At 43.2% G+C, this 72,089-nt stretch overlaps 1 protein-coding gene across 1 annotated transcript; it reads right to left on the minus strand.

Moving 5' to 3' along the window:
- Positions 1-25,421: 25,421 nt before the first annotated feature.
- LOC141116597 (olfactory receptor 6P1-like) lies at positions 25,422-26,342 on the minus strand. The gene has a single exon (XM_073608989.1). It carries the CDS (start codon positions 26,340-26,342, stop codon positions 25,422-25,424), a length of 921 nt encoding a protein of 306 aa, XP_073465090.1.
- Positions 26,343-72,089: the final 45,747 nt, after the last annotated feature.

Consider the following 72,089-nt stretch of genomic DNA (forward strand, 5'->3'; position numbering starts at 1 on the left):
AGCTATAACTTTCACACAAACCAAGCAATATACACTTACTGGGAATTTGTTTTACCAAAGACATGTAGCAGAATACATTTTGTCTTACATTTATGAAGAAAATTGATTTGATTGGATATGTTTTATAACAGAAAGTAGAAAATATTTGCATTATAAAAAAAAAAAATCAGGCTTTTTTCGTTTATATTGCAAAAAAAATAACAATGCAAGAAATACAGTACGCAAATGTAGAACTGCAAGCTCTTGTTTTTGTTTATAGCATGCTGCTTTCATAAAAAAATATATATAAAGGGTGCAAAGGAAACCATACAAAAATCAAATTTCAAATTAATAATATACAATGTGTATCTGATTAAAAGTGCACAATAAAATAAACCATCAAAAATGTCCATAATAATGATATGTGAACAAATCTGCTTGTGTATGCTCCAACACTGTGAAAAAATAAATATACACGTGCTTCAATAAACATGCTGCTTTCATACCTTAGTGAGTTTTTTTATATGTCACAAACTTAAAGTGATTGAAAAGGCTCATTTTGTTTTTTTCTATTAAAGTAACAAACATGTTTGACATGCTGCAGCAATGACTTGTTTGGCTCTCTTGGAAGCTCAGATTTTAGTAATTCCTGAAGGAGGGTCGCTGGCGGACTCTAGTGACCATTACATGTATTGCAGGTTCACTTCTCCCTCTACTTTCACTTGCAAGTGATATACACCTTTCATTATGACTGCCTAGGCTGTAATTCCACTCTGGGAGACAATCAGTTGCTAACTGCAATACAGGGAGAAAAGCACTTTTGTCAGATTGATTGCCTAAAGTATGACATACCCTGTCTTCCCAAGCTACAGGATGATCCTCCTCATTTATCCTAAACGGAGAACATACTTTATTTTAATTTTTATTTTTTTTTCTATTCTTCATGTGTTGCTAGTTTAATCCACACATCTACTCACCCACAGTGGTCCGAAATGAGACGGCCCGAAATAACCTCTGTTGGTTGGAACGCTATTTTTCTCCTGATTCCTAATGGCGGCGGAGTCTCTCGTCACCTTACGTGGACAATCCTCTCCACTAAGGGTCTGCACCCACTGGTTCACGCTCCCTGAACTTGGGGTTTTATTTTTATTTTTTGATGTTAGGGGAACAAGGCATTCCTAGGTTGGGGTGGGGGATGCGGGGTGGGGGGCGGGGTTTAATGCTGGGTTTGTTTTTGTTAACACTATTTTACTGTTTCAGGTGCTTTAGATATGACGCATGTTTGAACAGAACCATTTACACAGTGCTATGTAGAACAATATATGTGTGGCTGGACTGGGATGCTGCCTGTCTGGTATGTTACACAACTGCATTTCCACTATACCTCATACTCCATGGCTGAGATAAAGGTAATTTCATGGAACGTTCGGGGGCTTAATACTGCTGTTAAGCGTTCCCTGGTGTTTCGTTTCCTCCGATCCCACAACCCGCAGATCTGTATTCTCCAGGAGACACATCTGCCGCAAAACAAAACGGTATGCCTTGGGAAAGCCTGGGTGGGCCTTAATTATCATTCCACCTTTTCCACCTATGCCCGAGGGGTCAGCATCCTGGTCCACAAGACACTACCGTTTAGGCTGATTGAGGTTAAAACAGATAAAGAAGGGAGATTTGTTGTTATACATGCTAATATATTTGATAAGAATGTGGTACTAGTTGGGCTTTATGTTCCTCCGCCAGCATCTGGCAGGGTCCTTCACGAGATCATGCAGATAGCGGTGCAATTTGATACCGCATTGGTATACCTCGTGGGGGACTTTAACATGGCTCCACTGGTGGAACTTGATCGGCTGCAATCCTCGGCTCGGGACACCCCGGACCTCAGGCAGTGGGCGGAAACTTTTGCCCTCACTGACGTCTGGAGGCACTTGTACCCGACACTGAGGGTTTTCACTTGCCATTCAGCCTCACACAAAACGCTATCTAGAATTGATCTTGTCTATGCCTCAGGCCCTGCATTACAATATGTACATGACCTGTCTGTGCTTCCCAGGGGAATTTCAGATCACGCACCATTGTGCTTGACACTGACGCTGTCTGTTCCACCAGGGACTCGCCTGTGGCGTTTGTCCAGATTTTGGGCTAATGATGAGAGACTGTTGGAACCCCTAACGGCCTCTATCTGCAACTTCTGGACAGACAATGCTGAATCAGCTGCCCCTCCTGTTGTATGGGACTCATTTAAAGCTTGGATACGAGGGGAGTATGGGCATAGTATCACTCGGCTCAAGCGTGACTCTACTCGCTCCATAGATGAGCTGGAGGCACTGGCAGGCAGGTTGGAGGCTGAATACGTTTCTGCTCCTGGGGAGGGTCGGTATAGGGCGTGGAAAAAGGCCCTGCGTGACCTATCCACCACTAGGATGGCCCAGACCGACAAGGCTTTGTTATACTCCGCTCAACGCGTGTTCGAGCATGGTGGTAAAAATGGGAAGCTTCTTGCGTGGCTGGCTAAGGGAAACATACCTTCAACCCCCATAGGCTCCATTAGAGACAATACTGACCAGATCCTTACTGCCCCTGCTAATATTAATAATCGTTTCCGAGAATACTTTCAGGAGGTTTACTCCTCTAGAGATGTTGCATCGGACTCATCCATGTCCTCTTTTTTTGACTCCCTGTCTATCCCTGTGTTGTCTGAGGAAGCAAGGGAGGGGCTGGAGGCTGACATCACACTTGAGGAGATACAGGTTGCCATGGGACATCTCAAGGGAGGGAAGGCCCCGGGTGCAGATGGGTTACCATCTGAATTTTACTCCAATTTTTCTGAATTACTGGCCCCTAAGTTGACTTCACTGCTTTCTAAATTTGCAAATATGCCAGCCCTACCTGACTCAATGAATGAGGCGGTTATTGTACTGGTTCCTAAACCAGGAAAAGACCCTCTTGATTGTGCATCGTACAGGCCCATCTCATTGCTAAATGTTGATGCCAAGATCTTTGCTAAGGTCTTGGCCACCCGACTATCCCATGTAATAGAAGACCTAGTGGGTATAGACCAGACGGGATTTATGCCAGGCAAGGGCACAGATATCAATATTAGGCGCCTATTCCTTAACTTAGCAACATCGCATGACAACACGGGGTCCAGGGTTATTGCCTCTTTGGATGCCGAGAAGGCTTTCGACTCTGTTGAGTGGAAGTTTTTATGGGAAACCTTGCGTAGATTCGGATTCGGTCCTAAATTTATTCACGGAGTACGATTGCTGTACCGATCCCCCCGGGCACGGGTTCGCACCAACAATTGGGTCTCAGACTCCTTTGATCTGTTTCGTGGTACGAGGCAGGGATGCCCGCTCTCCCCCAGCCTGTTCGCCCTGGCGCTGGAGCCTCTGGCAATTGCCATTAGGTGTGCTCCGGACGTTCTGGGCCTGCGGGTGGGTATGATGGAAGAGCGCCTCTCCCTCTATGCCGACGACGCATTATTGTACCTTAATGATGCTGGACCCTCTCTTCAAGCTGCCCTGCGTATTTTTGACAGTTTTGGTGGTCTCTCGGGAGTTAAGATAAATTGGACCAAATCAGTCCTATTTTTTATAGATGATGAGGTTGACTCTGGACCCCTCTCCTCCCCACTACAAAGGGTTGGGGAATTTAAATACCTTGGAGTTGTGATCACTAGGAATCTCTCTGATTTTATTGTAAAAAACCTGACCCCTGTCCTGAACACCCTACGTTCGAAATGTGCTGCCTGGGAGAGTCTTCCTCTGAATCTTCTGGGTCGCATTAGTCTCCTTAAAATGATGATACTGCCCAAATTTAACTATCTGTTTAGGAACTGCCCGGTCTGGGTCCCCGCCTCGTTTTTTAGGGAGATTGACCGTATAGTGGGTTCCTTTATTTGGTCGGGGAGGAACCCTAGGTTGGCACGTACTACGTTATGTTTACCTGCAGATTTGGGCGGACTTGCCCTCCCAGATTTCCAGTTATATTTTTGGGCAGCCATGTTGGTGACGGTACACTGGTGGTTCCAGGGTTCTAGATCCAATGTGGCAACCTGTCTCGAGGCGAATATTCTGGGTTCCCTGACGGACCTTCGGAATTTTCCCTATAGAGGACCCAAGGCATATTGTGGGATCCCTGGGCCTACTAGAGCAACTTGGAGGGTGTGGGAGGCGGCTAGGCGCAGATACTTGAGACCTGGCCAATTGTCTCCAGCTCATCCCCTGTGGGGGAACCCACGACTTAAACACTTCCGTATGATACCGGACCCACAGGTGTGGGCTAGATATGGTGTAACCTTGTTGGAACACGTAATGTCTGGGGGTCAACTGCTCTCCCTGCATGAGCTTTCGGCTAAATTTGGACTGCCCCGCTGGATGGCGTTCCGGTACCTACAGCTGAGACATGCGGCCAGGGCTCAATTCCCACAGACTCCCCTGTTACAGACGGACCCCATCGAAGATCTCCTATCCCCTGGAGACTTGTCTAAACCCCTATCCTCAATATATAATGCGTTGCTGGGAAGAGATTCCCCTAAGATTAATGATTTATGGGAAAAATGGCGGGCTGATATCCCGTCACTGGATAGGGAGGGATGGGAGGACTGTCTAGAGTATGGCCCGAAATTAGTGATAGCATCCAAGGACAAATTGATTCAAGTTAAATTTATACACAGGGTCTACTATACCCCGCAGAGACTCCATCGCATATTTCCCGAGAGAGACCCCATGTGTCCTAAATGCAAAATCCATATAGGCACATATATACCTATGTTCTGGGAGTGCCCAGTTGTAGCACTATTTTGGACTAAGATTGTAGGTGAAATCAACTCCAGATTGCAGACCTCTATTCCGCTTTTGCCGGCCATGGCGTTGTTGGGGATACATGATGATGAGCAGAGGCCATATCATCTAAAATTACTGATTTCCTTCCTTCTTTTCTATGCCAAAAAAGAAATACTTATGAAATGGATAGATTCTTCCCCTCCATCCTTTTCAGCCTGGGAGGCACAGATTGAGGCAGTAATCCCCATGTATAAAATGACATATATAAACCGTGGCTGTCCGTGGAAATTTGAAAAAGTTTGGGCTCCGTGGATGGCCTCGTAGAGAAACATTCAGTTCACTACGTTTATTTATCACAATAGGGAAGGGTTTTGGAGGGTGGAGGGTGGACGGTACTTGTTGAGAATGGTACTATTAACCTTATGTATTGTTTGTGGGTTTTGCATATTAATTTCCCTATCCTCAAATATGTAATCTACGTATGTAATGTATTCTACTCTGTTGAATGGTATTCTGTAACTCTAATTTATCTTTTACAACAATAAAGCACCACTGTTTTTGTTAAAAAAAAAACAAACATGTTATACATACCTGCTCTGTGCAGTTGGTTTTGCACAGGGCAGCCCGGGTCCTCCTCTTCTCAGAGCCTCTGGCTGGAGCTCCTGGCCCCTCCTTCCTGTTTAGTGCCCCCACAGCATGCAGCTTACTATGGGGGCACCCGGGCCAAGCTGCAGCTTTGTGTATCCATTCAGACACGGAGCCGCAGTTCGACGCCACCTTCTCTCTCGCATGATTGGCTAACTGAGTTTAATTGACAGCAGCAGGAGCCAATGGTGCCCCACTGCTGTGTCCCAGCCAGTCAGGAGGGAGGGTCCTCGTGGACATTGCTGGATAGAGATGGGGCTCTGGTAAGTATTAGGGGGGCTGAGGAGGGGCTGCTGCACAAAGAGGGCTTTTTAACTTAATGCATAGAATGCATTAAGATAAAAAAAAAAAAAAAATTGCCTTTACAATTACAGTCAGCAGGGGTCTGATCATTGGAAGAGAGCAGGCCAAGTTTCCAGCATAGCTAGAGAACTGAGCATAGTGTGTTTTCCTGCTTTTTGTGGTCAGTTTTTATTTTATTTTTGTTTTTTAAGGGATTTCACAGGAGGGAAACAATACAAAGAGAAAAGGATGCTTTTTCATACAAGGTACAACAGCCACATATCAGGAATATGTAATGTTGGTTTCACATATTCTTTAACACATTACTTGATGCAACATGCCTGATTAGGAGCCCATAAAAATCCTTATTTAGAGTTTTAATGCAACCTGCAAGCAAGGAATTTAGCAAATGCATTGAGAGCATTGATGAGCAAACTAAGACAATTTTAATTTACTGAACATTCTCTGAACTCAACAGGAATTCTTAAAACCCCCAAACAGCCCAGGAAACCCAACTGAAGCCTATTAGAGACAAATCTTGTCAATTTTTTCCCCTGGACATTTTCACTAACACCAACAGACTAGTATCAGTACCACCACTGAATGGCAGATCTCAACTGTATTCGTTTTATAAACAAGCTGGTGGGGATGATCTGTCATCTTTGTTGAAGGTAGGAGGCAGTGGCAGCAAGTGAATATTCTCATGTGCAGTGGCCTCAGGTCAACATAATCATACGTTGGATCATTTTGATAAATCTGGCTCTATATTGCTGGTTTTGTATTTACATCATAGGACATTGTTTATTTTTTCCATAATAAAGTTCCCCTTATTTATTCACATAGTAAAGGATATCTACGGTCCTATTTATTCTAGAGGGGTCGTAAAGATTCTGTTAATTCCTCCCCACAGGCTCCCTCATTCCTCTTGGAGAACAGGCTGTGAGGATGGATGTGGTAATTGATGTGGGGATGAAGCCCTTGTCTCCATTAATATTGCTACAAGGTGCCTTGCAAATGGGAGGTTTTAAATGTACCCTCCCAACGTTGATGATATGTGGCTTGGTATGGATCAGGAGAGGGTGCCACAGGCTCACTACCTCTTTCTTTCCTCACTAGCCAGGCTACAATTTGTTTTAGAGTTTTAGAGAGAGCCCACAAGGCCTCATCGCCTTAACTGTAGAGAGAGAGAGAGGACTTGCATAGCATGCTCTCAACATGCTCCAAAAGGTGAAATTAGCATTTAAAATGCAGTACATGGGATGTTTTCGAGCCATTTTAAGTGTACATAGACAATATCCTAAGCCTTATGCCCACCTTGAAGACTGGTGACTTATTGAAGGAACTTGAAGGAAAAGGAAGGGGTTTATCTTAAGGAATTTGAATTATACCATTTACAGACATATAAATCACAAGTTGTAGTTACACTGAACTGATATCAGCATCAGTGGTGGCTCATTGTTTTTGCTTTTTGGGAGGTGACAACAAACCAAACACCCCCCGGCCAGCGGCATGGACTCATCCAACACCCCCCAGCCAGCGGCACGGACTCATCCAACACCCCGCCAGCCAGCAGCATGGACTCATCCAGCACCACACTCCCCCGAGCCAGCAGCATGGACTTTTCCAGCACTCCTTTAGTGGCCAGCGGGGCTTAATGGCACCCCCCCACTCGCTGTCTGCCCGCCACTTACACCATCTTAGTGGTGGGTCAGGCGGCGGGTGAAGGGCAGCAAGCTGTGTCACAGGCAGAGGCTCCTGTTTCCTTTCATAGAGACGCCATGCCTCTCTTCTTTCCTCCTTCCTAGATGTCCAATAGGATTCCCTGTACTTTCAGCCAATCGGGTGACAGCTTTTAGACCCGATTTAGACCCGATTCTTCCTGATTGGCCAGGAGGAGGATCAGTGTTGCAACAGTGAATATTAATTTGCTGTTCCAACACACCTGGGTGGGCTTCGGATGCAATATTCTGCGCCCCGAGCCCACCAAATTTTGAAGCCTATTAGAGCCTTCCCGTCATAGGAGTTCATGCGCCCGGCATCCTCAAAGGGGCCAGGCGCATGGTTAGGAAGGACGGTGGCATGGATGGGTGGGCGCCCATGCGCCCACAATGGACGGGCCGCCCCTGGTCAGCATAACAACGTTAATACAGCGATGCCCAACCACTGATGTGGCTAACGACCTCCTGCTCTGGGATGGCGGATCAGCAAGCTCAGATCATTAGTTCTCAACCCTCCATTTCAGAGCATCAGTGTTGAAAATGGAGCCAGCGGTAAGAGGAAACATGCGGCTGCAATAAAAAGGGTGGATTGGGGGGATGAATGGAGCCAGGATGGGATTGGGGTGGTGGATGGAGCTGGGATGGAATCAGGGTGGTAGATGGAGTCAGGATGGGATCAGTGTGGTGGCTGGAGCCAAGATGGGATCGGGGTGGAGGATGGAGCCGGGATAGGATCAGGGTGGATGATGGAGCCGGGATTGGATTGGGGTAGGTGGATGGAGCCAGAATGGGATCAGGAGGGTGGATGGAGCCGGGATGGGATCTTTGATTTGGGGGGGTTAGAGCATATGTGCTAGGAGGTGCTTTGGGAGGGAAGAGGAATTGTGCTGGGGGGTTAAACTTCAAATCTTCCCCCCTCCGTCTACTTCTAAGTCATTTCTAACCCAAAACAAAGCATCCCCTAGTACATATCCTCAATTCCCCACCTCCCAAAAATTACTCTGTCAATGCCCCCCACCCCCCATCACCATGTCTCCCTCCTCTGGAATCCGCCTAGAGGAAAAGAGATTTCATCTCCAAATACAGAAAGGTTTCTTCAGTGAGAGCTGTGAAAATGTGGAATAGACTCCCTCCAGAGGTGGCTCTGGCCAGCTCAGTAGATTTTTTTCAGAATGGCCTGGATTCTTTCCTAAAGGAGAAAAGAGAAAAATCCCCTTGTGGTGGACTTTTAAGGCATGATATATTAGAAAAGATTTTGATGTTTGTAAAGTTTCAAAAATATTTATTCAGAAAAGTATATAGAAAACATATAAAAACAGGGAATGCTTGGCATGTCTAAAACATTATCACCGTCATTAAATATAAGGTACAATCTATACTTCTTTCACCCAATGCTTTTCAGAGTACAGATTGTCTCCTTCTTCAGGGGTATATATGTTAGCAAGAAGAATTTGTGTTATACAATATGACGGTATAATTAACATTCTAATATATTGCTTTTTTTTCAAAAAACACAGTTTCCTCTAGATTCTCAACCATGAAATCCTTAGTGGCGTATTTGTGAACATGTGTTCATGTCAAACCCAAAGGGGGCATGCGGCATACCATTGGCCCAACCCCCCCAAAACAAAACAACAGAGGGGCAGGAAGAGCCAAAAGACCAACTGGGGCCAGGGAGAAGAAAAGCCCTGTTGATGGTACGTAGTAACACCAAGATATATGTGGAGATGTGTTATGAAGAAATATTGACCACAGCTTAGGTTGATTTCTTTTGTGACCACTCGCCCTGACACCAGCAGACAAATAGGTGGATGATTCTTTCCTAAATGTAAACAATATAACTGGGTACTGACATTTATAGGTAAAGTTGATCCAGGGAAAATCCAATTGCCTCTTGGGGGTCAGAAAGGAATTTTTTCCCCTGCTTTAGCAAATTGGATCATGATTTGCTGAGGTTTTTCGTCTTCCTCTGGGTATAGGATTGGGTATATGGGATTACATAGTTACATAGTAGGTGAGGTTGAAAAAAGACACACGTCCATCAAGTCCAACCTATGTGTGTGATTATGTGTCAGTATTACCTTACATATCCCTGTATGTTACGGTCATTCAGGTAATTATCTAATAGTTTCTTGAAGCTATCAATGCTCCCCGCTGAGACCACTGCCTGTGGAAGGGAATTCCACATCCTTACCGCTCTTACAGTAAAGAACCCTCTACGTAGTTTAAGGTTAAACCTCTTTTCTTCTAATTGTAATGAGTGGCCCCGAGTCTTATTAAACCCTCTTCTGCGAAAAAGTTTTATCCCTATTGTGGGGTCACCAGTACAATATTTGTAAATTGAAATCATATCCCCTCTCAAGCGTCTCTTCTCCAGAGAGAATAAGTTCAACGCTCGCAACCTTTCCTCATAACTAAGATCCTCCAGACCCTTTATTAGCTTTGTTGCCCTTCTTTGTAGTCGCTCCATTTCCAGCACATCCTTCCTGAGGACTGGTGCCCAGAACTGGACAGCATACTCCAGGTGCGGCCGGACCAGAGTCTTGTAGAGCGGGAGAATTATCGTTTTATCTCTGGAGTTGATCCCCCTTTTAATACATGCCAATATTCTGTTTGCCTTATTAGCAGCAGCTTGGCATTGCATGCCATTGCTGAGCCTATCATCTACTAGGACCCCCAGGTCCTTTTCCATCCTAGATTCCCCCAGAGGTTCTCCCCCCCATTGTATAGATTGCATTCATATTTTTGCCACCCAAATGCATTATTTTACATTTTTTCTACATTGAACCTCATTTGCCATGTAGTCGCCCACCCCATTAATTTGTTCAGGTCTTTTTGCAAGGTTTCCACATCCTGCGGAGAAGTTATTGCCCTACTTAGCTTAGTATCGTCTGCAAATACAGAGATTGAACTGTTTATTCCATCCTCCAGATCATTTATAAACAAATTAAATAGGATTGGTCCCAGCACAGAACCCTGGGGAACCCCACTACCCACCCCTGACCATTCTGAGTACTCCCCATTTATCACCACCCTCTGAACACGCCCTTGTAGCCAGTTTTCAATCCAGGTACTCACCCTATGGTCCATGCCAACGGACCCTATTTTGTACAGTAAACGTTTATGGGGAACTGTGTCAAATGCTTTTGCAAAATCCAGATACACCACGTCTACGGGCCTTCCTTTGTCTAGATGGCAACTCACCTCCTCATAGAAGGTTAATAGATTGGTTTGGCAAGAACGATTCTTCATGAATCCATGCTGATTACTGCTAATGATATCGTTCTTATTACTAAAATCTTGTATATAGTCCCTTATCATCCCCTCCAAGATTTTACATACTATTGATGTTAGGCTAACTGGTCTGTAATTCCCAGGGATGTTTTTTGGGCCCTTTTTAAATATTGGTGCTACATTGGCTTTTCTCCAATCAGCTGGTACCATTCCAGTCAATAGACTGTCTGTAAAAATTAGGAACAACGGTCTGGCAATCACCTGACTGAGTTCCCTAAGTACCCTTGGATGCAAGCCTTCTGATCCCGGTGATTTATTAATGTTAAGTTTCTCAAGTCTAATTTTAATTCCGTCCTCTGTTAACCATGGAGGTGCTTCCTGTGTTGTGTCATGAGGATAAACACTGCAGTTTTGGTTACTGAAGCCCCCCGATTCACTCGTGAAGACTGAGGAGAAGAATAAATTCAATACCTTTGCCATCTCCCCATCCTTTGTAACCAGATGTCCTTCCTCGTTCCTTATGGGGCCAATATGGTCTGTCCTCCCTTTTTTACTGTTTACATACTTAAAGAATTTCTTGGGATTTTTTTTGCTCTCCTCCGCTATGTGTCTTTCATGTTCTATCTTAGCCGTCCTAATTGCACCCTTACATTTCTTATTGCATTCTTTATAAAGTCTGAATGCTGAGGATGATCCCTCAACCTTGTATTTTTTGAAGGCCTTCTCCTTTGCTTTTATATGCATTTTTACATTGGAGTTAAGCCATCCAAAATTTTTGTTCGCTCTTTTAAATTTATTACCCAATGGGATACATTGGCTAATGCCCTTATTTAATATGCTCTTAAAGCAAACCCATCTCTCCTCCGTATTCTTTGTTCCTAATATTTTATCCCAATTTATGCCTTTTAGCAAAGTTTGTAGTTTAGGGAAGTTGGCTCTTTTGAAATTCAGTGTCTTTGTATTCCCTTTATGTTTCCTATTTGTGTTATTTACGCTGAAACTAATTGACCTGTGATCGCTGTTACCTAAATTGCCCCGTATTTCCACATCTGTGATCAGGTCTGTATTGTTGGTAATCAGTAGATCCAGTAATGTTTTATTTCTAGTTGGTGCGTCTACCATCTGACCCATAAAATTGTCCTGCAAGACATTAAGGAACTGGCGAGCCTTAAATGAATGCGCGGTTCCCTCCGCCAAGTCTATGTCTGGATAATTAAAATCCCCCATTATGATAACACTTCCCATCCTTGCTGCTAATCCAATTTGTGATAGGAGATCCGTCTCCACTTCCTCCTTCAGGTTAGGGGGCCTATAGCATACTCCCAGTATTATTTTCCCCTTAGCTTCATCCCTTTGGAGCTCTACCCATAAGGATTCCACCTCCTCTCTAGCTCCCTCAGTGATGTCATCTCTCACATTCGCTTGTACATTATTCTTGATATATAGGCATACCCCTCCCCCTTTTTTACCCTCTCTATCCTTGCGGTATAGGGTATACCCTTGAATGTTTGCCAGCCAATCATGAGAGCTGTTGAACCAGGTCTCTGAAATTCCCACAAAATCCAAATCCTCCTTGTACAACAGTATCTCTAGTTCACCCATCTTGTCTGCCATGCTATTGGCATTGGTGAACATGCCACATAGTTTAGACCGGTCGCATATTGTCCTCGTATTGGATGTTTCAAAATTGCAACTAGGACTTGCTACTATACTCACCTTGTGTTTTTGTGCTTTGGTTAACCTACCACTAATGCCCCCAACACTACCCTCTGGAATATCATCCGCGCTGGCTATCACTGTCTCTGGACCCTCCCCCCCATCGCCTAGTTTAAAAACCCCTCTAACTTTTTGGCCATCTTCATTCCCAGCAGATCTGCACCCTCCTCATTTAGGTGCAGTCCGTCCCTTCTATAGTACCGGTTACCGACTGAGAAGTCGGCCCAGTCCTCCAGGAACCCAAACCCCTCCTTACTACACCAGCTCTTCAGCCACTTGTTTACTTCCCTAATCTCCCTCTGCCTTTCTGGTGTGGCTCGATGTACCGGTAGTATTCCTGAGAATACTACCTTGGAGGTCCTTTTCCTCAATTTAGCACCTAAGTCCCTAAAATCGTTCTTTAGGACACTCCATCTGCCTCTGACTTTGTCATTGGTGCCAACGTGCACCATGACAGCCGGGTCTTCCCCAGCCCCTCCCAGTAATCTGTCCACAAGATCCGTGATGTGCCGAACCTGAGCGCCCGGTAGACAACATACTGTTCGGCGCTTCAGGTCTTGGTTACAGATTGTTTGATATTATTTTGTTATTTAGTTATTTATGGTTGAACTAGATGGACTTGTGTCTTTTTTCAACCTGACTAACTATGTAACCGTGTTATTACATACCTCGGCCCCGGGCAGGTGCTGTAGTGCGGTGTCCCTCTTCCTCCTCCTCGGCTCTTCCTCCCGGCCTGTGTACTTGAAACGTCAGAGCCAGTGAGTGCAGCCAGCGGGGAGAGAGATTAGTTGCGGTGTGTGGGACGATCGCACCTCTGCCTCACTCTGCCCGCACATTGCATGCAGCTGAAGAGATATCGGAAGGGAAGTAGGGAGCCACAGCACCACTGCCAGTCGGAGCCCGGTGTCACCCTCTCGCAGGAGTCACCCGGGTGAGTGCCGCACCCCCCTAGCAACGCCACCATTAACAAGCAAGTTTGAGTCTCCATTGCATGCTATGATGTTTTAAAACTTTTGTGTTATTTTTATTTGTTGTTCAGAAACATTTCATGCATGATCCCATATTCCAAATCCATAGCAGACTGCTATCTCTAATATCTGAGTCAAAATTCACAGAAAACACACACTGACACAACTCAGTTGTGGTCCTGTAGATGTTACATTAAACTAAAGGAATTTGTGCAGGAGTTTGTGCACGGTATACCTCATAATCTATAAGAGACTATTATTCTTGAAAAGTGCCTGATATGTATTCTGATGGGTCCATGATGCAAACAATAGAAATAAAATCCCCCCACCCCCACCCCCATATCAATACCAGGTCTTTACCTCCATAACAGACCCTTACCATGGATAAAGAGGATAAACAAGCAAGCACCCCCCCCCCAAAAAAAATGGCATAAGTTCCCTCCATGTTGAGGGCATATGGAGCTTTCTCCCCCCCCCCAGGCTGCATGGTCTGATAAGGGTCAGGTATAGATTTTGGTGGGCCCTCATGCTTTTTTATTTTTGTAGGGTCCCTCTTAAACTCAATAACAGACCCTTTTGGGTTGATTGTCTTAAACTGCAGAGTGCAAAATCTGGTGCAGCTCTGTAAATAAACCAATCAGCTTCCAGGCTTTCTTTTTGTCAAAGTTTAATTGAACGAGCTGAAGTTAGAAGCTGATTGGCTACCATGCACAGCTAAACCAGTTTTTTTCACTCTCCAGTTTTAGTAAAACAACCCCAAAGGGTCTGGTTTAAAATTAGGGGGGTTGCATGCCATTTTTGTTTTCTTTTTTGCGTGGAGTCTGCACTAAAATCCATACCAGACCCAAATGTTTATTCAGTTTTCAATTCACATGCCATTCACTATATGTTGCTTATTTTTTGCTGCTCCCAGCCTGGTTAGACTGCTGTAGCTACTGTATATCTCTCCATATTAGGGACTTTTTCTGATTATCTCTATAGTTCTTTTGGAGCTCATGCTGTTCTGCTGGACAAGATCTTATTTCAAAGCTGCAAGACCTCGCATGATTTCATAGTTAGACATTGCTTTCCTGGCAAAGTATACACTCAGGTGAAAAAATGCAGGATTAATAAGCAATATTAAAATGTATGCATTAAAAAAAATAGAAACACTTTTTTCCATTTATTTTTTTTAATCTAGACCAGCCTTTCTCAAACTTTCAACTCTGGGAAACCCTTGAAATAATTTTCAAGCCTCAAGAAACATCTGGTTTCTAAAAAGATCAATAGTGTCAGTAGTAACTTATTTGAAAAGCAGAAATCGCTCATTGCCAAAGAACCCCTAGCAACCTCTGGCGGTACCCTATGGTTCCATGGTATCCTGGATGAGAAAGGCTATATGAAATATAAAAAAAGGAAATATGTACAAAATACCACACTTTCCTTTAATTTATCTGAATTATACTCTTCTGATGAGTACAAATCCTTCCTGCTTGAAAAGCTATGGGGAAATTGAAAAAATAAACAAGTCCATGTTGCAGAATATTTTGGAGGTGGTTGCAAGCTCATGTCTTAGTAAAGAAATATCTTCTAGAGACAAAGTCATACAGATTTGAGCAAGATTATATACACATACCTGATTAAAAAGATTTGGGGGCACAATTTTTCATTTCATTTGGGTCCACTCTGGTCAGAAGTCATACAGTCTATTTCCAACATTTTTTCTTTGCTGACCATTGGTAATGCAAATGTGAGCAGAATGGACGTGGTTGATAACTTTGTTCAGACAAAATATTTGAGCATTTTTTGCACAATAACTGCTTATTAATTTTTCCACAGTAATCACTATAAAACTGTTTGTGGAAAAGGCATCTTGCTGTTTTTCTTATGCTTGTATGTTCGTGTTCTTTTTTATTTTTTTGACTTTGCAAAAAGTAAAAGAAATAATAAAAAGTACTAATAAAAAAGTACTCTATCTTGAACAGATTAAACAAGTATGCTGAGGAACCTCATGGCTCCTCTTATAAATATACTGTAAATTCACATTAAGTTCAGATTCTTTTTATACATTCAGATCCTGTCCCCCAGTGGAAAATCGTTACCTTAACACTTTATTGTTGTAATATGGGATTTAAAAACAAAATGTATTCAGGTGTAATAAACACTTCTTAAATTTAAAATAGGCACTCAATTACGTTGTATTTTTATAAAACATTTGTAAGTTTAAAAAATGTATCTACTTTTTTATTTTGGATAGTGTATGCATTTTTCTTTTTGGATGCTAATGTAGCAGAGTGCCTATTTATGCACTATGCTCAGATGCAGGTATATTGCCCCTTTAAAGAAGACCTCTAGCATAAATAAGTACATTTACCTATCTCCTTGCTGCCTCTCCTTTTCCATTCTTCATATTTATGGTGCCTGTCTGCTGCCTTGCCCTCACTCTTGCACTGTTATTTTGAAATCCCTTATGGGGTAAGCTAACAATATAAAATCTGTATAAAGTGATCTTGTGCATTTAATAAATATCATTGTAAAAACACTGTGATAAGATAACCCAGCAAATAAACATATAAAAATATCGCTGAAAAAATAAAATAATATCTCCTAGTGGAGTCAAGTATTATAAATAAAAATGTGCAAAAATGCAATGAAGTGTCCAAAATATTCCTGAATCATGTGAGATAAAAAATATATATATATATATTATATCACGAAAACGTGAATATATCACAAAAATGTATATTAAGGCTAAGTGGTCCTCTAAAAATTGTGAATACAGTGTTAAACTTCTGCCGTCGTCACAAACTGATGGATCTGATATATGTGATGTTGGATAGATACACACACATATAAATGTCCATAATTGTTCCCATATATTCCACAAAATTCCTCTTTGTATTAAAGTCTCCCAGAACTCTCACCTTAGTTATAGAAAAAAGTTGCATCCATAACAAATAACGGATCTCCACTATCGTCTATGGGCACTTCTTTCAGATGTACACACTGCAGATAGGCTCATAGAATTCCTCCATTGGGCAAGGTGATACACTCAATTGTCCCAATTTAATCCAGTACACAGTGCCTCAGTATAAGAAAGAGGGAATCAAAACAAAAAAGCCTCCAATAGTGTAGTGTGTTAAGGGACAAACATGATATTTATTAAGTACCCAGGTGGACTCTTACATTAAAAACGTATAAAAACAGACAGGGAACAAAATCGGCGTTCAGCGCCTTCTTACGTCACTTCCAGTGTGCATCTATTCCGGCCAATCCCTGCGTGTTATGTCGCGTCTCGTGACTTCATCTCCCCAGATGAATTCATAAACATGAAGAGATAAACATGCAAAAGGCCCATACATAATAAAAAGTGTCCATATAGCACATTTTCCATGATGCTCATGCACTCTGCAGTGTAGTTTGGCATCATTGGAAATGTAGTTCCAAAACATCTAGGGTGCCAAGGTTCGCCATCACTCATATAGCATATCCAAAAAATATATGCTAACATATGCAAATCAATATGGTAATACAGTCCAACTTGAAGTGATGAAAAAAATTGTGTGAAACAATAGTGAAACAAAATCTCGTTGATCCAACAAAATCCTTCACCAAAGTGATGTGTGCCAATTCCACTCCTTAAGAATAAAGCTCACCAGATGCTGTTGCCATTCACTCTCGTGTCTGGCAAATATTGCCTTATTACAGTAAATGTTATTGAAGAGCCGCTTAAACACACCAATCTCCATCCAGATCAGCAAAGACACTCTCCATATGTGGGGATAGAATTTCAGACAGAGCCTCCAATAGTGTAAAAACACCTTAAGGTAATCAGTTTATTAAAAGTAATGCACTTACATCTTCAAAGATTCAAATTGCCTTGTTAAAATTCCAAACATACCAGGTGACTCAGTGTTGCGATCTCCTCATAGCTTCCTTCACACACTTGGGGGTTTAATTTACTAAAAGCAAATAGACTGTGCACTTTGCAAAATGCAGTTGCACTCTGCAAGAGCAGTTGCTCCAGAGCTTAGTAAATAAACAGAAGCTCTGCTGAGTTCTATCATCCAATCATGTGCAAGCAAAAATACTGTTTTTTTAATTTCACTTGCATGTGATTGGGTTCTCTTTGCAACATGAAGCCTTACCTCATTTACTAAGCTCTGGAGCAACTGCACTTTCAGAGGGCAACTGCACTTTTCAAAGTGCACAGTCTTTTTGCCTTTAGTAAATCAACCCCTTGGAGTAACCGTCTCAGCGTTGCCGTGTAGCCATACACTGACACGTTTCGCCACTTCCGACTTTGTCACAGGGGGTCATCACTTCAAGTTGGACTGTATTACCATATTGATTAACATATGTTAGCATATATTTTTTGGATATGTTATATGGACACTTTTTATTATGTATGGGCCTTTTATGTCGATTTTATCACAATGTTAATATTTAGGTGATTTATAGATTAATTAGTGCACTACTGTGGAATTATTTGTCTCTTTTTCACATTGACAGTTGTTTCCCCTCGTTTGCAATGATATGGCCATATTTGGGCAATGACAGTTGCCGGGTGTTCTCATATGCCAGATTCACCAAGAGGGGCAGATAAGGCCTTTGAAGTCCTGCCATCAAAACCATCTCTTTCCTCTCAGTGAAACAGTGCAAGTGCCCAACCAGACCAAATTACCTTTATGTGGTTCACCTTCTACTAGACAGGCTCCCATGACTTTATAGCAGAAACCTCAGCTTGAGGTGGAGGAGGCTCTTGGGATGGTATGGCCAAATCTGATATCACTGATGTCACCCTGTTCTAATGTATACTTAGAACTGTTCTGGGATACTCATGGCTGATGCATCAAAGTTTGTACCACAGATTTCCTAAAAAGAGGAACTGAAAGAGAAGCCTGTCCAGTTTGCAAGAGAGGTGGAAGTACCTTCTCCACAATCCCCCAAGCTTGTAAGGAAGTCCCCTACCCAAGAAATGCTTAAACATAGACAGTAGAGAGTGAAGGAGCAGATTCATCCTCCCAAGAGACTAATGTGAATCAGAAGTGAACAGCTATGAAGAGGTCAACACCATTGTATGCAGACGTCTGATGCATGAGTTTGCCCATCACCATACCTGTGGATTATACCCCTAGCCCATCTCCTGACACACCATGTTCCTTTGCCCACACCATTTGTTAGTAATTGTTATTTAGTTGTATGTGATTAATGTTAATAAAGTTCAGTTAGGGAAGGGGTTGTGTAGCCCTGGCTGACAGTCATTTTAAGGCAGAGTTGCACTGCCATGCTTTGTTTTGAGGAGGTAAGAAAAAAATTAAACAAAGGTGTGGCTGTGGATATAGTGTATTTGGATTTTGCAAAGTGTTTGACACAGTTGCCCACACACCATCAGTTTGTAAATAGTTAGAAAAGTGGCTAAAACACAGTTTTCAGAGAGTAGTAGTTAATGACTCATACTCTGAATAGTCTAATGTTATTAGTGGTGAACCCAAGGTTCAGTGTTGGGACCCTTACTTTTTACCTCTTCACTAGGGATGGGCTTTATGTTCAGGTCGAACATGAGTTAGACTCGAACATTGGCTGTTCACCCGTTTACGTAAACAGGGTGACCCCGCCCCCCTCTGACAACATGGGGAAAGCCATAGGGAAGTGGCCCCGCCTGCCATTATATAAGAACTGTCACCTCAACAGAAGTGTCACACAGCGGAAGACTCCCACTGAGGCGGATCGTGTGGAAGACGAAGCGGAGAAGAAGCCGGAGAAGAACAGAGGAAGAAGCGGAGGAAAAAGTGGGGGAAGAAAAAGATGGAGGAAGAAGAAGAACACTGAAGGAAGACCAGAAGAAAGAAGATGGAATAAGAATCTGGGAAAGAGAAGAAATCAATAAAGGGATTGTCAAAAACATTTTAACATTTTTGACACTTTTTTTGTGAAATGGTTGGGGTACATTTGTACCCCATTACCAATTCACATGGGGGGGTCGGGATCTGGGGGTCCCCTTGTTAAAGGGGGCTTCCAGATTCCGATAAGCTCCCCGCCTGCAGACCCCCACAACCACCGGGCAAGGGTTGTGGGGATGAGGCCCTTCTCCCCATCAACATGGGGACAAGGTGCTTTGGGGGGGCCCCAAAGCACCCTCCCAATGTTGAGGGCATGTGGCCTGGTACGATTCAGGAGGGGTGGTGCTCTCTCGTCCCCCCTCTTTTCCTGCATCTTACCAGGTTGCGTGCTTGGATAAGGGATAAGGGATCTGGATACTTGGGGGGACCCCACGCCATTTTTTTTAAAATTTTGGCGCGGGATTCCCCTTAAAATCCATACCAGACTGAAGGGTTTGGTATGGACTTTGAGGGGGAACCCCACGCCATTTTTTTTTTAATCTTGGCACGGGGTTCCCCTTAATATCCATACCAGACCTGAAGGGCCTGGTATGGAATTTAGGGGGACCCCCACGTAATTTTTTAAAAAAATTTTGGTTCGGGGTTCCCCTGTGGGGAAATTCCATGCAGTTTTTATCAATTAACTTTTATGTGTATTGCCGGACCAACAATTCATTATAGCCGGCACTAGCGATAGTAGTTTTAAATGTCTTTTTTCCTTTAGAAATGTCATTTTGCACTCAGACTGTTCTAAACACGGGAAACATGTGCCACTTTACAGGCATACTATAGACACCCCCAGGTACAAAATTTAAAGAAATAATACACTTTTATTGTTTCACTTTAAGCATTATATAATAAAAAGTGTCCATATAGCACTATACTACTATACTACTATACTACTATAAAATCACTGCTCTCGAAAAAACTGACGTTTTTAAAACTTTTTTTGCATCGATACATGTCCATTGGGGCAGGACCCGGGTCCCCAAACACTTTTATGACAATACCTTGCATATAAGCCTTTAAAATTAGCACTTTTGATTTTTCATGTTCGTGTCCCATAGACTTTAACGGTGTTCGAACAAAGTTTTTGCCTGTTCGCACTTTCTGGATGCGAACCAAATGGGGGGTGTTCGGTTCATCCCTACTCTTCACACCTAAGGGGAAAACAAATCTAAATACCTGAGCTCAATTTTGCAATTTTGACATGTGTTAGTAAAACCGTACATATCATCACAACTACTTTGTGCATCCAGGTGGATTATACCTTGTTTTTTTTTAGGACAATTTGGGCTTTCATTTGGTAGTAATTAGTTATGGATATCTCCTGATTTTTTTTTCAAGTATCAAAGGAAACCTGACTCAAAATAGTAAAAAAAAAAAAAAAATCATTGTTTTTTAATTAAGCTGTATATTTCTTGTTATTATCATAACCTACCACAAAAGAACAATGCAAAATAAATTCTCCTGATGATCGCAATGATACCACATATGTGTATGTTGTTTGTTGTTTGTACCCGTAGTAAAGCCCAGAAGCAATAGTGATTATTTTGTTTTTTGTTTGTTTTGTCCTACCTAAAACACACCACAACTAACTGACACTGATGCTAATTTAAAGTGCTATTTTTAATTAAAAAAAAAATGAGACTTTACAATCAAACATGTTATACTCTCATGCAGTGAATTTGCACAGAGCAGCCTGGATCCTCCACTTCTTGGGTCCCAGCTTGCTATGGGGGCACCTGAGCCCAGTCACAGCTCCCTGTGTCCATTCAGACACGGAGCTGTGGCCCGGCCCCACCCCCTTTCTATTCTCATTGGCTCACTGCCAATGAGGAGGGGAGTCCCGGATGGCCGAGACATTCCTTCAACATCGCTGGAGCTAGAGGGACCTCAGGTAAGTATGAGGGGGGCTGATTGTGGCTACTGCACACAGAAGGTGTTTTATTTGAATGCATTCAGATATAAAAACCTTCTGCCTCTGCAATCACTTAAAAAAAAAATCCTGTCCAAAATATACTGACCCTGACCTTGACCTTTGACCCTTACTTGACTCAAACACTGACCCTGGCACTGACCAAGATCAAACCTTGATCTAGGTATTTTTCTTTCTTTATTTAATTTTTTATTATGTATTTATTTTACATTTTTTTACAAACACTTTTTTTTTCTTTCTGCAAGGAAGGAGAAAGATACATTGTATCTTTCTTCTTCATTCACAGAAATTAAAAAACACAGGGGTGGGCTTCACAGTGACTGATCACTGTGGTAGCCAATTAGAGGCTACCACAGCAATCAGGTGACCCAGAATTGGGAGATCTGGGTCCTGTTCATTAGTACAGGGCCCGTGGCCAGGTGCGGGTACCATTTTAATAGAAGCATTGTACAGAATATGAAGGAAGGTCAAAAGAAGACAACACTGCATGCACCATCATTAAGAGACTGATTTGAAAGGCTACCTTTTGTAATGAAAAAATAATAATAAATAATTAGCAACAAATTAAAAAAATGCTTTTTTTATTTTGTTGCAAATTAACCTGCAAAGCACTGCAACTATGGTTAGTGAATCGTGAATGCAATGCCAGGCTATTGCAGACTCTTCCTCCATGTCTATGTCTGCATGGAGGTACAGACTTTTAGATAGAGAGCTGGAAGTGTCAATGGACTATGAATGTTACATCCTAAATACAGATGTAACATGTAACATGGTGCAAAAGGTGAATTTAGCATTTAAAGCGGAGTTCCACCCAAAAATGGAACTTCCGCTTTAAGTACTCCTCGCCCCTGACATGCCACAATTGGCATGTCATTTTTTGGTTCCTGGTTTGGAGTGGGACTTCTTGTCCCACTTCCTCCTTCCGGACTTCCAACCACCTAGGCGATTCCTAGGCTGCCCCTCCCAGCAATGTTCTGGGACACGTGACAGGTCCCAGAACATTGCCTGGCCATTGACGGAGCACAGCGTGGCTCACGCATGCTTAGTGCGTGGCTCGGCTGTGAAGCCGCAAACTGTCACAGTCGGGCGCCCACACTCACAATGTCGGTGCTGGCAGAGAGGAGGGGGAGAGAATGGAGACTTCGGGCGGCCACATTGCTGGACCGTGGGACAGGTGAGTGTCTGCTTATTAAAAGTCAGCAGTTATACTTTTTGTAGCTGCTGACTTTTAATAAACTTAAAAAACAGTGGAACTCCATTAGGGAGATTTTCCTTCACTTTTGCTGAAAATGCTTTCATGATACAGAGAGTAAGCTCGTTTTCTAACAGCAACATATACAGTTTTTTGATTTTGTAAAGTAGGGAAAGAATGAACCCCTGGTAACTTTTCAATTGCTGTCTGTGTTCCTATTGCAGATTTCCCCCTCACTTCATGTCTGGCAAAACCATTGTCAGTGGGATAGGGGGGATATTTCTATGTTTCACAGCAAAACACATCAAAAGTTCTAACTCTTCCCCAATTCAAATCTATATAAGAAAAGTTTTGACTGCACATAGACTTTTTTTTTTACTCAAATAACTTTATTGAAATAAAAGAAAAAGGCATTTCATTCACAGATATTCAAGTACACAGTCCATACAAGCAAAAGAAACGATTTGCAAGAAGTAGAAGTGTTCACATCAAAGGCTGCAGAACAATATCAGTGACTTTTCAACAATACCTAATACAAGACATACAAATTATGATATTAGTATATATTAGAATATTAGTGTAGTTTGGCGTTTAGAGGAATATAAACATTGGTTTATGTTTTTTCACATATTTTATTACTTTTATATTGGGGTTGAGAAGTTGAATTGCTAAAAGCAGACAGAATGTTCACTTTGGAAGAAAATTATCTTCAAAGCTTAGTGAAGGAGGTGAAGATCTGCTGACTTCCATCATCTAATCATGTGCAAGCAAAAATGCAGTTTTTTTTATTTTCCTTGCACATGATCGGGTATTATTTGCAAAGTGAAATGTGACCACATTCACTAAACTCTGGGGAAATTCCCCTACAAAGTGTAACTTCACCTTGCAAAGTAAACAATCTTTTTGCCTTTAGTAAATCAACTGGCCCCATGTGACGTCACTGACCCAGCATACACTGATTGGGGTGTGTGTGCTTTTATTTCTTTTTGACACTTTTTTGGTGAATGGGAAGGGGTACTATGTACCTCATTCTCTTTCACAAAGAGGAGGGCCAGGATCTGGGGGCCCCTTGTTAAAGGGCTTTCCAGAATCCGATAAGCTCCCTGCCCACAGACCCCCACAACCACAGCCCAGGGTTGTTGGAAAGAGGCTCTCGTCCCCATCCCAAAACACCCCCCATGTTGAGGGCATGTGGCCTTTTATAGTTCGTGGGGCGCTCACTTATCCCCCTTTCCTGGTCTACCTGGCTGCATGCTCGGATAAAGATCTGGTATAGAATTTTTTGCGGGGGGACCCCATGTCGCTTTTTTTTTTGGCATTAGGTTTCCTTAAAAACCATATTTGGGGGGACCCCCATGCATTTTTTTTACATTTTTTGTATTGCCAGCAATAGCTTGCATCCAGGAAAAATCTATTTAAATGTCATTTTTTTTCTTTATGTATGTCAATTTTGCTGCAGCAGGTTATATACATGATACATATGCACCACTTTACAGTCAGACTAAAAGGACCCCCAGGCACTATATTAATAAATAACAAATTTCTTCATCAGTTTAGGCCAATATGTATTCTTCTACATATTTTTGGTAACAGATATCACAAAAAACGTATATTGATTGGTGTGCGCAAAAATTATAGCGTCTACAAAATAGGGGCAAGATTTATGGCATTTTTTTTATTATATATATATTTTTTTACTAGTAATGGCAGTGATCAGCAATTTTTAGCAGGACTGCAACATTGCGGCGCACAGATCGAACACTTTTGACACTTTTTTGGGACCAGTGACATTATTACAGTGATCAGAGCTAAAAATAGCCACTGATTACTGTATAAATGACACTGGCAGGAAAGGGGTTAACACTAGGGGGCGATCAAGGGGTTAAGTGTTCCTTAGGGAGGTGTTTCTAACTGTGGGGGGAGTGGACTGACAGGGAGTAGAGAGAGATCTCTCCTGATGACTAGGAACAGACAATCTCTCTCTACTCCCCTGGTATAACGGGGATCTGCTTTTTTACACTGGCAGATCCCTGTTCTGCCTCTCTGTGGAGCGAACGCGGGTGGCCAGAGGAGATCGTCTGCTATAGCTATTAAACGAAACGCTGATACCAGTACCGCGATTCACGCAATAGAGCCACCCTGCCACAGCATATCTGCGGTGGCTGGTCGGCAAGTGGTTATAGCAATATTATGCTGCTTTATGTAGAGTAAAAATGAAACACGTTGTTATCCACATTACTGTTATCATTTGTTGAGCAAGATAAAAAAACACAATCATACAAGGGGCTAATACTTTTTGTCAGCCTTTTTCTGAAATTATGTTCTTTACTATTTTATATGATATTGTCATTTTGTATGGAGAGTAGGGATGAGCCGAACAACCCCCCCCCCCCCCCCCCGGTTTGGTTCGCACCAGAACTTGCTTATATGCAAGTTATTGCCATGAAAAGTGTTTGGGGACCCAGCTCCTGCCCCAGGGGACATGAATCAATGCAAAAAAAGTTTTTAAAATGCAAGTTTTTTCAGACTCTATATAGGTGATAAGGATAAGATCACATTGGACTGCAATAACACATCTTCCACCAGAATTTTTAATTGTCTAGGGGAAGGAGGAGGAAGTTAAATCAGAGTAACTTCCCTTCCTTCTCCAACGTTTACCTGACCACTGTTTGTAGATTCGTCCTTTTGACACAGGCCCAGTACAAATTGTTCTCAAAACAAGACATGATGAAGGGGATTTGTAAGCCTCCGAAATGTGCTGTATTTTTGTGCTTACATCAGACTAAATAAGCACCCAGTCTGGAATGGGTAAATTGTTGCGGTGCTCTTATTCTTCCAATATGTTTTCTTAAAAATCCTTATGGGAACCCCTACAAGCCAAGTTCAAAAATCAGACTGTCTTCTGTCCACCAAAGGGGTCCAGCACTCCTACAACACATTTTTTTTTCCTCCATAATAATGGATACAAGTGTTTTATATAGGTTCTGAAGGATATTGTTTTTTACATTTTCATTGTACATGAGTGGGTATTGAAATCAAATACACAAATATATGTAATAGGACTAGAGGTTGTGACTATATTTGTCATTTTGTAAATTTTCTAGAACTTAAAAATGTTTAATTTTTGAAATGCCTCCTTTACATCTTTATTTCTTAAAGTATAAATAAATGGATTTAAAAATGGAGTAACAATTGTGTACATAAGGGCAAGAAACTTGCTATAATGGCTACCCTGTGGCTTTATGTACACTATGATAACTGAAGTATAGAAGAGGCAGACAACAGTGAGATGGGAGGAACAAGTGGAGAATGCTTTGTATTTACCTTCTACGCTCTTAATTTTAGCTATGGTAACAATTATGTGTGTGTAGAAGCCTAAGATAAGAATGAAAGGAGTCAAACTGGCAAAAACAGCAGCAATGCTTGTGGCTAAATTACTAATCAGGGGATCAGAACATGCTAAATTCTGCACTGGAGCCAAATCACATAAAAAATGATCAATTTCGTTGGGTCCACAGTATAACAAGTCAGCTGTGAAAATGGTGGGGAACAAAGCAATGATAAAGCTTACTATGAATGGAAAAATTGCTAAAACAGTGCAGACCATATTATTTATAATTGAGGAATATCTTAAGGGATGGTTAATTGCTAAATCTCTATCAAAGGCCATAACTGCAAGCATGTAGCACTCTGTTATACCAAGTGCACTGAAGATATACAACTGGGCAAAGCAATTAATAAAAGAGATCCTTCTGTCTGCAGCAATCAAATTGGCCATGAGTTTGGGAATTGTAACAGACACAAAGGAGATTTCCAAACCAGCAAAGACACTGATGAAAAAATACATTGGACAATGAAGGGAAGTTCCAGTCTTAACAAGGGTGATAACAGCTGAGTTTCCAGCAATACTTATAATGTACATTTGTAGTATAATAATGAAAAGTAAGATTTGGTACTTTTGGAAATTGGAAAAAGCTAACAGAATAAATTCTTTCACTGTTGTTTTGTTTACTTGTTCCATTGCTCATAATGTTGGTATCTAAGAAAGGTAATGATAAAGCAATTATTTACAAAGAATTACCAGTGCCATAATATACATTCTATGAAAATTTTATATCGTTAGTAAGGTTGAAAAGACACTAGTCTAACTGGATCAACCAATAAAAAGCACATGCCCAAATAGAAAAACCTCCATGTACCAAATCTTATACCCACAGTTCATCCAGAGGAAGTCAGAAAATGGCAATAAAACATGATCCAATTTGTCCCAGTGTGGAAAAAAATTCTTCCTGATCCCACATTTCCTGGATCCACTAGCCCATTGTTCGTATCTCTAAATATTAATACCATTATATTTTGTGCATTTAGGAATGCATTCAGCTCTCTTTTAAAACAATCTACTAAGTTAGCTAGAACTAGTTTTTGTAGGAGTCTAGTCCACATTTTCACAGCTACTATTGCAAAGAACCATTTCCGTTTTTGAAGGTTAAAGCTCTTTTTCTCCAGACTTATAGACCTTATCATCTTGTCCTTTGTAATGACCTTACACCAAGCTGACCATATAGATCACTTATGTATTTATACATGTTGATCATATCCAACTTTAATCTCCTCTTCTCAAGAGAGAATAAATGCAGTTCAACTAATCTTTCCTCATAGCTGAGCTCCCCCATGACCCTTATTTGGTTGCCCTTCTCTGCACTTCTTCCAGTTCTCCTATATCTTTTCTGTGAACCGGTGCCCAAAATTGAACTACATGATCCAGACAAGGTCTTATTAACAATTTGTACAGGGGCAAAATTATCTTTCTCTGTATGCAGTCTATACCGCTTTTGATGCAATAAGTATTTTGCTTGCTTTAGAAAATGGAGCTTGGCATTGAAAACTATTATAAAGTCTGATTTACCAGAACACCCAGATCCTTCTCCAACATTGACTTCCCCTGATTTTCTACTCCTAGAATGTAAGATACATGCATGTTTTTAGCCCCCAAGTGTATAACTTTACATTTCCCAACATTAAATCTCACCTGCCACATAATTTTTTATATCATCAGCATACTCTAGGTCTTCAGGTGGATAATTTAAGTAGTGATTGTATGATTTGTATAGGGATTTTGTGGTCGTGTATGTAAATATAATCTGCAGCTCAGATTTTTATGGCATCTTCAAATAGGATCTGTGTTTAAGTAACGGTTGTAGCTTCAAGTATATACAGTATGTATATTTACCTGTATGTAAATATGAAAATAACAACTGCCCATCGAAAATCTTATCAAAAATGCCTTCCTTTTTTACCCAGAACAGAGAACACAGGACTTGATATTTATATCTTAGGCAAGTCAATTAGGCCTTTCCAATTAGCAACATACTCAGGATGAGGGAACATTAATATTGTGGTGACTGATAACTAGTAATTGTCATGAGGTTTACTATGGGACTTTCCGTTGATAACTAACAGGATCCTTAGAGGTTATTCATTAAACCTGTCTACTGTTTAATGACATAACCATGTAGGGATTTGGAAAAAAATACAATAAATATAAATAAAACATTAAACATGGTGGGAAAAAAGGATAATATTAATATAATCATCAATCAGCGTTTATCAGCCATAATTATCAATCATCATCTCTTAGTTAAAATATTAAACATGGTGGAAAAAAGGCCCAATAATAATAAAATCATCATTATCAATCAGTATTTATTAATAATCATCAACCATAATTTACAATCATTATCTCTTAGTTACTATAGACCAGGGGTCTCAAAGTACCGGCCCGGACCGGTTAAAAATGGCCCGCAGGCAGGGCCGATCCAGGACTAGAGGTCGACCGATATTTAGCCATTAGTCTGATATATAGCGCTGGCCGCCATTCCTCCTCCCTTCTCCACACTCAGCGCTTGATGCTTGTGTGAAACTGACACGTAACAGGAGGAGAGAGACAGAGAGATCTGTCAGATTTGAGGTTGATGTCGGGGGTGGGCGGGACCCGGCCGGGGTGGGAGGGACCCGGCCAATATCAAACACCAGCCAATGGGATCTGGGCGGGCCGCTACGTGTATGTGGCCCGCCCCTTTTCTTAAGCAGCCCAATCATTGGCTGGTGTTTGATAGCTGCTGGTCCTGCCCACCCCGGCCGGGTCCCGCCCACCCCGTCATCAACCTCAATTCTGACAGATCCCTCTGTCTCTCTCCTCTGTGCTACGTGTCAGCTTCACACAAGCATCAAGCGCTGAGTGTGGACATCACCTTGTCAGTTTCACACATGGTTACACTCCACTCAGTGTGAAACCTGCCAGTGCCACCTGCCAGTGCCAATCAGTGCCATCTGTCAGTGCCAGCTGCCAGAGCCACCGCCAACAGTGCCACCTGCCAGTGCCAACCAGCCTGCCAGTGCCATCTGCCACCTCCAACCAGTACCACCTGCCAGTGCCACCTGCCACCGTCAATCAGTGCCACCACCAACCAGTGCCTGCCAGTGCCACTGCCAACCAGTGCCCCTGCCAATCAATGCCACCTGCCAGTGCCAACCAGTGCCACCTTCCGCCACCTGCCAGTGCCACACTAATCAGTGCCACCTGCCAGTGCCAACCAGTGCCTGCCAGTGCCACCTGCCGCCACCTGCCAGTGCCACGCCAATCAGTGCCACCTGCCAGTGCCACACAATCAGTGCCACCTGCCAGTGCCAATAGTGCCACCTGCCAGTTCCAAACCAGTGCCACTTGTCAATGCCTGCCAGTGCCACCTTCCAGTGCCAACCAGTGCCACTGCCAATAAGTGCCACCTGCCAGTGCCATTGCCAATCAGAGGCACCTGCCAGTGTCATCTGTCAGTGCCAATCAGTGCCACCTGCCAGTGCTATCTGCCACTCAGTGCCACGTGCCACCTGCCAGTGACAGACAGTGCCACCTGCCAGTGCCACCTGCCTAAGCCAACCAGTGCCACCTGCCACAGCCAACCAGTGCCATCTGTACTAAGGACATCAAGTGTGTGGTAGAGTGACAGGAGCAAGCAGGGAGGAGTGGGTGAGGTTTTTTTTTCCAATTTCTAAATATTGGTATCGGCATCGGCCAGAGAAAAACCCATATCGGTCGACCTCTATCCAGAACGTCTTTTTGAACTGCACCCAGGCACCGCAGAGGGGGAGACGCCAAAGAGCTTTACCTCTCCATCTCTTCTGTCCTCTCCACTGCACGCTGCTGCAGCCCAGAGAGAGAACAGAGCAGAGGAAGGAGCGGAGGAAGGATCCGCTCATCTATCCACCCACCTAGGCATTGACGATTGACCAGAGCCCCGATCCAGGGTCCTGCTGCCACCTCAGGGCAGGAGATTGTGTTCTCTGGGTCCCCTGTCACTAGGCCTGTATGGAAGGCAGGAGGAGAGGACTCGGGAGGCAGATGATCCTGACTGCCAGGAGAGGTGAGTGAGCCATCACACTGAGGCAAAGTCATTAGTGGGGTGACTGGGGTAGAAATTTGTGCAGTGTGGGGGGTATTTTATGCAGTGTGGAGGGTGATTGTGCAGTGTGGGGGGTAATTGTGTAGTGTGGGGGTAATTATGGAGCGTGTGGGGTATTTTATAGAGTGTGGGGGGTATTTTATGGAGTGTGGGGCTATTTGTGCAGTGTGTGGCTATTTGTGCAGTGTGGGGGGGTAATGCCTGTGGTTAATAATGCGTTTGCTGACACCAATGCTGGGTTAATAATGCGTTTACTGACACTAGTGCTGGGTATAATGTGTTTGCTGACACCAGTGCTGGGGGTTAATAATGTGTTTGCTGACACCAGTGCTGGATATAGTATAATATATTATTGCTGGTATAGTTTATTGCTTTTGAAGTTTTAAAAGTTTGCATGCGGCCCCCATGGGATATGAAAACTTGTCATGTGGCCCTCAGGCAATTTGAGTTTGAGACCCCTGCTATAGACAATATGTTTACTTTTGGTCCCCTTTTTTTAATTAATTATAATGGAGGAAAGTAATGACAGGGATCAGAGACATAGAGAGATAGAGAGATGGTAGGAAAAAGAGAGAAGGGTATGGATAGAGAAATAAAGGTGGAAGGGGAGAGAGTGAAGTCTGTGGGGGAGAGAAAAAGAATGTGTGAGGAGGGTGGTAGGAAAGGAATAGAAGTGAGAAAGAGGGTAAGAAGGGGAAAGGTTGTTCTTCCCTTCTCTGTATATGAGCCTGAGAGCTTCTCAGAATCTGAAAGCAGGCCTAAGGCTCGATTCACACCTATGCATGTTGCTTTTGAGCGTTTTTGGAGGTTTTTTTTTCATGCTTGCCGCGTTTTTGAGCCGCGTTTTTGCCGCGTTTTTGCGGCGTTTTTGCCGCGTTTTTGCCGCGATTTGCGTTTTGCGTTTTTTTTTTTTTTTTTTCATTTTTTTTACAGTCTTAAAAAAAAATTACAAAAAAAAAAAAAAAAACGGCAAAAACGCACCAAAAACGCATCAAAAACGCTGCAAAAACGCTGCAAAAACGGTGCACTTGCGTTTTTGATGCTTGTCCATTGAAAACCATTACATGCAAAACGCTGCTTTTTGCATGAAAAAAAGTCCCCGACCCTTTCCAAAAACGCAGAGATACAAAAAAGCATTGATGTGAACATGTTCCATAGGAACCCATGTTAAAAAATTCCCGTGCATTTCTGCAAAATGCAAAATGCATCAAAAAACGCGCTAGTGTGAATGGGGCCTGAAGCTGGATGTATACTATCGAAATTCGAGTGGCTGAGTAGGGACTGGCCAAATTTTGATCAGTGTGTAGCTGTCCCTGCCCAACATAAATCAATCATTTGATTTTTGTTGAAGGGACATGCTGGAAACCTTTTATCTATCAATGGTTGCAGTATATTCTCACAGCGGTGAGTCCTATTTGTATAGGTAGAAGAATCTTTTTGGGGGGTTTTTTTCAGCCCACTGGCTAACTAAAAAAAAGTAATTGTCTATGGCCAGCTTAGGTATAAGTAAGGTGGAAAGGAAAACACTTTTATAAAGGCTGCCAGTAGAAAGCAGGAAAATGCAATTCCAGAGACCCAGGTCCCTGAATTCTGGAATTGCTTTTTTCTGCTTGTCACACTTGTCAACCTCTGAAAAGTTTCCACCTTTATACCTTATTATATTTAGTCCTGCAATCTGCTGGCACTCTCAGTGCCTACCTTCTATTGTGGTTGTTCTGATGGGTCCTCCTAAGTCTTTGCTGGTGTCCTCCAAGTCTTATGCCCTGTACACACGATCGGACATTGATCGGACATTCCGACAACAAAATCCATGGATTTTTGGCTCAAATTTGTTTTACACACGGTAGCACAAAGTTGACAGAAAATCCGATTGTTCTGAATAAGGGACTATTAACGGGGCAGTATCCAATAACTTTCATCTCTTAATTTATTCTGAGCATGCGTGGCACTTTGTGCGTCGGAATTGTCCACACACGATCGGAATTTACGCAAACGGATTTTGTTGTCGGAAAAATTTGATAGCCTGCTCTCAAACTTTGTATGTCAGAAATGCCTATAGAAAAAGTCAGATGGAGCCCACACACGGTCGGAATTTCCGACAACAAGCTCTGATCGCACATATTCCGTCGGAAAGTCTGACCATGTGTACAGGGCATTATGCAGCTGGGTCAACTCACCAAGCTGTTCATGGTGCCAGCCTCTCTGTCTCTTCACTGGCATCAAGGGGACAGGGGTGGGTTTACAGAGCAGAATCGACTGAGGCAGCTGGACTTGAAGCAGGTGCATCATAGAGTTCCTTGCTGCCTCACGTTGGCCTCGGGAGCTTAAAACAAATGGAAAGATATTGTCTGCACATCTTTTAGTTGTCAAGCTGGTAATTTTATAGATGTTTGCTCCCATTTACAGGTATTCACAGATGGGAGCAAACAGGTTATTGTTAACAAACTGTCCATAAAAAATAAGAATGGTTGGTAGCACTGAATAGGTGTAATGTTGTGAAAATTCAGGAACATAATTGGGAGACAAGGAATAGAGCATTGTCACCCTAACAGGAAGTTCCTGAACAAGTACCTTTCTGACAGTATCACCGAGAAATTTATTTTAGTAAAAGTTGCACATTTAAAAAATAAATACAATTAAAGTGGTTGTAAACCACGGGTATTAAATATGAACAAAGCATATCCTTCTATAGTGTGGCCGTGTCTCAATTAAAAGCACAGAGTGTAATTTCTGTCTGCTTCTTTGTTCCTTTGCTATCTGCATGAATTGCTTCTGACAATTTTTCCTGACACCAAGAGAAAATGATGACAGGGGAGTTGTTAGGTACCTGGTAGTTGAGCCCGACTGGTAGAAGAAGACCTCTCTTACAGCGCTGGTTCAGGAACCACTGGAGTGGAAACAGTGGTCTCTTGAGCACAGTGGGTAGGAGTGCCTGGTGAAGGTTCTTGCAGAGGCCGGCATAGGAGCTGAGAGGAAGTCCTCCTGGAATGGCTGAGCTGCAGATGCTGGCAGGCTGGAGAGGATCAGCAGGCAGGCAGGCAGGTGTAGCAGCAGCAGAACCTAGAGCTGGATGAGCAGACTGGGAAGCAGCGTCACAGGACACAGGCAACAGCAGGCAGATTCAGGAACACAGGTGCAGAGCTGCAGATGAACAGCACCTCATGGGTGCAACTGACATTCTTTTAAAGAGCCCTTGGCGCCAAACAGCGCTAGCGCGCACGGGCGCGCGCACAAGCACAGTGACCTCCAGCAAATTGACAGCCTCAGCTATGTTCCTTTAAACTGTGTGAAGGGGGGTGTGTCTCTTCCCTCCAATTAGCTCTCAGGCCTCTCTTCACTGAGTTCTACAGAGCATAACTCCACCCCCTTTTTCCTGAACTCTCAGACAGGCTTATAAATCTGGTGGCACAGTGGTGTAGTGGGTAGCACTCTTGCCTAGCTGTAAAAAAGGGTCGCTGGTTTGAATCCCAACCATGACACTACCTGCCTGGAGTTTGCATGTTCTCCCTGTGCCTGAGTGGGTTTCCTCAGGGTAATCCGGTTTCCTCCCACACGCCAAAGACATGCTGGTAGGTTAATTGGCTTTTGTCTAAATTGTCCCTAGTATATGAATGTGAGTTAGGGACCTTAGATTGTAAGCTCCTTGAGAGTAGGGACCGATGTGAATGTACAATGTATATGTAAAACTCTGTGTAAATTGACGGCGCTATATAAGTACCTTAAATAAATAAAAAATAAATTCAGCACTTTGAATGTCTGTAGAGAAGAGAAGACTGCAGATAGATAGGTTCAACTAATGTAGGAGGATTTGTTTCATCTTCTGGTATCACCTGAGGCCAGTCACTTCATTGGGTATTTGTAAGGGTTTACAACCACTTTAAAGAGTAAGTCCACCCTAACAATAAAATCCCTGCATCCACAATTTAACACTAACCTATCTATCCATGTAATTAAGAAATCAGTATACATACCTTTTTTCAAGCCAATACGGTCACCAGCGACAGAAGCTCTGCAGAGGACACAACCGACAATGGCTGTGAAATGAATGGGGAGTGACGTCACCCATAGAGATGGGGCTTCTGTTGTTGGATGTGTCCTCTGCATCTTCCTCCACAGCGAACCTGCAGCTGACAGCATGGGATCGGGTCGGATCGGCTTCAAAAAGGTATGTATACTGATTTCCTCTTTACAGGGTTAGTGTTAGATCGTCAATGTCTGTAGATGCAGGGATTTTAGTGTTAGGGTGGACATCTACTTTAATCTAAAAGGTGTGCAAAACCAATATCTCTGTAATGATCCATACATAATTATTTATGTGAAAATTAAAATTAACTCATATTAAACCATATTGAACAATGTGCATCAAATAAATGGTAAAATAGCAGTAGACATGCAATTTGTTTCGGTCCAAATGTAAGTTTGGACAAATGTTTGGTTATTCGTAGATTTTGATGTATTGTATTGTTCATTGGAAATTGTTGAAACTCTTTTTAAAAGGGGGATGTGAGAGCGCCCCCCCCCTCCTGAGCCATACCAGGCTACATGTCCTCAACATAGGGGGGTGTTTTGGAGCAGGGGGGCTCTGCCCCCCATCCCAAAGCACCTTGCCACCATGTTAAAGGGGACAAGGGCTTCTTCCCCACCACCCTGGGCGGTGGTTGTGGGGGTCTGCGGGCGGGGGGCCTTACTGCCTACAGACCCCCAAAACCACCATCCAGGGTTGTGGGAAAGAGACCCTTGTCTTCATCAACATGGGGGGGTGCTTTGGGGCAGAGGGGGCTTTGCCCCCCCACCCCAAGCACCCTGTCCCCATGTTAAGGGCATGTGGCCTGGTATGATTCAAGAAAGGTAGGGCGCTTGCACGTCCCCCCTTTTCCTGGCCTTCCGGGCTGCATGCTCGGATAAGGGTCTGGTATTAATTTTGGGGGGACCCCACACATTTTTTTTATTATTTGGCCTGGGGTTACCCTTTAGAATCCATACCAGACCTGAAGGCCTCAGAGGGGAGCGCGGTGACAGCTGATGAGTCATCGGTTGCTAAGGATGCAGTGGTCGGCTTCCCGGCCTGCTCCTTAACAACCAGATATTCTTCACACAGAATTTGAATCGGTCGATAATTTTTTCGGCCAATCCGAATTTGAATCGTTCTGAAAATTGGGAATTCGTTAGAAATGTCTAAATAGCAGTCCTATAACATATAATTCACTTCTGCAGAACAAAGTAGTAAATATAGAGAAATATATGAAAGTCGAAATGTAAATTCCTGAAAATGAAGAAAGTCCATGTGTGAGAAACCCAAACTACCTCACAGACAAGTGTAAAAGTTTCCCTACCAAATGGTAATTATCTCCCCATGATAAGAGATCAACAGCACTGAAATCATCCAGTTGGGGAGCACCACTCAGGATACCACTGACTCCACAACCTCCACAGTCCATTACTGGTTATCCAAAGGTAGAATCTCAGAGTATGAATGGGTAGGAGAAAAGAACAAAGGACAATAGAGTAGTATGCTCAAACCACATGATTTATTAAAAGCAGATCGAGACAGTAGTCCACCTTAGTAAACTATAGGTTGTTGTTAACATCCCCTGTAGATAAGAATAAACAAAAGTACCCCCCCCCGGTACTAATAGGACTTTAAAGACAACCAATGAAGAAACAGAATTATATAAGACATCAAATTTTATTGATACAAATATGAAAGGTCATCACTAGGGATGAGCCGAACACCCCCCGGTTCGGTTCGCACCAGAACCCGCGAACGGACCGAAAGTTCGCACGAACGTTAGAACCCCATTGACGTCTATGGGACTCGAACGTTCGAAATCAAAAGTGCTCATTTTAAAGGCTAATTTGCATGGTATTGTCCTAAAAAGGGTTTGGGGACCCGGGTCCTACCCCAGGGGACATGTATCAATGCAAAAAAAACTTTTAAAAACGGCCGTTTTTTCGGGAGCAGTGATTTTAATGATGCTTAAAGTAAAAAAAAAAAAGTGAAATATTCCTTTAAATATCGTACCTGGGCGGTGTCTATAGTATGCCTGTAAAGTGACGCGTGTTTCCCATGTTTAGAACAGTCCCTGCACCAAATGTCATTTTTAAAGGAAAAAATCTCATTTAAAACTGCTTGCGGGTTTAATGTCATGTCGGGTCATGGCAATATGGATGAAAATCAGTGAGACAAACGGCATGGGTACCCCCCAGTCCTTTACCAGGCCCTTTGGGTCTTGTATGGATATTAAGGGGAACCCCGCACCCAAATTAAAATAAGGAAAGGTGTGGGGCCACCAGGCCCTATATACTCTGAACAGCAGTATACAGGCGGTGCAAACAAGACAGGGACTGTAGGTTTGTTGTTAAGTAGAATCTGTTTGTAATTTTGAACATTTTTAACGTGTTTAGCTCCAGCCAAAAAATCTTTTCTAAGCTTTTTGGAAAACATAGGGAAGGGTTATCACCCCTGTGACATTTGTTTTGCTGTCTTTCCTCCTCTTCAGAAGATTTCACCTCACTTTTTTGTCCCAATGAAAAATGTTTTTTGAAAATTTGGGTTTTTTTGTGGAACAAGGATTGGAAAGCATCAGTGGAAAGGAGAAATTGTTTTCCCATATTAACTCTTACAGGAGAGAATTTCCCTTCCTAGGGGTAGATTTCATCTCACTTCCTGTTGTCTCCTTCCGTTTGCAAGTAGGAGTCGTTTGTAAGTTAGATGTTTGAAAGTAGGGTCCTGCCCTATATACTCAGCAGAAATTTGAGCCTTAGGTGTTGCTGTGGCCACAACACTGTAAGCCCTCACAGGGCCCTGCTGTGAAATATTAGATCAAGAATTGTAATTACATGCCCCTGTTGAACAGGAGCTGAAAAATTAGGCCTTAGGCACTGGTGCTGGTGCCACAACACTGCAACCCCTCACAGACACTCTAGTTGGAACGCAGGAACGAGCCCTGCTGCAAAGTATTGCTTCAAAAATTGTAATTACACGCCCCTGTTAGACAGGGGCAGAAAAATTGGGCCTTAGGCACTGGTGCTGGTGCCACAACACTGCAACCCCTCACAGACACTCTAGTTGGAACGCAGGAACGAGCCCTGCTGCAAATTATTGCTTCAAAAATTGTAATTACACGCCCCTGTTAGACAGGGGCAGAAAAATTGGGCCTTAGGCACTGGTGCTGGTGCCACAACACTGCAACCCCTCACAGACACTCTAGTTGGAATGCAGGAACGAGCCCTGCTGCAAAGTATTACATCAAAAATTGTAATTACATGCCCCTGTTAAACAGGGGCTGAAAAATTGTGCCTTAGGCACTGGTGGTGGCGCCCAGAACCAAAAATGTTCTTACAAGTTATCAGCGTGATGATTGAGGAGGAAGAGGATAATTACTCAGGGATAGTCACTCAGCATCAGCATAGGCAGTCTTTGAAGGGATCTGAGATTTCAAAAAAAATTATTCGGTTACATCAGCATCAGGTGCTTGGTAGCTGGTGGTGATCCAAGACTCATTCATTTTTATGAAGGTCAGCCGATCGACCGAGTCGGTGGACAGACGCACCCTGTGATCGGTTACCACGCCTCCAGCAGCACTGAATGTGCGTTCCGAAAGAACGCTGGATGCAGGACAGGCCAGTAGCTCAATTGCATACTGTGCAAGCTCTGGCCAGTGATCCATCCTCAAGACCCAGTAACCCAGAGGATTTTCGGTGGGAAAGGTGTCCAAGTCTGATCTTGCCCCTAGGTATTCCTGCACCATGTAAAACAGACGCTGGCGATGGTTGCTGGAAACGATCATACCTTGGGGCTGCGGACCAAAAAATTGTCTGAACGCATCGGTCAGACGGCCACCTTCTCCACCGCTCCTTCTTTGACTGACCGAAGCCTCAGCAACACGTTGTCCAGAAACAGGAGTTTGTAACCTCCCAGTCTCTGGGAACGCGTTGCACAGACCTTTCTGCAAGGCCTCCCGAAGATGTTTCATCCTCTGCTCCCTCTGCGATGGCAAGATAAGGTCCGCAACCTTACCCTTGTAACGTGGATCAAGGAGGGTTGCCAGCCAGTATTGGTCCTTCTCCTTGATACCACGAATACGAGGATCCTTACGCAGGCTTTGCAGGATCAGGGGGGCCATGCAGCGTAGGTTTGCTGAGGCATTCGGTCCGGAGTCCTCTGGGTCACTAAGGACAACAACGTCCGCAGCCACCTCCTCCCAGCCACGTACAAGTCCATGTGTTCCTTGGGACTGATCCCTTAAAGACTGCTGCTGATGCTGAGTGCCAGGCTCCACCTCCATACTGACACAATCTTCCTCCTCCTCCTCCTCCTCCTCGTCCTCTTCCTGTGTGATCGGCGGGCATGCAGGAACACTGTCTGGATAAAGGGGGCCTTGAGAGCTAAGGAAGTCCTCCTCTTCCTGCCTCTGTTCTGCCTCAAGTGCCCTGTCCATTATTCCACGCAGCGTGTGCTCCAACAGGTGGACAAGGGGGACAGTGTCACTGATGCATGCACTGTCACTGCTCACCATCCTCGTGGCCTCCTCGAATGGTGACAGGACAGTGCATGCATCCCTGATCATGGCCCACTGGCGTGGGGAAAAAAAACCAAGCTCCCCTGACCCTGTCCTGGTGCCATAGTCGCACAGGTACTCATTGATGGCCCTCTGCTGCGTGTGCAGCCGCTGCAGCATGGCCAACGTTGAGTTCCACCTGGTGGGCATGTCACAGATTAGGCGGTTCTTGGGCAGGTTAAACTCCTTTTGGAGGTCCGTCAGCCGAGCACTGGCATTATATGACCGGCGGAAATGCACACAGACTTTCCTGGCCTGCCTCAGGACATCCTGTAAGCCCGGGTACCTGCCCAAGAACCGCTGCACCACCAAGTTAAGGACGTGAGCCAAACAGGGCACATGGGTCATTTGTCCCTGTCGGAGGGCAGAGAGGAGGTTGGTGCCATTGTCGCAAACCACCATTCCTGCCTTAAGTTGGCGTGGCGTCAACCACCTCTGAACCTGCCCCTGCAGAGCTGACAGAACCTCTGCCCCAGTGTGGCTCCTGTCCCCCAAGCACACCAGCTCAAGCACCGCATGGCATCTTTTGGCCTGCGTACTTGCGTAGCCCCTTGAACGCCTACGGAGCACCACTGGTTCCGAGGAAGAGGCCATGGAGGAAGAAGAAGAGGAGGGGGTGGAGAAGAGAGGTGTGTCACAATCAGCATTTTGGAGGCGTGGTGGCGGAACAACCTCCAACACTACTGCACCTTGTCCTGCATCCTTCCCAGCTGCCAGCAGAGTCACCCAATGCGCCGCGAAACTTAGGTAACGTCCCTGTCCATGCCTGCTGGACCATGAGTCAGCGGTAATATGCACCTTACCGCTGACCGCCCTGTCCAGCGAGGCATGGACATTGCCTTCCACATGCCGGTAGAGAGCCGGAATCGCCTTCCGTGAGAAAAAGTGGCGTTTGGGTACCTGCCACTGAGGAACCGCACATTCCACAAACTCACGGAAGGGGGCAGAGTCTACCAACTGAAAAGGCAGCAGTTGAAGTGCTAGCAATTTTGCCAAGCTAGCATTCAACCGCTGGGCATGTGGATGGCTGGGAGCAAACTTCTTTCGGCGGTGCAGCAGCTGGGGCAGGGAAATTTGCCTGGTACAATCTGACGTCGGTGTACCAAAAGCAGATTGCCCACAAGTACTTGACTGTGACACACCTAATTCTACACCTTCATTCCTCTCACTGCAGGTCTCAGAGAGGATTGAAGGTCTAGTGGGGTTGGAAATCTCAGCTGATGAGGAGCAAGGAGAGATCCTCTTTGTTCTTTGGTGTGGGTCTTTTAGATACGCTTGCCAACGAACTGCATGGCAGGTCAACATATGTCTGGTCAAGCATGTGGTACCCAAGCGGGAGATGTTTTGGCCACGCGAGATACGCTTGAGACATATGTTGCAAATAGCAGTGGTGCGATCTGATGCACTCGTCTCAAAAAAGGCCCACACCAAAGAACTTTTTGAATAACGCGCAGAGACTGCAGCGCCCTGCACATGTGGAGCTTTGGGGTGTGATGCAGTCAATGTGCTGCCCTTAGGCTGGCCCCTGGAGGGCATCCTGCCTCGTTGGTGATGTGCCGCCGCCTCCTCTTCCTCCTCCTCCTCCTCTCTCCTATCAGGCACCCACGTTGAGTCAGTGACCTCATCATCCCCTCCCTCCTCATCACTGGAGCAAACCTGGCAGTATGCTGCAGCAGGGGGAGCATGACTGCCAGATTGCTGTCCTTCTTGGGCACCCCCTCTGTCCGTGCTCATGTTACTGCCTTCATCGAGCTCAGTATCGTCATCAGAGCCTTCCAAACGCTGGGCATCCTCCTGGAGCATGTACCCAACACTGTGGTCAAACAGTTCGAGGGAATCCTCATGAGGACATGGTGGAGCTAGGGAAGGAGTCACTGATGACATTGAGCTGAGGGAAGAGGCCGCTGCTTTGCCAGACAAAGCACCCTGGGCATGGGTGAGAGAGGATGAGGAGGATGAGGACGGCTTGGTCATCCACTCGACCAAGTCTTCCGCATGTTGCGGCTCAACACGGCCAGCTGCCGAAAAAAAGGCCAAGCGTGTCCCATGGCCACGTGCTGATGAGGATGCACCGTCTCCACGACCAGCACTAGACACAGAGCCTGCTTGCCCTCTCTTATTGGCTTGTGACTGTCTGCCTCTCCTTCTTGGCCTTCCAGACATACTAATGGCCTGTAGCTGCACTAAGCTGGGATAGAACACCTGTAATTTTCTTCAGGTAGCTTTATATACTGTAACCAGACAAGCCTGCCTGTCAGTAGGAAGATAACAGGAACGGATCTAGCTGAACACTGTGAGCAGGACGCACTGTACTAAATGTAAATAGTCTAGCTGCCTGACCGTGGTACTAATAGGATCAAATAGAACACCTGTAATTTTCTTCAGGTAGCTTTATATACTGTAACCAGACAAGCCTGCCTGTCAGTAGGAAGATAACAGGAACGGATCTAGCTGAACACTGTGAGCAGGACGCACTGCACTAAATGTAAATAGTCTAGAAGATAACAGGAACGGATCTAGCTGAACACTGTGAGCAGGACGCACTGCACTAAATGTAAATAGTCTAGAAGATAACAGGAACGGATCTAGCTGAACACTGTGAGCAGGACGCACTGCACTAAATGTAAATAGTCTAGAAGATAACAGGAACGGATCTAGCTGAACACTGTGAGCAGGACGCACTGCACTAAATGTAAATAGTCTAGAAGATAACAGGAACGGATCTAGCTGAACACTGTGAGCAGGACGCACTGCACTAAATGTAAATAGCAGGAACGGATCTAGCTGAACACTGTGAGCAGGACGCACTGCACTAAATGTAAATAGTCTAGAAGATAACAGGAACGGATCTAGCTGAACACTGTGAGCAGGACGCACTGCACTAAATGTAAATAGCAGGAACGGCTCTAGCTGAACACTGTGAGCAGGACGCACTGCACTAAATGTAAATAGCAGGAACGGATCTAGCTGAACACTGTGAGCAGGACGCACTGCACTAAATGTAAATAACAGGAACGGATCTAGCTGAACACTGTGAGCAGGACGCACTGCACTAAATGTAAATAGTCTAGAAGATAACAGGAACGGATCTAGCTGAACACTGTGAGCAGGACGCACTGCACTAAATGTAAATAGCAGGAACGGATTTAGCTGAACACTGTGAGCAGGACGCACTGCACTAAATGTAAATAGCAGGAACGGATCTAGCTGAACACTGTGAGCAGGACGCACTGCACTAAATGTAAATAGCAGGAACGGATCTAGCTGAACACTGTGAGCAGGACGCACTGCACTAAATGTAAATAGCAGGAACGGATCTAGCTGAACACTGTGAGCAGGACGCACTTCACTAAATGTAAATAACAGGAACGGATCTAGCTGAACACTGTGAGCAGGACGCACTGCACTAAATGTAAATAGTCTAGAAGATAACAGGAACGGATCTAGCTGAACACTGTGAGCAGGACGCACTGCACTAAATGTAAATAGCAGGAACGGATCTAGCTGAACACTGTGAGCAGGACGCACTGCACTAAATGTAAATAGCAGGAACGGATCTAGCTGAACACTGTGAGCAGGACGCACTGCACTAAATGTAAATAGTCTAGAAGATAACAGGAACGGATCTAGCTGAACACTGTGAGCAGGACGCACTGCACTAAATGTAAATAGCAGGAACGGCTCTAGCTGAACACTGTGAGCAGGACGCACTGCACTAAATGTAAATAGCAGGAACGGATCTAGCTGAACACTGTGAGCAGGACGCACTGCACTAAATGTAAATAGCAGGAACGGATCTAGCTGAACACTGTGAGCAGGACGCACTGCACTAAATGTAAATAGCAGGAACGGATCTAGCTGAACACTGTGAGCAGGACGCACTGCACTAAATGTAAATAGCAGGAACGGATCTAGCTGAACACTGTGAGCAGGACGCACTGCACTAAATGTAAATAACAGGATTGGATCTAGCTGAACACTGTGAGCAGGACGCACTGCACTAAATGTAAATAGCAGGAACGGATCTAGCTGAACACTGTGAGCAGGACGCACTGCACTAAATGTAAATAGCAGGAACGGATCTAGCTGAACACTGTGAGCAGGACGCACTGCACTAAATGTAAATAGTCTAGAAGATAACAGGAACGGATCTAGCTGAACACTGTGAGCAGGACGCACTGCACTAAATGTAAATAGCAGGAACGGATCTAACTGAACACTGTGAGCAGGACGCACTGCACTAAATGTAAATAGTCTAGATAGAGGATAACAGGAACGGATCTAGCTAAACTGAATACAGTGTATATATATATATGCAACACCTGGGATGCATATATACACACAATACACTGTAAGTGCAGCTAACTGACTGACTGTTCTGCCTAATCTATCTAACTCAAATCAAATGACACTGTCTCTCTCTCACTCTATCTCTCAGCACACCGGAACACACACTACACAGGGCCGCCGTGCAGGCGGCCTTATATAGTGTGGGGTGTGTACTAAATCCCCTGAGCCATAATTGGCCAAAGCCACCCTGGCTTTGGCCAATTACAGCTCTCTCTACTGACGGCGCTGTGATTGGCCAAGCATGCGGGTCATAGTGCATGCTTGGCCAATCATCAGCCAGCAATGCACTGCGATGCCGCAGTGAATTATGGGCCGTGACGCGCCACACGAATTTAGCGCGAACGGCCCATATCGTTCGCAATTCGGCGAACGGGCGAACAGCCGATGTTCGAGTCGAACATGGGTTCGACTCGAACACGAAGCTCATCCCTAGTCATCACCAATAAAAACACATATTGTCAAAAACATGTCACTGTGTTGACTGTTGTTGCATTTGTGGTCTATCTTCCATGTGTCCACAAAAAGCAGATATACTCACAAAAGTTACAGAGTAACACAGGCAACATGTACCACACCAGGGATCAACAGCGGGTGTACAACATCATATGACAAGGGCCAGTGGCATAATAGAGATACACTGAATTTGGTTATAACAGTCTCAGCAGGTATCATCCAGTGCCTATCAACATATTAGGTTAGATTAACAGGAAGAGAACAAAACCAGGTGCATTGAACTTCAACCTACTTTGGGCCAGTCCGTGACTAGGTATTGTCTATAAAAAGCACAGGTGTGCTGTCTGATCTACTGGATTGAGTCATTTTTTATATTTATTTAAAAATTATGTAGATCATCTAGACAGGAACTTACTCAAATTGGACAGTTGTATCAGAAATTACCAGTAGGGATGAGCCCGACGTTCAAGTCGAACATCGGGTGTTCGCCCGTTTGCCGAATACCGAACATTATGGGGTGTTCGTGGGAAATTCGAGTGCCCGCAGAATGCACCATAATTAACTGCAAGACAGTCAATGAACTGCAAGATCACAATGCATTGACGGCTGCTGATTGGCCAAAGCATGCACCTGACCTGCATGCTTTTGCCAATCACAGCACGCTCTGCTGTGAGAGCCATGATTGACCAAAGGCCTTTGCCTTTGGCCAATCATGGCTCAGGGGGCTGATTCCAAGCTCCACACTATGCAAGGCTGCTTCCACGGCAGCCGTACATAGTTTTATGAATGAGAGCAGCAAAATGACATTTGTAAAGGAAAAAATGTAATTTAAAACTGCTCACAGCTGTAATGTATTGCTGGATCCCAGCAATATAGATAAAAATCATTGCGAAAACGGCATGGGTTCCCTCCCCCCAGTCCATTACCAGGCCCTTTGGGTCTGGTGTGGATATTAAGGGGAACCCTACGCCAAAATTTTAGAAAAATGGCATAAGGGTCCCCCCAAAATCCATACCAGACCCTTCAGGTCTAGTATGGATTTTAAGGGGAATCCCAAGCCAAAATTGTAAAAAAATAGTGTAGGTGCCCCCCCAAAATCCATACCAGACTCTTATCCGTGCACTCAACCTGGCAGGCTGCAGAAAAAGGGGGAACCTTACCAGGCCACATGCCCTCAACATGGGGAGGGTGCTTTGGGGTCCCCCCTAATGCACCTTGTCCCCATGTTGATGGGGGCAAGGGCTTCATCCCCACAACCCTTTCCTGGTGGTTGGTCTGTAATGATGAAACTTGATAATAAAGAAATATAATGGAAAATAAAACAGACTACATTCCTATTGGAAAATATAATAATTATCTCCTTATTAAACTAATACATAATTTCCTTATTTCTAAAACCACACATAGGGTCAATCCAAAGCAAGCTCTGAAGTTTTTCTTTCTTTCTCCTTGCATATATCATCTATACAACATAATTAGCATATACACATCTACAAATAATAACTACATATACACAAACATACAAAAACTAACCAACACACACACAAAAAAAAAGGGTAAATATATCAAGCTACTAATCCAATCCTTGGCTAATATACTGAGCTGTATGTCTATATCTATGAGAGAAGTTACCACTGCTGTTAGGTTTTTATCAATACCTTCCTTTCTGCCCACTGATATGGCCCTCCATCCCCATTTTCCTTCTGATACCATACTTATTATCACACGCTACCTTTGACCTCCCTACAAAGGAACAACAAGAGCCAATGAAGATGGGGCCAACCGTGGAGCCGATATCCATGGTTTCCACAGTTTAATTCAATTATTAGGTATGCCCCTATTATAATAAATTTGTTGTTCCTTCAGAAGGTTGTCATTTACTGGGTAGGGTACCTTTTATTCTGTAATAAGCTAACAGTATCCTTAGTTGAGTGTGTTTCCTGCAGGCAATCAGAGGATCATGCTCGAACAATTTATTAAACATAGCACGTTTCTTAATAGGGTTCTTAATCCCTCTAATATTCCATGACCATATTACCACCTCTAGCCATTATTAGCTTTATATATATGGCCAACTTCAAATATTATGCCAATGATCCCCAGAGGGCAGTAGAAAAAGAATATCATCCCATCCCTTACATACCCCAAATCCTTGTACAACCTTAATATTCCTCCACATGGTGAGAAAAGGAACAAGTCCTGACCAACCCACCATTCAGACAGTAACTTAGATATATCATACCGTATCAGAATCAAGTAAAACAGCATCATATAGATTGTCGCCCAAAAATAAATAAATGCATAAATTAAAGGAAAAAAAAGGAAACCCCACACGCATCCTGACTTCTGGATGCAAGACACTTTCCCGCAGGAAGATGTAGAAAAGGGAGAAGAAAAAAATCCATTTAGGCCATTAAATCTTGAAGGATTATTCCTTTTCTTTCTTTCTTTCTTTCTAGACTGTTCCATTTCCTTGCATAGCATTAGTGCTGCTGGTAGACGATGGCAAATGTTGCTCATTATTATCAAGCCAGGATACTGCTGCCTTAGGATTATGGGTGTGCCACATCCCAGTAAGTTATAGAAAAAAAGGGAGAAATACCCCTGAGGTGGGACTCTGAGAGCACTACCACAATAAGAAAAAAGTTTTATAAATATAGAAAATTGTATTCCCTAAGAAAACAAATATCAAAAAGAATTTGTACATAGGATAAATGTACATGAATATGCATATGAATGAATATGGATACAGATAAAAACCGTCAATGAGAAATAAGCAAGTCTCACTGAACCAGACACGTTTTGGAAAATCCTTTCCTTCATCAGGGTTCTTACAGAGAAATTTACATCTGAAGAGTTATAGAATACAAAATGATTAGTAAACAATATCATTACCACCAGATTAAACCATAAACATTTCCACAGATGTAGTTCACTTACATTTACATTTACTCATCATGGAATATAAAAAACTTTCGGGGATTCTGGATGGTGATATAGAAGCTACCTGTGCGCGGTTACAAACCTTTAAAACACATAACATGTTTGTGGACAGAGAGATGAAACTTAAAAAACATCTAGAAGACTTAAATACGAATATTTTGACTAAAAACAATGGCGAATATGATAGGGGCTGATGTGCCTTTGAGGAAAATTGGGCCTACAGATGGAATGGTAGCCAACAACAACAAAAAAAAAAACAATAGATTTAAAAATCGTAAAGATCATTATTCTGTAATTTCCAACTCATCTTCTAGTCTATCATCTGTCTCTTCACAGGTTTCTTCAAAGAATAAAAAGGCACCTCGTCACAATCGAGGCGACAACCATCTACAGGGACAAAAAGTCAATACTGACAACACACCTGGGTGTTCTTCTATGGTACCCCTGGTTACAGGTAAAGTACCTACTGTGATGATGGATTCTACTGTCCCTGATGCCTTACTATCTCAAGGAGGTAGTGGTAACTCACCTTTAGTTAGTAGATCTAAAACCACACAGGGGTCGGAAAGACATGATTCTATCCCTTTAGTGGAAACGAAACCCGAGTACTTCAAAAGGGTCTAGGTTTCTGTCCAAATGAAAACATGGACAAGTTTGAAGTAGTGAAAGATCTAGAACTGTTTGCGTGCAAACTTACTGTATGTTGAAAAACATGTATCAGAAACCACAGGGATCCATTGATTTAACACCCAAGGAAACTCAAGCTATCGATCAGTTGGTGTCGCTCTTGGAAGAGAGCGATACCACTGATCTTATCGATTGTATTGACTTACCTACTGGTAAGAGAACACTGGAGGGTTGGCACAGGATTCCATCAAAGGGTCAAAATTGAAGAAAAAAAATCGATACAATTCCCACTCCCCAACTCCAATCCCAACATCTCTACGTTTTTGAAATTGGTCAACATGGAGAATGAAAAATGTAACATTCAATCCCCTAGGTTGACCAATGTTAATATGTTGGATAAACAGGCTCTTAAAATGTTAAGTGATAATACATCAATCACCATCAAGCCAGCCGACAAGGGGGCAACATTGTCCTTATGGACAACGCCCAATACACCTCTATGTGTTCAAAGATTTTGATGAACAAAAACTGGTATAGGAAGATCACCAGAGACATTGTGGACAGATTCAATCAGGAATACTATTCACTAATTAAATCAGCTTATGCCAAAAGGTCATTAATAAAACCATATGGGAGTATATTAGAACAAATTTCCCGGTGTGCCCACTTTTTATTCCCTACCAAACATCCACAAGGACAGACTAAACCCGACAGGCAGACCCATTATATCAGGGAGAGGATCCATTAGCGAAAATGCGAGCAGATTAATTGATGAATATCTGAAACCCCATGTTATAAGTTTACGGTCTTTTGTAAAAGATACCATCCACTTCCTCAAGATCATTGAAAATCTTGTGGTACCTGATAATGCCTATCTGGTTACCATTGATGTGGAAGCCCTCTATAGCTCCATTCGCCACTCCAAGGGATTGGCAGCTGTTAAACATGCAATTTATCAAAGAGGGGATATGGACTGGGGGTACAATGAATTTATCTTATCACTATTTGAGTACATTTTGTATCATAACATTTTCACCTTTGATGGTTCCCACTTCCTCCAGGTACAGGGAGTAGCGATGGGGACATACTGTGCCCCATCCTATGCTAACCTGTACCTGGGGGAGTGGGAAAATATGTTTCTCCATAATGAGGCCTTATGGATATATACGGACCATCTCCTTGTATGGTTCCGATATATCGATGACATTTTCACCATCTGGGATGACCCTCTAGAACTCTTACATCAATGTCTTCACAGTTTGAACAAAAATCATTTTAATCTCACTTTTACAATGTCCTCTAGTCGTAGTGAGATTTCCTTTCTGGATGTACTGATCTCGAGGAGTGGGGATGGTACCCTATGCAGTGGCCTTTACTATATTACATGCCTCGAGTTTCCATCCACAAAGCTTAATTAGATTGATACCATGCAGCCAGTACCTTAGGGTAAGAAGGAACTGTACTAATGATGTAACCTTTAAAGTAGAGGCAGACAATCTACTTGAGAGACTTCTCCTCAGGGGATATTCACGTACATTATTGAAAAAAGCTTTCAGATGGGCCACATCTCATACTCAACTCAAACTTATCTATTCACAGCGACCTCCTAATCAGGATAATCCTCTTCGTATTATTACAAAGTATTGTAATAAACATGCAGAAGTGAGGAAAATTGTTTTTCAAATTCTGGCATGTCCTAATCATGGACCCCAATTTGGGCAGACTTCTTCCTGAAAGTCCTCTCTTCACATTCAGGAAAGCCACATCTGTGGCGTCTAGAATAGTAAGGAGTGAATTCAAGGGGGACCGTGACATGGAGCATTGCAGATACAAGCGTACCTTCATGTGTGTGTCATGTGGGTACTGCAAATTTATGTATACCAACAGGAATCCCATCCTACCCGATGGCAGTACTTTCAGACCGAAACACTTCGCAAATTGTAAGACCCTGGGTGTGGTATATATGCTCCGATGTGATTGCGGGTGTTTCTATGTTGGAAAGACTAAACTTGAGTACTGACATAGGGCATACCACCACATCCGGAGCATGCAAATATGTGATCCCGACCTGCCTCTAGAAAGATACACAACTTTAGTACATCATGGTATCTTTCCAAAGATCAAATTCTTGATCTTGGATCGGATACATCCTAATCCGAGGAGGGGAGACTGGAACAAGAGTGTCCTCCAGCTTGAATTCCATTGGATTTATAATCCAAGAGCTACCCAGTCCCCCGGGCTCAATGATGCAGTCTATTTCAAACCATTTTTGGAGGGTTTTAACTCAGGGGGCATGGAGAGATAGGGATGTCGATTGATACCTCCATACGAGGTATGGGGACTGACCGGTCCCTCCGCCTCTTGATTTCCGATATCACTACTTCACTGCTAGGCACTCTATCTTTGTTCCTTTTTCTTCCTTTCCTCTTCCTCTCCCCCCTCTTCCTTCCTCCCTTCTTTGTTTTATTTTTATCATCAGTCTTATTCCCCCGTTTGATTTTTCCTATAAGGATAGAGTGTGAGGATTGAAGCCAATTATGCTCTGACGTTGACTTTATATCTGCCTGATTTTGTTTTGTTATTTCTTGTTTTTATATTTCACATCTGCCTGTTGTTGCCATGACTTGTCTTATATCTGTACCCTCGCAGGTGGCTCCTGCACGCACCATCCGTACACTGTGAGACTACTACATTATCTCAATCTCCGCTGCCCATATACTGGGGAGAAGTTGTGTAATACACGTATTTATCCTCAGTGGATTTTGACTATTCATTTTGATTTTGGTTTTGGTAATCTTTTTCACAGTAGGTTTATGCATTTGTTGTTTTTAAATAGGTGTTGATTTATGTGTGTGTGCCCGGCATGGCCAGGATGTCCTCTATGAGGACAGCTAGTGAGGAGCTGTTTTTTCCGTCTCTTTCATCCCTTCCCCTTCAGCTCTGGGTCAGTCGTTTCACTGTCCCCAGGGCATGTTCGCCGTGTCGGTGTGAGTCGACCACAGCGCGTCACTCCGCGGTGAGATTGGATGATGCCCCTCCGCCCATGTGTTCCAGCTAGACATATGCATTAGTTTTAACAAACGATAACGAAAGTGCAGAATATGAAAACCGAAAGATCCGACATAAACAAATGCTTTATTTTCGTTTTCATTGCGACAACAGTTTGATATAGATAGGAGATTCGACATGACGCTGACAATAACAAACTGTGTCTATCGAACCTGTGGTCGAATGTGCCTAACCTTAACTCTATTAGTCCAAGATTATTCTACATAGAGAGAAAAGACTCGACATAGAGAGAAAAGATTCGACATAGAGAGAAAAGATTGCTGCTGGAATTGGGTGGGGGAAGTAAAATAAAAATAATGATTAGGGATGAGCCGAACACCCCCCTGTTCGGTTCGCACTAGAACATGCGAACAGGAAAAAAGTTTGCTCGAACACCGTTAAAGTCTATAGGACACGAACATGAATAATCAAAAGTGCTAATTTTAAAGGCTTATATGCAAGTTATTATAAGAAGAGAAGAAGATGAAGAGAAGAGCGGGAGCCTCCCCCCATGCCATGGGTGCAGAGCGGCCCGAGGAGAAGAAGATAGAAGACGCCGCGGAGGAGATGCTGGACGAGAACGACGGAGGAAGAACCAGAAGAGCCAGAAGAACCAGAAGAAGAAGAAGAAGAAGGAAGATAGAAGAAAGAAGAAGCATTTAAATAAAGGAATTGTCAAAAACTGTCTCTTGTCTTTTTTAACATTTTTGACAGTTTTTTAGTGAAATGGTAGGGGTACATTTGTACCCCCTTACCATTTCACACAGGGGGGGCCGGGATCTGGGGGTCCCCTTGTTAAAGGGGGCTTCCAGATTCCGATAAGCCCCCTGCCCGCAGACCCCCACAACCACCGGCCAGGGTTGTGGGGATGAGGCCCTTGTCCTCATCAACATGGGGACAAGGTGTTTTGGGGGGCACACTCCCAATGTTGAGGGCATGTGGCCTGGTATGGTTCAGGAGGGGGGGCATCTCTCGTCCCCCCTCTCTTTTCCTGCGGCCTGCCAGGTTGCGTGCTCGGATAAGGGTCTGGTATGGATTTTTGGGGGGACCCCACGCCGTTTTTTTTTTTTTGGCGCGGAGTTCTCCTTAATATCCATACCAGACCTGAAGGACCTGGTATGGAATTTAGGGGGACCCCCACGTCATTTTTTTTTAAATTTTGGTTCGGGGTTCCCCTGTGGGGAATTCCCATGCCGTTTTTATCAATGAACTTTTATGTGTATTGTTGGACCGGCAATGCAGTAGCCGCGAGTAGTTTTAAATGGCTTTTTTCCTTTGAAATGTCATTTTGCTGTCAGACTGTTCTAAACACGGGAAACATGCGCCCCTTTACAGGCATACTATAGACACCCCCCAGCTACGAAATTTAAAGGAATATTACACTTTTATTGTTTGACTTTAAGCATTATTAAAATCACTGCTCCTGAAAAAACGGCCGTTTTTAAAACTTTTTTTTGCATTGATCCATGTCCCCTTGGGCAGGACCCAGGTCCCCAAACACTTTTTATGACAATAACTTGCATATAAGCCTTTAAAATTAGCACTTTTGATTTCTCCCATAGACTTTTAAAGGGTGTTCCGCTGCATTTGAATTTGCCGCTAACACCCCAAATTGTTCGCTGTTCGGCAAACTTGCGAACAGCCAATGTTCGAGTCGAACATGAGTTTGACTCGAACTCGAAGCTTATCCCTAATAATGATGATGATGAATGTTATTGGCTGATTGTAACAAAAGAGGAGGGGCAGTAAAATAGCTAGAACTAAGTACACACGTACAGCCAACTTACTTTCACTTACGATTTGCTAGCAGAGAAAGACACACCCACTGAATCATTTCAGAAGACAGTCAATCTTGGCTGGTCCGTTTGTCAGAGAACCTGAATTATTTAGCAACTAAGCATAAGCACAGCAGCAGAACAATAGTGAAGCAAACTACAGTTCAACTTAACTTTTCATAATAATCTACTGCTATTGTGTTAGTGTTGTGAACTTGATAGTGATACTAGTGTTGCTAGTGTTGTGATAGCCTCAGAGGCTGCCCGTGTTGTGGGGGGGGGATTTATTATTATAGATTCTATATTATAATGCCATATCAATATCTGACACAACTTTGGATGCCGCGCCCGCCATTGCACTTGGAGATTGAAAAAGGAATGTGAAAGTTGGCTGACTGTTGGGGTAGAGTAGACCATTCCACATGAACGATGAAGATTCGACAAAGCAACGAAAAACATACAAATGTTGAATCTTTGGCTTATGGTGTCTGTCGAAAGTTCTAAGAAGATTCGAAGGAGCAGCTAAACTGTACGATGCTGCAATCGTACATTTACGGTCAAATGCATCCGCCCATAGGCTATAGAAAAATTCTAATGTTGGTTGACTAATACAATAATTAATAAATATAATTACTACTAGTCATACAACATTAGAATTCTACTACAGCTAGCTTGTAGGCGGAGAATTTGACCGGAAATGTACACGTACAGTTTAGCTGCTCTGTCAAATCTTCTTTGAACATTCGACAGACACCATAACCTTTCAATGACAGATTTTCGGACGAAAACGAAATTCCGAAACAAAATATTTCAGTGTGCATATGTCTAGTTCCAGTGTGGCTGGCGTGCGTGCACGGGGCATCGTCAGTGTCAGCGTGGTGTGGAGGCGGGGCGCAGTGTGAGTACATGGCGAAGGTACATCTGACTCAGCTGATTTCAATTTGAAGTCAGCAAGGGCTGAATTAGCTGGGCTATAAGTAGCCCTGCTCATTCCCCATTAGCCAAGACAGGGATCAGGATGGCTTGGTGAGACAAGTGTTGGGAGGTGCTTTAAAGTAAGTGGGATTCCAATTTTTCAACTCTGCATCCTTTGTTTATATTGATCTTGGATGCTTTGTGTTTTTTTTTTTTCCCTCTTTTTTTCTTTTTTTTATGCACACTCTCCTGTGATCCTCTCATCTGTCCATGTGCACATTGAAGTTGTCCTGGCCTTAAGAGGATTTATCAGTACTCTCTACGCTTTACACACTCACCAGCCTACCTGCCGGTGTATATCTGTATTTCCGTGCCTAGGTAGGTCCCTCTCCATACAGTTTTTTTTACACTTATGGATTTACTATAGCTTTATCAGTCAGCCTATTTATCAATGTGCCTTTGATTCCAGGTTTCTCATGCTCTGGACCCCAGCACACACACAGGCGCTGTGCCTGGGATCAGGACACGGTGTCTTTCGATACCATTTGGGATGCAATTTTCTTTTTGCACTTCCTTAACCATTTTTTGAGACCCAAAGTTGACCATTGAGGGGATGCGTGTTGGAAGCCAGGCGTGAGGTTACTTAATCCCCTTTTTAACCTTATACCTAGACATGTGCACAGCCAAAAAAATTTGTTCATTTTTGTTTTCGTTTTATTAGTTTATTATTTTTTTCGTTTTTCGGGTCATTCGTTATGATCGCGATTCGTAAATGCGTTCATTTGTAAATTCGTAAATGCGTTCATTCGTACGTTCATACATTCGTACATTCGTAAATTTGAACATTCGTTCATTCATATATTTGTTCATTCGTACATTCGTACATTTTACATTTGTACATTCGTAAATTCGTAAATTCATAAAATCGTACAATTGTAAATTAGAAAATTTGGAAATTTGTAAATTCTAAGTTTGAAAATCCAAAAACCCGAAATTTCAAAAATCTGAAATAGTAACTAACTATTAAATTATAAGTATTGTAATTTCCTTTCAAATTTGACTGTCAGTGAACGTAACAAATACGAATTTATCCGAAGTTACGAATTATCCAAAACAAATGCTGCATCTAAACAAATGGAACGGAACAAATTAATAATAAATAATAATAATAAAACGTTGTTATTATTATTATTGTTATTTATTATTATTAATTCATTACGTTCCATTTAGTTTTTTCGGATCATTCATAACTTTGGATAAATTTGTATGTGTTACGTTCACTAACAGCCAAATGTGAAAGGAAATTACAATACCTATAATTTAAAAGTTACTAGTAATTACTAATAGTTAAGTTATTATTAGTTAACTATTATTTCAGATTTCCGAATTTTCGAATTTACAAATTTACGAACAATCTGCTCTATTTGCTCTGTTTGCCTCCCCCCTCTGTTACCTCGCATGGGACAGCACACTCTGATCTCTCAGATCTCTCAGATCTCCTCATTTCCTCTGTCTCCTCTGTCTCTGAATCTGCTATCTCAACCGGAGCTTCAGTAAGCATATTAGATATCTTAGACACTTTAGACAAATTATGCATAATTGACACTCCGGTCTGCATTCCAGGCGAAGCCTTCAAGCCTTGCTGCTGCCTCCTCTCCTCTGTCCTTATTTACTGTCTGGAGCATGGGCTGGATGGCACTTTCCTGTGCACCCTTCTCTCCCACTGATCCAAATGCACCAGCCTCCTTGAGATGCTTCCCCATTGCTCTCGTGCCCAGATGCCACTGCAGGGTGCACACTGGGTAGTGTAGTAATTTAGCAGAAAGGCAAGTAACACATAGTGCAGCCAGTAGGGGACAGAAAAGACCTGGTATATCTTTGAGTAAATCCTCCCTATACCTCGCTAGTAGCCAGTTGATTGTCGGCGGAAGCACAGAGCTGCAGCATCCTCGTCTCACATGCTCAACCCAGCCATTCCCCTCTGCCTGGTGGTTGTGGGGGTCTGTGGGCGGGCAGCTTATCGGAATTTGAAAGCCCCCATTTTTTGTTTAGAAATGTCATTTTCCTGTGGTACTGTTGTAAACACAGGAAAGATGCACTACTTTACAGGCATACTAAGGACATCCCCAGGCATGATATTTAAAGGAATATTTCATTTTTATTGTTTCACTTTAAACATTATTAAAATCACTGGTCCTGAAAAAACTGCTGTTTTTAAAACTTTTTTGCTTAGATACATGTCCCCTGGGGCAGGACCCAGGTCCCAAAACACTTTTTATGGCAATAACTTGCATATAGCCTTTAAAATGAGCACTTGATTTTTCACGTTCGTGTTCCATAGACTTTAACGGTGATTGCGTGTTTTTGCCTGTTCGTAAGTTCTGGTGCGAACCGAACTGGGAAGGTGTTCAGCTCATCCCTAATTACCAGACTCTCCACAACATAAACACAAGTTATTATTATTATCATTATACAGGATTTATATAGTGCCAACAGTTTGCGCAGCGCTTTACAACATGGGGCAGACAGTACACTTACAATACAAATCAATACAGGAGGGATCAGAGGGCCCTGCTCGTTAGAGCTTACAATCTAGAAAGGAGGGTAAAGTGGAAACAAAAGGTAATAACTGTGGGGGATGAGCTGATGGAAAAAATGAAAATACAGTTGTTAGGTGTGGGTAGGATAGGCTTCTCTGAAGAGAAGGGTTTTCAGGGATATTCTGAAAGCTAATAAAGTAGGAGATAAGCAGACAGATTGGGGTAAGGAGTTCCATAGGATTGGAGAGGCTTTGGAAAAGGCCTGTAGGTGAGCATGGGAGGAGGTGACAAGGGAGCTAGAGAGCAGGAGGTCTTGAGAGGAACAAAGAGAGAGAGTAGGTTGGTATTTAGAGACTAAGCTAGTGATGTAGCTGGGGGCAAAATTGTGGATGGCTTTGTACGTAGTTGTTAGAATTTTGAATTTAATTCTTTGGCCGAGCGGAAGCCAGTGGAGGGATTGACAGAGAGGAGTGGCAGACACAGAGCGATTGGTAAGGTGGATGAGTCTGGCAGCGGCATTCATAATGGATTGAAGAGGTGATAGACTATGTAGAGGTAAGCCAATGAGAAGGGAGTTGCAGTAGTCGAGGTGAGAGATGACCAGCGAGTGAATTAAGAGCTTTGTTGTGACATTGGTTAGAAAGGGGCGTATTTTGGAGATGTTGCGGAGGTTGAGGCGGCAGGATTTGGACAGTGATTGGATGTGTTGCTTGAAGGAGAGTTCAGAGTCTAGGACTACACCTAGAACCTTGGCATGTGGGGATGGGCTTATAGTTGTGCCATCGATTTTGACAGAGAGATCAGGGGAAGAGGCATATGGGGGAGGAAAAATTATAAGTTCGGTTTTGGATAGATTGAGTTTAAGGAAGTGGTGAGACATCCAGACTGATATATCTGAGAGTAAATTACTGATACGTGAGGAGACAGAGGGAGTGAGCTGAGGGGTAGAGAAATAGATTTGGGTGTCATCAGCGTAGAGGTGGTATTGGAAGCCATGGGAGGCTATCAGTTGACCCAGGGAGGCAGTGTAGATTGAAAATAGTAGAGGTCTAAGAACAGAACCCTGAGGGACCCCAACAGAGAAAGGAAGAGGAGAGGAGGAAGTAGAGTTATAAGAAACGCTAAAGGTGCGATTGGATAAGTAGGAAGAGAACCAGCGAAGTGTACAGTCACGGAGACCAAAGGCGTGTAGTTTTTTGAGGAAGAGGGGGTGGTCAACTGTATCAAAGGCAGCAGAGAGGTCCAGGAGTAGGAGTACAGAATAGTGTCGATTGGCTTTGGCCGTTAGTAGATCGTTTGTTAGTTTTAGGAGAGCAGTTTCTGTGGAGTGTTGAGGACGAAATCCAGACTGAAGGGGATCAAGAAGGCCATTATCAGCGAGGTGGACGCTCAGTTGGTTGTAGACCAGACGTTCGAGGAGTTTGGATAAGAAGGGGAGCAAAGAGATGGGGCGTAGGTTGTTAAGATTGGATGGGTCCAGTGAGGGCTTTTTAAGTATGGGTCTGACAAGTGCATGTTTTAGAGAGTTAGGGAAGATGCCAGAAGAGAGGGAGAGATTGAAGATGTGGGTTAGAGAGTGTAGTATAGGGCCAGAGGGTGAACGTAACATTTGTGAGGGAACAGGATCCAGAGGGCAGGTGGTAAGGTGGACATTAGCAAGTAGTTTAGCAACTTCGTCTGTAGTGGTGGGGTTGAAAGAGGGAAATAATGATTGTGCCTGTGGGCATGAAGTGTAAAGCGTGGAGGGTGTCGGCACAGTAGAGATCTCAGCGCGGATAGTATCAATCTTCTGTTTGAAGTGATTGGCGATCTCCTGTGCAGTGAGTGAGTTGGTGGGTGGAGGCGGTGGAGGACGAAGTAGAGGGTTGAAGGTGGGGAAGAGTTGACGGGGACAGGATGATAAGTTGCTAATGAGAGTGGTAAAATAGGTCTGCTTGGCAGAGAGGAGGCTGGAGTTGTATTTTTGGAGGGCAGATTTATATTGGTAGAAATCCCACAGGCGCTCCAGAGCAGGACTATGTTTTTTCAGACTTCTAGTATCATCTGTTTGCCAAGGTTAAAGGGGTCTGGGCTTGATTCTGTGTGTAGTGAGGGGGGCAAGTGAGTTCAGTGAGGCTAGAAGTGGAGCGTTGTACACAGAAGTGGCTAGGTTGGTGCAAGATACGGGTGAGATTTTGTCGTAGAGGTTGTTGATAGCAGAGTAGAGAAGAGAAGGGTTGAGATGACGTAGGTTTCTGCGGGTAAATTTAAGTTGGTTGGAGGGAGAGGAGGTGAAGGAGAGGGAGAGAGTGAAACTAATAAGGTGGTGATCAGAGAGAGGGGATGGATAGTTAGAGAGGTTGCATGGAGTGCAAAGGTGAGAGAACACAAGTTCAAGGATATCGCCTTCCGAGTGAGTTGGAGCATGTATCCACTGCTTCAGGTCAAAGGAGGATGTTAGGCTAAGAAGTTTGGAAGTGGAAGGAGTGTTAGTATTAATAGGGATGTTGAAGTCCCCAAGAATGATAGTGGGGATTTCAGAAGAAAGAAAGTAGGGAAGCCAGGCAGAGAAGTCTTCAAGAGAGGTTGATACTGGTCCAGGGGGCCTGTAGATCACAGCTATCCTTAGAGAAATTGGAGTGAAAAGGCGAATACAGTGTGTTTCGAAAGAGGAGAGTGACAGAGAGGGAGGTGGCTGAAGTACCTGAAAGGTGCTATGTGGAGCTAGAAGGATTCCGACACCTCCTCCCTTACGTTCGCTGGATCTGGGGGAGTGAGTCCAGAGAAGACCACCATGGGATAGGGCAGCAGAAGATGCAGTGTCGGATTCGTGGAACCAGGTTTCGGTAATGGCGAGTAGGTTAAATGAGTTGGCAATAAAGGGGTCATGGAGAGAGGTGAGCTTGTTGCAGACAGAGCGCGAGTTCCAAATGGCACAAGAAAAAAGGGGGTCTGGTTTTGGGAAGAATAGAAATGGGAACTAAATTGTGTTGATTGCGGCGGCTGCTGCCGAGGGTGCAGGGTGATGGGTGCATGGGGTACAGTTAAATGATGGAGGCCCAGGGTTTGGGGATATATCTGACTGTTTGACTTTTTACACAGCAGCTATCTCACCACCCTCCATATTCTTTTATGGATGTGTTCGAATACAGGACCTCTAGGTCCTTAAACACAGATGGTGTGTTCACGAATACCAATCCAAACATGGAATTAGGGGGTATGTTCACCAGACTCAAAAATCTGATGATTAGCGAACTTCACCTCCAATGGGACACCGCCTTCCTGGAACAATATGTTAAGGAACAGATGGTCCCTAGAGGTCTGAGGTGGGACATCCACCCTCAGCAAGACGAATCAGATTTAGAACCATGGTTCAAATTTTTCAATGAGGAAGGCTTAAATTTATTGAGATTTCTATTGGACAAAAAACAGATCAAATTGTCCCTCATTGATATTGAAATCAGGGAGTTGAGGGACAAGTTAACTCCACACAAGACATCTGCAGAATACATTACACTATCCACTAATTTGAGAAACATTTTAGAAAAAGAGGGGAAAGAACAAAGGAATAAAAAACAAAAAAAGTATAATAGAGACTACACAGATTATACCACACGTTCGGTCTTTAATTGGCAGAGAAAGCTCAACACTCTTTCAGTGGCTATTGGAGACCTTCCACCCATGGAAACCTCCACGGCAACAGTAACCAATTTAGACCGAACACTTGTTTACCAACCTTCATATAAACCAGAATCTAGAGAACCTCCACCTCCTAAGAGAGGTGCAGAACAGGGACCACCTAGACCCCCTGGGGGTCCTCCCCCACCGGGAAATCGGGTGGGGAGGGGTGCCTCAGGGACAAGAGGTTGGTCCAGAGGACATCCCACGGACTCTTATCATAAGAGCAATTCGCGGGTCCCTCCTTCTAATTATGGAGACCCCTGAAATTACCATACTCCACAATGGCGGAGTCTTGATTACAATCATCACTCTCCGATTCATGTTAATAACAGATTCAGCCCCCTCAGGGATAATGTCCCCTATGAAAGGTATGGAGGGACATATTCTCACTATGAAAGAGAGGATGATTATTACCATCGTTCCCCTTATATATACAATCAAAGTAGGCCAGGCCCTAACCAACCCCAGGATTTTCAGAGAGTCACAGACCACCATCCAGGAAATTCAGACAGAAAAGAGGGACCAGAGGGGGGAGGAGGGTCCAACGCCAAAAGAAGAAGAACGTAAGGGGAACGGGCATTTTTAATTTGAGTTCAGCTGTACTAACAGAAGCTGAGAAGTCGGTTCTTGACAGAGGACTCAAATTTGTACCACCCAAACTGCTCAACCATTTTGCAACATTTATTGATGTACTTAAATTCACCCGAAAGCTCAGTGTACAGAGACACTTTCTAACAAAAATCACTCCCTCCATCCAACAGACCATTGTGTCAGCTACTACCCAAGTACCGACATCTTCCCATAATGGAACACTACCCTCCACAGAGGTAACGTCTTCACATCCTCGGGTTGTTCATTCGGGACTGTCTAACCCATCCCTATTCAATCCCCCTGGTACTCTGGCCCCTTCTATCCAAGTCTTCAAGAGTTTGGTCTAGGAGGACCTGGATAAACTAGCCAAACGTCAAAAATGTCTTCATGTCAAACCTGACATCAAGACAGGTTTAAAATCACTATGTGAAAACAAGAACCTCGTCATCCGCCCGGCAGATAAGGGCGGAGGCATTGTCGTTCTTGACAAAGCAGACTACCTTAAGGAGATGAACAGGATTCTAGGTGATTTGGACACTTATCACTGTATCCCCAGGGATCCTACAGTTACCTTTAAAAAGGCCTTGGTAGAATTGATAGAAGAAGGTTTTTCATTGGGAATTCTTAATAAAAAGGAAAAATGCTTTTTGGTCCCTCAAGTACCACGTATTCCTGCCATATACTACCTCCCTAAGGTTCATAAGAACCCTACCAATCCTCCCGGCCGACCCATCGTCAGCGGGATTGATTCGGTTACGGCGAGGATTGGCAAATACGTGGACTCTTACTTACAACCCTTGGTCCAAACCAAACTGGTGAAAGACACCAGGGATACAATTAAATTATTGGAGCCCGTTTTAATTAAAAAGGGTACGCTCCTAGTTACAGCTGACGTAGCAGCGTTATATACGTGCATACCACACAATCTAGGTTTTGAAGCAGTCGAAAACCATCTCTCTAGAGATGGCAGACTTCCTACATTGCAACGGAATTTCATTATGCAGCTGTTAAAATTCGCAACCAGGCAGAACTACTTCTGGTTCCAGGACCGTTTCTTTTTACAGAAGAGGGGCGTGGCTATGGGGGCTAAATTTGCCCCCAGCCTCGCCAACCTCTTCATGGCACAGTGGGAGGAGGATGTCGTCTATGCTGCCCGGAGACCCGAATTGGTTCTTTGGGCCAGGTACATAGACGACATCCTCCTCCTTTGGGAGGGAGACCTGGCATCCCTCGAGTGCTTCATGAATACTCTTAATGCCAACGATAGGGGATATCGTTGAGCTATGAAGCCAGTGCAACTAAGGTGCACTTCCTTGACCTAGAAATTTCAGTTGCGCACCAACATCTGGAGTTCCGTACTTATTTCAAACCCACAGATCGGAATGTGTACATTCCGATCGACAGCTGCCATCGTGAACAATGGCTTAGGTCAGTGCCCCGCAGCCAGTTTCTGAGACTGAGGCGCAACTGTACCCAAACCTCTGACTTTATATCACAATCTCAAGTCCTCAGAGGTAGATTTCTGGATAAGGGTTATGACCCTCATCTTTTAGACAGTGAAATCAATAGAGCTTTGCTCACCGAAAGGAATGCCACTCTCACAGAACGCCCCAAAGACAACATTGAATTTAATGCAAAGTTGGCCTTCTTCACTACCCATTCCATTCAATCCAAACAGATTAAAGGTATTATTAAAAAACACTGGGGAATATTACAGAACGATAGACTACTTGGATCTGTTTTACCCAAACAAGCCTCTGTAGTGTTTAGAGGCGCTTGGTCCATACAGGGACAGATCGCCCCAAACATAATAGACCCCCCTAAGAAGGTGTCTTTCTTTCAGGAGTGCAGGGGTTATTACCCCTGCCGTAAATGTAAAGTTTGCCTTCACAATATTGGGGGACGACGCAAGAGCGTCACTTTCCAGTCCATGGTCACTTCTCGCACTTATCCCATGAAGCACTTCACCACGTGTTCTTCACAATACATTGTATATCTGATAACGTGTCCCTGCCGCAAGCAATATGTGGGTCGCACGATCAGAACTTTTTCTGTTCGTGTCAACGAACACGTGGCTGCGATTAAAAAGGGCAAAGACAAGCATACAGTGCCACGTCACTACTTGGAACACCATAACAAGGACCCCATGGGAACCTAGTTCCAGGTTATTGATAGGTTTGTTCCGCACTGGAGGGGTGAGTCACGTCTGCGTGGCGTTTCACGCCTCCAGACGTGCTGGATTTACGAGTTGAGGTCCTTCTTCCCGTTTGGGTTGAACGTGGAGTGGGACCTCAACTCGTTCATCAATTCGTCTTGAATATGGACTAGTTGTATTCTGTTTTTCACCCACGGAATACCTGGATTGCAATTTAACATGCAGGTTCAGGAGTCTTTTTTATATATTCTTTTTTATATATTCCCTTTTTTATATATTTCTTTTTTATATATTTCTTTTTATATTTCTTTCAATCATTTACATCAGTGTTCGATACCAGTTTTCCTTATGTTGGTGCATTTTTACGGGGTGTGCGCTCACATGGGGATGCAGGGGGGAGTTTCATCCCTTTTTTGAGGGTCTCAGATTGTTATACACACTAGCATTATTTTTAGTGTTTAGATTGCACACCCATGGCTGTTGTAACATTTATGGGTTCAGTTCATCTCATCATATTTTTCTGGAAGAATTTTACCAGTTTTTATGTTAGAATCACTCCATTCCGTTTATTAATTTGATCGGAAGTGATTTCCAATCCATCATGGGGTTACTCTCTATCATGAAGACTTGATTTACATAACTGTTGTTTCTTTGCCTTTTTGAAACTTTTAATTGGCAGGAGCGAGCGGGGCGCCGTCTCATCTAGAGGCAGCCCTTCTAGTTACACTGCCCCCTTCCATGTCCCGCCCCACATCAGGCGGTGTCACTCATCTCTTCATCTACGGGTGGTGTTCACCAGTTTCCCACTATTTGTGTGGGACATGTAACCATCACCTGTATTTAATTTTACCATCGGGGACACGGGGGAGGAGCGGGGGAGTGGACGTTGGGAACGTCCGGTTCGACGCACGTCTCTCCTCCCTCTTTGTCCCCCTGACACACCTACTGAGGTACCACGTGACAGGGGAAGGACGTCGGGCGCGCTGCTCAGCCTGACGTCACTTCCCTTTGTTTGTCTCGTGGATGTCGGGCAGTGCTGACGGAGACTTCCGGTCTTCTCGGCTATTGGCTGTCAGCTCCGCCCGCCCTCTTAGACGCGGTTTCTGATTAGCACAGAGTCGCCTTCAGTCTCAAGCTGACACAGAAGTGTCAGCAATGTGAGTACTGAACGCGACGGTTCAGTTCTCAGTTTATTCCATCTTCATTATGATGTGCTCTTATTAATCAGAGGGTTATACCAGTGATGCAGTGTTCAGTGAGATTTCTGTTTAACAACACTCAACAGGTTAATTACACACTACCAATGCAAATGAGTGACGATTTGCACCTGGTTCAGCCAGGCGCGATCAGGTGACCCACATCCATCCAATAGGGAAGTCTGTTTGCCATCTCGTACAATTTGCTTTCATGAATGTTTTTACTTATAAATATAAGGCAACTTGGAGGGGATGCTGTATGCCCCAGTAGACGATCCATTGATCGAAACGCGTCGGACGCTTTCAGCATCCTCCTTGTTGCCCATTTTTGTTTTTATATCTTGTGATCAAATTTTTATTACCAGGCTTTTTTAGCAATAAAAAACCCCACCTTGCTCATCTACACTATGTGGAGCCTGTTTATTTTTTCTCCACATACCATCTGAGAGAAAATCCAGCCTCCACTCCAGTTTTATGCGTGACGCACTGTCTCCTCTGATTCGTACCTTGGCCAGCCTTTGGGAGGACCCACCTGGCGGCCCCGGGAGATCCATGCAGAGTTTGACCCAGAAGGTTTCCAGAGTTGTGATGTCCGCTTCCAGGCCCTGAGAGGCAACTCGCTCGAGTGATTCCCTGTCGCTGACAAGGGAGTCCAATGTATCTGGTAAGAGTTTCTTACACATCATTTCTACCAAGACATATGCAGTTGTTGGATACAGTTCTTTTGGAAGATTTGAGGATCCACCTGTGTTTGAGCATTTGCCGTTACACGTTTACTTATTATTTTCAGTGGGACACTTCACACATATATATTTTTTTCCACTCACTTACTGGACTTTATTTATCCTTATTGAGAGACTTATAAGTTACATTATTGCTGTGGACACTATTCATTGAAATTTATTTTTCAGCTGTTTTCTTGATTGAGGACTTCCTGCACAGTTTATGCGCTACTTTTTTCTTTCACAGTATTTCTTGGTTGTTGTCACTTTGTATGTAGCTGCTCCTCATTTTTTATTTTTAGATTTTAGCGCAGTGTACACATTTAATTACTTTTGGGGATATATCGCCAGAGGTTAGGAGAAGCAAGAGGGTGAGGGAGGTAATATGGGAGTGGGATTTATATGAAGTGACATGCCCCAGGGTCTTAGAGATTTTTAGTGTATGTGGATTTAGAATTAGCAGGAGTTGGTGGGTGCAGTAATAAGGACAGGACAGGAGTGAGGGTGATATATATATGCTGTATGGGGGTAGAAGAGGGGTGAAGGAGAGATAGTTTTAGGATGGAGGACAGAGTTGTCAAAAGCAGTGGTAGAGAAAGCATGTTACAAGGAAAAAGAGCTAAAGGAGGAAACAAGTTCACCTGATGTCTGTGTGCTGTTTTTCAAAGTGTTTATCTTGTGTCCTTTTGCTGAAGTGCAGAGTCAGACGTGCATTTCACTTATAGAAAATCGCCACTTTGAGAAAGAGCCAAGTTGCAAATGTGTACCCCCTGCAAATGCTTCCCCCAAGAGAAGCTTAAATATATACTGATAGGGGTAGGGTCAGGTGTGGGCGGATTTCAATTAGCAATCAAGAGGTTATAAAGCTTGGCTGGTTAATAGGGCAAAATTCTTAAGTCACAAACAGACTAGCAAGAGGGCACTAAAGTTAAGAGGGCCATAATTTGGGGTAAGACAAGGGAGATAATAAAGCATTGTAATGTGGACAGGTCTACAGACAGTTAAGTAAAAATAACTTACCAGCATTATTCGAGACACATAAGAAAAAAGATAGCAGTGTTTCAGTTTTTGGCTGGAGTTGCAGCGGTAGGAGCATACCAGAGTTAAGAGACATAGGAGACAGTTTTCACTAATGCGATTCTGGCTGGAGTTGTAGCAGTAGGAGCATACCAGAGTTAAGAGACATAGGAGACAGTTTTCACTAATGCGATTCTGGCTGGAGTTGTAGCAGTAGGAGCATACCAGAGTTAAGAGACATAGGAGACAGTTTTCACTAATGCGATTCTGGCTGGAGTTGTAGCAGTAGGAGCATACCAGAGTTAAGAGACATAGGAGACAGTTTTCACTAATGCGATTCTGGCTGGAGTTGTAGCAGTAGGAGCATACCATAGTTAAGAGACATAGGAGACAGTTTTCACTAATGCGATTCTGGCTGGAGTTGTATCAGTAGGAACATACCAGAGTTAAGAGACATAGGAAACAGTTTTCACTAATGCGATTCTGGCTGGAGTTGTAGCAGTAGGAGCATACCTGTGGGAGGACAAAGATGATACTTTCAGATCAGACAGTCAGATGATGAGTGATAAGTACAGAGTCAGAAGTGCATTTCACTTATAGAAAATCGCCACTTTGAGAGACAGCCAAGTTGCAAATGTGTACCCCCATGACCTGGAGTCAGTATAACTTTTCTACTGGTGACAGAGTAGACTGAAAGAGACCAATCTGTGAATGCTGGCTGGGTTGGTGGGTTGGCAGATGTAGCAAGTGGAATTTTGGGTAACATCCAGGCTGGCCTAAAAGCATTATTTCTTTCTCATTGACATTCCTAAAGCCGGCAATCTAACTGGATAGCCAGCTGTAACAGGTCCTCTAAGGAATTAGGTGCCTTAACTCGGGCAAGTTTGTCCTTGAGTATCTGAGAGGCCCAAATGAGATTGGTATTTTAGGACAGCATCATTCCAGTCAGTATCTGCTTCCCATCTGTGGAATTTGTTGCTATAGTCCTCCACTGGATGTTGACCCTGTTGCAGAGCGAATTATCAAAGAAGAAGGAAAAGGTGTGCTATATGTCTACATCCAAATTAGTTTACATAGTTACATATGACATACTGTATTTTGTAACAAGGGATTAGACCAGCGGCAGCTCGTCCATTAGGGGCACATAGGCTCCACCCCCCCCCCCATATCCATGCATCCAAGGACATGTACTGCAAACTTTACAGCGTGAGATTGAAGGGTGATGTTGGGCAGTTGACTGTTGAGTGGAAGAATCACATAGGCACCAGATACCAATGCAAGGTTGAGAGGGGAGCCCCAGTGTTTGTCTGTTACCTCTCTCTTTGCTTCTGGGGAAGATGTGTGAATGCTGAATTGTCCAGGGATGGAGAGGCCTATCAGCAAAGCAAGCTGCACGACCCTGTACATTAAGGAGTGGCCTGTGCTGTGCCTGCCATTACCCAACTTGTTGGGACAGTGTTTGTTAAGACTGCTTGCTATCAAAACAAATAAGCATCATCTAGAGGTGAGAAACCATTGGCCAAGTTTATATGTATTAAACTTGTTTGCTGACTTTGGAACTTTTGCTTTTACCAGTACACTTTAAGGGTATTGTGTCCGTAGCCCAAAAACCTCACTTTGAGGGTGAGCAATCCAATGCGAAATTAAGGGAGCCACCATGAGCAAAGTTTTTTGTTATTCCATTGGTCAATTAGACATTGGCCAGAAAAATAATAAACAAGTTACATCCTTAAATTTGCATTGCATCGTGTGAAAAGAGTCAGTTCAATAAACTCTGGGCACACATTCTATATGCAGACAGTAGCTATATGAAGAGAAGTTAGCTTAATTGAATAATGGGCCTGCACCGATGCACTGGAAGTGACATCAAGTGAACTGGCACCAAACATGTGACATGGCAGTGAAGGGGTGAAATACTACAGGGGTACAGATAAATACAGTATTTTAAGAGTGGCAAAAATGGCTGGACAAAAAAAAAACAAAAACAGGAAAACAGCTGTAACATCACTACTTATTCTCCTACATTATTTAAGTCTATTGGAAAGTGTAAACTTAAAGACAGAGATTGGATGGTACAATTCAGCATCTAAAATTAAGAGACAACATATATTATGCCTATAAATGCATACATTAAAACACCATGTTTTCATTCATTTTTTACATTTTTTGATTAAAGGTATTGAAAGGAAAATATTTAATATGCATAACTAATAAGTTTATTTAAAATTAAAAATAGCTTGATTAAAAAATGTGTATTTCAGTCTCATATGTATAAATTAGTGTTTAGCATAAATGCTTGCTTGACACAAGAGAATAGTTCACTATTGGCACACAAGGGGCATTTTGCAATGTAGCCATTAGAGATGTATAAAAAATTATTCTAAACAAGCTCCTGTTTGTCCTTCGTCATGGTCTAAGTGCAATTATTCTTGAAGCCACATAAGGGAAAAAACAGTCCATTATAATTTTCATTAGATTAAGCAAGAACATTTTAGGTTGAGCTATGTGCTTTTTTTATTGTGATAGACAATATTGAAAAATAAAGAATATTTTCTACATTCTAATAATATAACATTTACAACATATTAAATGGGTGGTCAATTCAGTTGGTATATGGAATAATTTTTAGTTTTTTGTGTTAGAGTTTGTCAATTTTCTAACTTTCTGCTGTAAAACAGCTGTAATGCTGTAATTACTTTCTGCTGTAAAACATATCCAATAAAAAGATACAGTAGATAAAATAAATAAAATGTCTTCATAAAATTTGGCCAAACTATAGTAATTATGCTGGACATTTTGTTCAATTTTTTATACTACTAATGGCGGTGATCAGTGACTTATAATGGGACAGGCAGACAATCTGACACTAACTGATGCTAGGGTGATCAATGGGGTTAAATGTATGCCAAACTTTGTGTAATATGTGTAAAGTGTAAAGTGTGCTGCATTTACTAATAGATCTCTAAATGCCCCGTACACAAGGTCGGAATTTCCGATGGAAAAAGTCCGATGGGAGCTTTTGGTCGGATATTCCGACCGTGTGTATGCCCCATCAGACTTTTCCTGTCAGCATTTCCGACGGACTTAGATAGAGAACATGTTCTAAATTTTTCCGTCGGAAATGCCAACGGAGGTTATTCCATTGGCAAGTCCGACCGTGTGTACACGGCATTAGCTTTGCTTTGCAGTGATCAGGAACAGAGAGATCGTTCCTTCTGTACAGAGTCTGTAGGGTTCAAACATTCCCATAGACACACTCACAAACCTTGTGGACAGCCTTCCCAGAAGAGTTGAATCTATTATAGCTGCAAAGGGTGGGCCAACTCAATATTAAACCCTACGGACCAAAACTGGGCTGCCATAAAAGTTCATGTGAGTATAAAAGCAAGTGTCCCAATACTTTTGGTAATATAGTGTACAGCCCTGGCCAAAAGTTTTGAGAATAACAGAAATCATTTTTTACAGTCTGCTGCTTAAGTGTTTTTAGATCTTTTTGTCAGATGTTACTATGGTATACTGAAGTATAATTACAAGCATTTCATAAGTGTCAAAGGCTTTTATTGACAATTACCTTAAGTTTATGCAAAGAGTCAATATTTGCAGTGTTGACCCTTTTTTTCCTTGTCAAAAGAAGTTTGAGTATACAATATTATAAAGATACATAAAGTAAGTTTACAAGGATCTATAAAGTAAGCTCATTGTTTTACAGTAGGGTTTATATAGGTAAATATCATGAAATTTCCTTGTCAAAAGAAGTTTATTGAGTATACAATGTTATAAAGATACATAAAGTAAGTTTACAAGGATCTATAAAGTAAGCTCATTGTTTTACAGTAGGGTTTATATAGGTAAATATCATGAAATTTCAAATATTAAACATTGGGTTCACGTAAACCTAAATTAAATATATATATTATTTCCTTAGTTACTTTTGTAGGTATTTAAATGATTTATACCTACTATACATATTGTTTACAAGTAGAGTATATATAGGTCAAATAAATTCTGATAATGAGCTTTAATCGTAAGGTGGAGAAAAGGAAAGAGAAAGAAGAAAAAGGGTTGAAAGGTAGAGGTATGGTCCACAAGGTTGTCCCGCTCATCAGTTTATTATTCTTTTTAGTTCTCTTTGAAGCCTTAGAATGGGTGTCTCTGTAAGTCATTTAATCTGTTACCATGGCAACAGGACAGAGTCATTGAAGTTTGACAGGAACTGTTGTTTTATCCAAGGATGCCAAAGTTTTTCAAATTTTGGAATTTAATTTTGATCGATGGCTACCATCTTAGCATGGGACATTGTATTATTCATTCTGTGAATTGTTTCTGCTAGTACCAATGTAGGAGATTTCCATGCCTTGGCCACTGTTTGTTTTGCAGCCGTTATTAGTTGGATCATAAGTTTGAATTGAGAGAGTGTTAACCATTCCGGTTTTAGATTAAGTAAAGTTAAATATGGATCTGGTTGTATTATTTTTTAAAATATTTTAAATGCAATCATGAAGACTTCCTTCCAGAAGGTTTGGATTACTGGGCACGTCCACCATATGTGTAAATATGTGCCTATTTCTGGGCATCCTCGAAAACAAAGAGCTGAGGTATTAGGTGAATATTTTGCCACTCTAGCGGGTACAAGGTACCAGCGAGTTAGGACTTTATAATTTGTCTCCAGTGCTAAGATGTTGGGTGAAGATGACTTAGATGTGAGCCATATGTTAGACCAGTCCGTGTCTTCTAAAATTCGTCCCAGGTGCTCCTCCCACCTCTGAACGTAAGAGGGTCTATTAAGATTTGCTACTCCATATAATTGATTATAAAGTGATGAAATTGTACCTTTAGCAAATGGATCTTTTGTACAGATTGATTCAAAAATGGATAATTGGGATAATGGTGTATCCCCCTTTAGGAATGGTGTATAGAATTTTTTGATTTGGAGATATCTAAATATCTCAGAGTTTGGTAGATCATATTTTTCTCTAAGCGATGGGAATGAAAGGAATGATTTAGATGCTATGAAGTCATTTAGTATCTGAATGCCTGATGTTGTCCAAGCTTTAAAAGAATTTGGGTAGATCCATGCCGGATAAAAGGCCAGATTTCTGATAAAAGAAAGGAGAGGATTGTGTGGAGATTGTAACTGATATTTGGTTTTCAGTTTATCCCAGAGAGATAAGAAGTGTTTAGTTATGGGATTATGAATTTTAAAGCGGTCTTTAGGATCAAGCCATAATAAATTTGATATTAATAGAGGGTCATTTTCTGAAGCCTCTATAAATACCCATAATGGGATTTCCTGTTTTGCATGGTATTTGGACAGACTGGCCAAATGTGCTGCTCTGTAGTAGTTAGTAAAATTAGGGTATCCCAGGCCTCCTTTATTTTTGGGAAGATGTAGTGTGTGTATAGGTATTCATGGTTTAGAAGAGCCCCATATAAACGAAGTTGCTCTTTTTTGTACTATTCTCAAAAAATAGGAAGGAATTGGAATAGGGAGGACTCTGAATAGATAAAGCAATTTGGGTAGAACAGTCATTTTGATTGCATTAATCTTCCCTATCCAGGATAAAGGAAGTTGCGACCATTGTTTTATTAGATTTGTGATCTGTCTTAATACAGGAGGATAATTGGTTGAGAATAAGTCAGAATGAGATGCTGTTAAATGAATTCCAAGATATGGGATTGATTTTTCTGCCCATGTGAATGGGAGTGCAGCCCTAGCCGGGATCAATTCCATGTTTGTGAGTGAAATATTAACCACTTCCCGCCCGCCCTATAGCGGATTGACGTCCGGGAAGTGGTTGTGTTATCCTGACTGGACGTCATATGACGTCCAGCAGGATAACATGCCGCAACGCGCCCCCGGGGGCGCGCATCGCTGCGATCGGTGGAGCGGTGTGTCAGTCTGACACACCGCTACACTGATCTTGGTAAAAAGCCTCCGGCGAAGGCTCTTTACCACGTGATCAGCCGTGTCCAATCACGGCTGATCGCGCTGTCAATAGGAAGAGCCATTGATCGGCTCTTCCTCACTCGCGTCTGACAGACGCAAGTAGAGGAGAGCCGATCGGCGGCTCTCCTGGCAGGAGGGGTCTGCGCTGATTGTTTATCAGCGCAGCTCCCCCTCAGATCACCCCACCGGACTACCAGGGATGCCACTAGGACCACCAGGGAAGGGGTAACGTGGATGGCCAGGTATGTACCCCATGGCCATCCACATGTGCCCAATCTGTGCCAATCAGTGCCCACAAATGGGCACTGATTGGCACTATTATATCCATGATCTGCCCAGCAATGCCCAGATCTGCCCAGCAATGCTTTTTTCAGTGCCACCTATCATTGCCCATCTGTGCCAACTGTCATTGCCCATCGGTGCCACCTGTCAGTGCCCATCTGTGCCCATCAGTGCCCACCTATCAGTGCCCATCAGTGCCACACATCAGTGCCACACATAAGTACCCATCAGTGCCACCCATATATACCAATCAATGCCACCTACGAGTGCCCATCAGTGCCACCTATGTGTGCCCATCGGTGCCACCTATGAGTGCCCACCAGTGCCGCATACCAGTGCCACCTATCAGTGCCCATCAGTGCCATCTATCAGTGCCCATCAGTGCCGCCTATCAGTGCCCATCATCAGTGCCCGTTAGTGCCACCTCATCAGTGCCACCTCATTGGTGCCACCTCATCGGTGCCCATCAGTGCCGCCGTATCAGTGCCCATCAGTGCAGCCATATCAGTGCCCATTATTGAAGGAGAAAGCGTACTTATTTACAAAAAAATTTAACAGAAACAAAGAAAAACTTGTTTTTTTTCGAAATTTTTGGTCTTTTTTTATTTGTTGCGCAAAAAATAAAAACCGCAGAGGTGATCAAATACCACCAAAAGAAAGCTCTATTTGTGGGAACAAAATGATAAAAAATTTGTTTGAGTACAGTGTAGCATGACCGCGCAATCGTCATTCAAATTGCGACAGCGCTGAAAGGTGAAAATTGGGCTGGGCGGGAAGGTGTCTAAGTGCCTGGTATTGAAGTGGTTAAGCACTAGGCATTTCTTAGGATTAATCATAAGGCCGGATAGGGCTGCAAATCCATCAAGAGCTGGTATTAAGTTAGGACCAGAGACCTGTGGTGATGATAGAAAAAGTAATATATCGTCTGCAAATATACATAATTTGTGTGTAATACCTCCTACTTCAATGCCAGTTATAGTTTGGTTTGTTCTGATGTATTGGGCCATGGGTTCGAGTATAAGGGCAAATAATAAGGGAGATAATGGGCAACCCTGTCGGGTACCTCTTTCGATATTAAAGGCTTCAGATTTGTATCCAGCATATTTTATATAGGCTTTGGGTTTATTATATAATGCTTTGATCCATGTTAAAAAGTGGGGTCCAAAACCCCATTTTTGTAATGAATATTGCATATATTGCCAGGATACTGTGTCAAATGCCCTCTTAATATCGAGAGATAGAAAACATAAAGGGATTTTCCGTTTTTTAGCAATATGTGCCAATAACACTGCCCTGCGTATATTATTGCCTGCCTGTCTATTTGGCATGAAGCCTACTTGATCTCTATGTATTAATTTTCCTATAATGCTATTGAGGCGTTTTGCTATTATTTTTGCTAATAATTTAATATCGAGGTTTAACAGAGAGATAGGCTGATAATTCACACAGGAAGTATCATCAGAAAGGGGTTTTGGGATCATACAAACAATTGCCATTAGTGTTTCTTGCCGAAAAGAATGTCCATC

Source organism: Aquarana catesbeiana, linkage group LG13, assembly GCF_042186555.1.
Source record: "Aquarana catesbeiana isolate 2022-GZ linkage group LG13, ASM4218655v1, whole genome shotgun sequence".
NCBI lineage: Eukaryota > Metazoa > Chordata > Amphibia > Anura > Ranidae > Aquarana > Aquarana catesbeiana.

Coding starts and splice junctions, on each gene's coding strand:
- LOC141116597 (XM_073608989.1), bottom strand. CDS start 26,342: ATGGAACAAGTAAACAAAACAACAGTGAAAGAATTTATTCTGTTAGCT.